The sequence below is a fragment of the Coffea eugenioides genome, chromosome 3 (assembly GCF_003713205.1).
Source record: "Coffea eugenioides isolate CCC68of chromosome 3, Ceug_1.0, whole genome shotgun sequence".
NCBI lineage: Eukaryota > Viridiplantae > Streptophyta > Magnoliopsida > Gentianales > Rubiaceae > Coffea > Coffea eugenioides.
The window spans coordinates 33739070-33806755 of NC_040037.1; the positions used below are offsets into that span (position 1 = coordinate 33739070).

Here is a 67686-nt window from a genome sequence, read left to right on the forward strand (position 1 = left end):
ACTATTTCTTGATCAATATGTCTTCCTATCGGTGCACAAGCAGTATTTTATTAACAGTTTCTTTTTTCTCCTTTTTGTTTGGGTACTTTCTTTTCATTGATGTTTTACCTTGTGATCAAGAGATTTTTATTTTTACTGCCTGGTGTTGAAATTGAAACTATATAGTTTTGGGGGAAAATGATATTAGTGCTTAAATATATATATATATATATATATGAAAATTGAGAAAGATTGGTCAATTCATCATGCATATTTTGTTATGCCACCTTCATCTCGCACAATTCATCATGCATATTTTGTTATGCCACCTTCATCTCGCACAAGTGTTCAATAAAATGTCCAAACAAACCATGCAAGACTGCCCTCTTGAGTTTTACAAGCATTTGTAATTTGGAACTTCTTTGTGAATTTAACCGAGGGTTGTAATATAGTTTGTTGGTGAGTTTGTAGACCTTGCCTCCAATTGAGAAAAGCGTGGCATGGGTGGTTTTAGAATGAGATGTAATTTCCAAAACTGTTCCAAAATTATGTAGTTATTATTATTTTAGAATCATTGTTCCAGTTTGCAGTTGTATTATTTCATGATGTTGCCTGAACAGGCATGATTACACAAGGTTGAGAATATTTGGTAGCATTTGCAAATATTTTTTCACCTTCTGATGTACAGTAATTTTCCTTTTGCATTTGCACGCTGGGCAGAAATGGGGAATAATATGAAATCCTACTACGCATTTCTGGGCACGTCTGATTACACCGCGCATCGCGCGGTGTTCTCCTCCTAGTTAACATATATAGTAAATGTGTGAATGCCATTCCCTCAAATTGAACTCAATTGCTGACGTGGCACTCTTCCATTGGTCAATTGGTGGTAGTCCTCCAATTGATTTCAATTTGATGAGTTGTCGTCCTCTGATTCGTCGATTGGTGGTAGTCCTCCCAATTGCACATGAAAATGGTGATGTGGCGAGTTTTGATTGGATGGGAGGTGGTAGTTTTCTAATTGCATGCAGAATTGTGCTAAAATTTAGCCTTTTTTTCCCTTTCCCAACAATAAATTGTGTTAAAAAAAAATTGGTATCCCAATTATTCACAATTATCAACGTTTTTTTTTGGTTGCCAAATAAATCACAATTATTAATTATTATTTTTTATTTATTGTAATAATTGCTTATGTTATGCTCTAATTGTATTAATTATTATTATGTTATCTTTTTTGTAATTGCTTTTGTTATGCTCCAATTGTAAAAAATTTACTCTTTATTTGATTTTTTTCCAACGACAACCTAGCTAATCTCATTGAAAAAAATTGGTGCTCTTTATTTTTGTTTTTTTGGAATGAGAGGGGAAGACATTCAACTATTATTATCAAATTTTCACGATAATCTTTATTTAGTATTAATTCTACGTAAACAATCAACAATGTGGCGCCCTTCCATTAGTGTCATTTATTATTTGGTCACGCCACACACCATGTTTAATTATAGATTCCCCACTATTATTTGTTATAATTATTTATTTATTTACTTTTTATTTGGGTTCCATTTTTCGGTTACCCAATAAATCACATTTAATTACCAAAATTTTACAATTCATTGTTAATAACTAATTAATAGTGTTATTTTTTTACCTAACAAATCACATTTAATTAATAACTTTTTTGCAATTATTAACAAAAATTTTGGCTTCTTTTTTGTGTTTGCCCCAAAAAACACATTTAATTACAATTTTTTTTTCAAATTTTATAAAAAATGTCCTCTTTTATTTTGGGTTGCCCAACAAATCAAGTTTAATTATCAATTTTTTGAAATTAATTTTTAATTAATTAAGTAATAATTTCGCAATTTTATTATCTGACAAATCACATTTAATTATCAGCCTTTTATAATTATTAATATTGTTTTGGTTACCCAACAAATCGCATTTAATTGTCAATTATGTGTAGTTATTAGCCAAAATTTAGCCTCTTTTTTTTGGTTGCCAATCAAATCACATTTGGTTGTCCTTTTTAACAATTAATTGATAATTAATTAATTAATATTGTTACTTTTTTGTTGCCTAACAAATCACAATTAATTACCAATTTGTTGCAATTAATTGTTAGTTAATTAATCTACCTTGCTCCACCTTGAGAAAAACGCTTCCCATTAGTCTTGTGTGATCTATGACTTCTGATTGATTTTGATTTATGACTTCTGGAACAGGAGTTTTATATTTAAAAGTTGAGGTGTTTTCTAAAGGAAAGTTAATTTCAGTTGATTCATAATTAGAATGTCTCGGTGGTAGCCAAGAATAATTTGAATTAGGTCTTTCTCTTAATGACGAAAATCTTATTAAAGTTTTACCATCAGATTTTTCTATAATATCTTCTACCTCAGTTTGTTCTATGTTTCTGGCTATTTGTGGATTTTGTATTTCAAATTCATTAGGTATAGTAATTTCATTCCATTTTAATCTCTTTGGAGTATAAGTTGTAGGTCTATCGGCATCTACTTGTAATAAAGTTGTTTCTTCTTTAAGAGTTGGAGTCATTATATATTTAGGATTTAAATGTGAGGATAAAGGCCTATAGTATATTCTATATATTACTGCAAAATTCTTTGTGTTTTTTTCAAATTCATTTCCTTGTAGATGAATATCTAATACGACTGAATTCAAAATATGTGGGTCTGTTAGGTCTATTGAAAAATTTGGAGCACAGTTAAAATATATGGGTCCATTGCAAACATTTGTTTGAATCATAGAAAGTAAAGAAGTTTTATATCGTTTGAGTCTAGTGTCTCTTAATGCTAAATATATTGGTGCATCTACTCCTAGATGGAATAAGGGTTTTACTGCAATTTGTATTAGTCCTATATGAATATATCGATATCCTTTACTTAAATATTTTTGAATTGTACTATGATTTAGTAATGGAATAGATTGATATTCTTCTTGAATAGATATTGTTTCTTCATGTGTTTTAACTGATAAAGCTGTTTTGAAATCTAACGGGCCTATTCTATAAATATGTTCTATTTTTTCTTCTGGAATGGTCCAATCTGAATTATTAACAGGCATATGATATTCATGACTTTGTACTATATTATCTTGCTTTGAATTAGATCCTATTTTTAACTGTCTAAGAAATGCAGCCATGTTTTATATTTGATTAAAGTTTTACCTAATCAGGAACAACTGAGCACTATGCCGGGAACATCCTACCCTGGACTTACCAACGGTCTAACAAGGCATCAAAGTCTTACCAATGATTTCAGTAAAAGTTTAATAAAATATGTAAACATAAATGCATGAATTAGCCAAATCAAAATAGAAACGTAATTCAAATAAAGTAATAGTAGTTCAAAATCTTAAATATGCATTTGCATGTGTAAATATGTGGCTCTGATACCACTTCTACCCAAGTTACTTTCTATTGAAATGTTCATAGAAATTTGATGTAAAATTGGACTTACAATATTAGAGTAGCCTTTGATAACGGAAGCTTGCAGACAATTGAACCTTGAATTTCCTTATTAAAATATTTGGAACAAAGGTAGTGGAATACAAGAGTGGTTGAAATGATAAGGGATGAGGATTACAAAGATGATTTTTGTACTGATTTTTTCGCCGATGCTTCTTCTTCTGATGTTAAATCTATTTATAGAGCTCTTCGAGCTTGCATTTCATCTTCATTTGAATTTCATTTGCTTTTTCTTTGAAATGTGGCCGACACCTTTATTCAAAAGTCATTTGGGTCTTGTCCGCATGGTCCTTCAAAAGGATCGAAAGTAGATTCGGATGATCCTGCTGACTCCTCAATTTTGTCGGTTTCTTCATTCTTATCCTGTTTTTGTAGATAGTCCAAATATTCTTTGAGCATCTTTGGGTCCTGCATCATTTTTTTCATCAAAAAGTCGTTTGTAATGGTTTCGGATACCATATTGACAACTTTTTCTTTTTCTTTCTTTATTGGAGTGGTTGGCATAGTTGTTGAAGTGGTTGGCAAAGTTGTTGTAGTGGTTGGCAAAGTTGTTGGAGTAGGTGATTGATTCGTCCATTTGAGTTTGTCCCCTGTGGTTAAGAATCTTATCACGTTTGTTTGGTCTCCAAACTGTTGATTAAATCATGTCCACCATTTAATCTTGAATTCTCTGACTAATGACATTGGAAGAGGTTTTTCTAATTCTTGATGAATTTTGAAACTCCAGCAAAATATCCATGGTACTTTGAACTCCATGTGAACAATTCACAGAAAAAGAAGACAATCAAATAAATAAAATAAGAAGAAAAAAATTTATAATAAAGATTGGAAAATAATAAGTACTAGAAATTATTATCCAAGACCTAGTCCTCCAGATATTCAATATGAAGAAAGACCAAAATTTCGTACTACTAAATATGATGGAGATTCAATTTATAAATGGAATATAGATGGTAAAGCAGAATATGAAGTATTAAATAATTTGCAAAAAATGGGAATGGCTAGATTAGCTTATAAGATAAAAAATATTCAAGAAAGAAATATTGCAACGTTATTAGTTTTAGGATTTACTGGACAATTAAAAAATTGGTGGGATAATGCTTTAACACTTCAAGATAAATTATCAATATTAGATCACACACATGAAATTGAAGATGATCAAGGAAATATTCAAATACAATCAGATGCTGCAGAATTTCTAATAGTAACAATAGTAATGTATTTTATAGGAAATCCAAAAGAAGAATTAAATTCTAATAAAACATTTTTAACAAATTTAAGATGTCCAACATTATCAGACTTTAGATGGTATAAAGATATGTTTTTAACCAATGTATTAAGACGACCAGATTGCAATGCTTCATTTTGGAAAGAAAGATTCATAACTGGATTACCAAGCTTATTTTCACAAAGAATAATAGATAATTTACAAAAGGAAATGGGAACAGATGTAATCTCATTTGAAAATATTACTTTTGGACAATTATTTGCTTTTGTGAAAAAAGAAGGATTAATGTTATGTTCAGAATTAAGATTGCAAATAAAATATGGTTCTAAAACAAAAAAAGTAGGATCATTTTGTGATGTCAAATTGGAATTATATGTATATTTTGAAACCAACACTCCTTGCCTTCATGGAGGTGTTCTCCGAAAATATTTATCATATCAGTGCCTCTTATTATTTTTTGCATGACAAATTTTTGATCATTTTTGAAAAATTAGTAAATATTAAATGTTAATATAATAAGTAAAATACAATTTGAATGATTACCTAATCATCAATAAAAAACATTTTGATGCATCCTGAATGTTGAACCACCCAAAATATGATCGTATCAATCTAAACAATCTAACCTGTATATTTCATGTACATTTATGAAGTTCCAGATAAATCAAGAGAGTATATTGAATATTTGTAAATTTTTAATAACATAATGGTTAATTGTTTGAATACTATAATTGACACAGACAATAAAATAAAATGCACAGGTTACAAATAAGCATGAAAATGTCATTCATCTACAATACATAAAATATAAAAGCGATATACTATAAATTTTTATTTCAAAGTTGTGACGACCCCATTTTTTCTTAGGGCGAATTCTAAGGTTTAGGCTAGCCGCCTGCCTAACTCTCGTTAGGACTCACTACGAGCCAAGTTTATAACTTATTACTACCCAACCAACAACTTACTAATATATAGAATAAGTCATTTCTTTCAAAAGTCATTCATTAACTATACCATAATATTCCAAAAATACATCAAGCGTCCCAAATTACAACTATCAGGAGATTACTTAAATCATTTACATACATAGTTAGACCAAAATATAGTCAAGGCCAGCGTCTTCAAAATTCTCTCCACTTCAAAAACCTGATAAGGAAATCAAATTTAAAGGGCTGAGTTAACACTCAGTGAGATCAAGAAAAGCAGGCAAGCAAACGAGTACAACTAGCATTAATAATATGTAAATCAGGAAGGCCAGCCATAATCTTTTACGTAAATCACAAGAGAAAACAAAAGCACAATCAATAAAGGATATAGGAGTTCTCAGGAGCTAAATCCACAATTCATGCTACACCGATACTTTTGAACCACGATTTTCCACATATTGACACTCTGTCAACCAAGTAAGTAACAAGTCCATAGAACCACACTTTTCAGCAATTTTCGTCCACCGTTACAACCCCTGCCGGGCCTGCACGTCAAATAAAATGTTATATTATTCGAGTATATCCAAGCAAGTCAAGTACGCGAGCCCAAGGTTCATCAAACTCCTCAATCAACCCCTTGCTAGCTCGAGTTGAATGGCTAACCATTGGGTTTTGGGGCCCTCAAGATCAAGTATAAGTTGATGAGATTGTTTTCAAATCGACGCCAAATTAAGTACAAGCACAAGTATAATTGTCAAGTACGAGCAAATAAATTATCAAATCAAGCAGAATAGAACGAGTGAGATAAAGTATACACTAGTCTCGACAAGTTTAATTCACACAATCAACAAGTATCATCAAGAAGTAATCCAAGTAGAGTGCAATAAGAAATGCATTTGGCACTTACCAAAGCCAAAAGCAAACGAGCAAGCAGGTCCTTTACTGTTCCGCGCCGGGATTCCTTTCAAAATTCTCTTGGACACTTGAACCAATATCAACCAACCATCATTAAATGCAAACTATCTTTAGCCAAATCCCCCCTTTAAACCATCACTCACGTACACCCTAAGTTACTTAGCACACAAGGAAGAAAAATTCATTTGCTTAATCAACTAAGACAATACATCAAGAGAGGTCTAAATCCTTCGAAAATCACCATTCAAAACAAGGGGTTAAAGTCACAAGAGATCTTGTATCCATCCATGAAATCAAACTTAAAACAGACTAACAATTTCAAAGGAAAGTTGGAAGTTCTTAAAAGAACGTTTTTGTTTTAAACTAGAAATTCAGCTTTGCGCGACACTGTTTGAAAAATCATATCTTGAGTTTCATGAGACCAAAAGTCGAAAACTTTATACCGTTGGAAACTAAATTCAAAACGCTACAATTGTCTTGAAGATACTTTTGTAAGAGTCAATCCACAAGTAGGTCAAATTTTGGCCTCAAATTACAACTTTACCAAGTTTAAGAGCAAATCAGGTTTGAATTTCAGTCATTTTTATGAAATTCCTGGCGCTTGTAAAAATTGAGTAAAAATTTGAAACTTACAAAGTTTAAAGAATTCTATCTCTAGTTTCAAACGCCATAAACAGAACTTAATTTGGATTTTTTTACACCAAAATATCAAGATTTTTCTAAAATAGTCAACCACACTTGCGAAAATTTTTCAGAAAAATAGGGCAGTGTGAACTTCCCTTTCTTGACTTCTTAAGTCCAAAATTTTTGATCAACCTACTCACACATTCATAGTTTAACATCTAACAAAGATTATTGAGCTAGATTTCACCCCAAAATTTCAAAAATCAAGGCTGGAAACCAGCTGATTAGATCGGCCAACATACAGGGAAAATTTTCAGAATTTTGTCCTTCAACAAATCACATCCAAAATTCATCCAATACATGAGATTTCCACAATAAACACTAACCAACATATATCAAGTCTTTAAGCATCAAAATATACCATAGATGCCATCACAAAATATGAAAGATCCTCAAGTCATCTAACCTAAATTTTTAGGGTTCAAGAGACCCTTTCATAGCAACTAACATCTACTACTAATACTTACATGGAATCAAAGATCAAGTAGAGTGGAGTTAAATACCTTTCCAAGCTTCTTCAACCCTAGCTAAGTCCAAACTTTGCACCACCAAATCCACCAAGAATCACTACAAGACAAGACCTTTCTTCAAACTTGGACAACTTCCAAAGGTATGAAGATTTTTTGGGAGATTTTGGAGCAAGATTTTGTAGTTGGAAAAGGAGTTTTTCTTCCCCTCCTTTTATAGCCTCAAGGTCAACCAAGTGAGAGAGAAAAGAATAGAAGATAAACGCTTGGACGATGATTTGAAATGAAGTGAAGGTTGGCACTTTTAGTTTTTCTCTTGTTTCTTACTCTTAAATACTAATCTCTCAAGATAGTTTCTCTTACTCCACTAATACGCACTCTTACTAGTCTGAGGTTAACTCCTCAATTCATCAATTAATCGCGTCGGTGTGACTTTTGCAAGATTTTTTTTACGCGATCAATAAAGATATAATTTAAGTAAAGTTCATGCTAAAATGATAAAATTAAACAACATGCCAATGCAAATAATTTAAAATAGGTGAAATTAAGACAAAAAGTACGAGTTCTCACAAAAGTGATGTCTATGATTTATCAAAAATTGGCAAAAAATCTCTTGATATGTAATATTTTTGCTGAATCCCATGGATCATTACCTCTATTAATAATAAATATTTTCAACCCAAATGACAAAGTAGCATGGAAAAGAGCAACATAAAATTGGCTATGAGAAAACAAAGGTCCAAAAAGGTAAATGCCAACATTTATAGCATTCCACATCAACCGAAATAAGAGAAGAGAAATAGTATATAACGTCCAACCCATTGGATTACTGATAATTTTGTGTTAACCATTTTGATCATATGGTTTCAATTGAAAAAGATATTGGGCTAACTCGACGGGTGCAAGGCATTACAAATGGTATAAGAGCGAATCTCGTGTGATCTCTGCATGGAGTGAGTTTAGGGCCAAGTATTGTGGTTCTGACCTCATGAAGAAGTGCAAAAAATCAAGTGTTGTGCAAGGTTAAACGCCACGTTCGACGGGAACTACCTCTAGAACCCATACGAGCCAATTATAGAATTCATGCATGACTAAGTGATCAGTTGGATTGTAACAGGGCTTTGTGAAGATGCAAAGGTCTAAATGTGGGGAGAGTATAGTGTCCTACGTCGGCCGGAGCAAGCGAAGAGAAATAGTATATAACGTCCGGCCCATCAGGTTACTGATAATTTTGGGTTAACATTTTGAACCCTTAGTTTTAGTTTAAAATTTTTGTAATTCAACATTATCAACACGAATTTGAGGGTTTTCCATATCATTGTTGATATGAAATTGTAAATTGTTTGTCATGCTTTTTTAGTGGCATTTCCATATACCAAAGGAGTTGCTTATTTCAGAGTGCATTACTATAATATAGTACATGTCTCACAAATTTTTTGTAGATACCTATGTAGATGCTTCAATTAAAATTTCATTTCACTCATTATCATTGTATAAAAGATCAAGTACGACATATGTTGTCTTGAAAGTTAGATGTATAAGTCCATCAATAGTTCTGATATATTGAAAAGTTTGAACTCTACGAACTTTACGAAGTAACACTCATAAATAGTAATATTCACTAAAGTGAGAATATGCGTATGGTAGTCTTTGATACGAACCTACTATGAATGGCTTGAACTCGTATCCCACATAGCCCCAAATCTAAATAAAGAACCAAGTTGGAGTTGCGAACACTCTTGACCCTTCTAATCCATATAGTTGTGAACCTATTGAACTTAATTTCAATCCACAACTAAACAAAAAAGCGAACCAAGGTTATTGGTAGAAGAAGCCACAACCAATTTTGGTTTATTGGTTAATAAGTCGATGAACACTCAAGAACAAATCTCAAGTATTCAAGTGAAGATCTCTTGGACAAGAGAATTGCAAAACACAAGTTTTTGGCTGAAAATTTTTTATCAATAATTTGAAAAATAACGTGACTAAAGGCTATATTTATAGCCTCTTACAAGAAACAAGAAACCTACTCAATTTTGAAAATAGATTGCTACTTTCTTAAAAACCCTAATCGGCTCTAATCTTGGTCAATATGACCTGAATCTTATTTTCTAATTCAAATAACTAACTTAACTCTTAAAATAATTTCTAATGAATGACTAACAAGCTGGAACTCAAACTAAACAAACGACACAAAAGAATTAAACTTGAAATTGGTTCGGTTCTTCATTAATCATGCAACCCAATTACACTTCAACTTTCTTCACTTGTGTCAATGACTTGAATAAGCATAACAATTATTGAATCTTCATGCTCATGACCTCGAGTGCCACTAGTATCTCCCACTTGAGCTTGTACTTCACGATCTATGCCTTGGAATGACTTTCTAAGTTTCTTAGTGCGCACCCTCGTCATTGGGCAGCTTGGAACAACTTGAGCATCACTTAAACTTGAGGCCTTCAACCCTTGAGGAGTTTGAACAGCCATGGATCCATCATCATTCCCTTCCTCTTGAAGACAATTTGTCCCCAAATCAAGCTCGTCATCTGCAAGATAATGATTCAAGTCAGCAACATTAAAAGTAACATGCACATCATACTCACTTGGAAGGTCAAGTTTTTATGTATTATCATTGATCCGCTCCACGACTTGGAATGGTCCATCTCCCTGGGTAAGAGTTTATTATGCCTTTACATAGGAAACTGCTCCTTGCGCATGTAAATCCACACCCAATCCCCAAGTTCAAAAACCATCTTACAACAGCCCTTGTTTGCACTTTGCATATTTTGGAGAGTGCATTTCTCAATGTTAACTCTTATCTTTTAGTGCAAGTCACAAACATACTCAACTCATTTCAAACCATCCATATTAACTCTCTCTAATATAGGCAAATAAGACAAGTTTAAGGTGTGAGAAGGTTAAATCCATAAACAACTTCAAATGGTGAGTATTGTGTAGGGCTATACATAGTGCGATTGTATGTAAATTTGACAAACGGTGAGTATTGTTTAGTGCTATGCATAGTGCGATTGTATGCAAATTTGACATGTGGCAAACAATTCTACCAAATTTTAAGTTTCTTTTGAATGATTGCACGTAACAACGTAAAGAGTGTCCTATTAACTACTTCAGTTTGCCCGTCAGTTTGTGGATGACTAAAAGTAGAAAATAAAAGTTTAGTTCCAAATTTACTCCACAATAATTTTCAAAAATAACTAAGGAAATTAACATCTTTATCTGAAACAATGGTAGGTGGCATCCCATGCAATCTAACAATTTCTCTCAAGAACAAATATGTTACATGTTTAGCATCATCTATTTTATAACAAGGGATAAAATGTGTCATTTTAGAATATTAACAATGACATAAACTGAATCATGACCATACCTAGTCCTAAGTAAACCAAGTACAAAATCCATTGAAAGATCAGTCCATGAATACCAGGAATAGATAATGGAGCATAAAGTCCATAGGGATTTACCTTTGATTTGACATGATGACAAATTACACACTTTTGAAGAAATCATTCCATATCACCCCTCATCTTGGTTCAATAGAATTGGTCTTGTAGTATAGGCAAAGTCTTACCAAAGTCTTGGAGTATAGACAAAGTGTCCCATAAGACATCCACCATATGCTTCCCTAATAAGTAATTCATGCAACGAACAAGTTGGAATGTACAATTTGTCCATGAAAAATAAGAATGCTTGGGATAGGTAATAATTCTCATGGCCTTGCCATGGTAGTACAAGAAATGGCTCCAAAATCGGGATCATTAGTATAGTGCTCTTTAATTAACTCAAAATCAATCAATTTAGCATCAAAAGTAGTGATTAAAGTGTATCTTCATGACAATGCATTTGCCACGACATTGCTCTTCCCGAGTTTATACTTGATTACGAAGGGAAAGCTATCAATGAATGCTATCCATCTTGCATGTTGCTTGCTCAACTTATTTTGAGACTTGAGGTATTTAAGCGACTCATGATCAATATATAAAACAAACTCCTTAAGGCTTAGGTAGTGCTGCCAAATTTGCAAAACTCTAACCAATGCATAAAGCTCCTTATCATAGGTGGAGTAGTTCAAAGAAACACCATTAAGCTTTTCACTAAAGTAAGCTATCGGTTTCCCTTCTTGAAGCAACACCGCTTCGACACCTATACCAGAAGCATCACACTCAACTTCAAAAGTCTTATCAAAATTTGGCAAACTAAATACAAGTGCATGTGTGAGCTTGTGTTTAAATAATTAAAACGACTTAGTTTGTTTATTTTCCCAATGAAAGGCTTGGTTCTTCTTGGTGATTGAAGTATGTGGTGCAGCAATTGTACTAAAATCTTTGACAAAACGATGATAAAAACTAGGCAAAACATGAAAACTCCTTATTTCACTAATAGAAGTAGGGATAGGCCATTCAAAGATTGCTTTCACTTTGTCTTGATCAACATGTATACCCTGCGGACTTACAACATATCTTAAGAACATAATTTGATCAGTGCAGAAAGTACACTTTTTGAGGTAAGCATACAATTGTTCCTTTCGAAGAACCTCTAGGACAGCTTGTACATGCATGACATGCTCCTCTAAACTCTTACTATAAATGAGTATATCATCAAAATAAACAATTACAAATTTACCTAAGAATGCACGTCAGACATGATTTATTAGACGCATGAATGTGTTAGGTGCATTGTTAACCCAAAAGGCATAACTAACCAATTCATACAAACTATGTTGTATCTTAAATACAGTTTTCCATTCATTTCCTTCTTTCATCCTTATTTGATGATATCCACTTTTAAAATCAATTTTAGTAAAAATCACAGCACCATGCAGTTCATTAAGCATATCGTCAAGTCTAGGAATAGAATGACAATATTTTACTATTATAGCATTAATGGCACGATAATTGGTGCACATTCTCCATGTTCCATCTTTCTATGGCACAAGTATTATTGGGACCGCACAAGGACTTAGATTTTCACACACCCAACCCTTACTCAAAAGCTCCTCCACTTGGCGCTGCATCTCTTTGATTTCTTTGGGATTGGTCATATAAGGTGGCTTATTAGGTAAGGATACTCCAAGAATGAGATCAATTTGATACTCAATTTCTCTTATTGGATGTAAACCACTAGATATTTCCTCGAAAAAAATATTTTGATATTCCTACAAAAGGTTAGAAATAGAACTAGGTAAGAAAACATCAAATTGGTTAGTCTCAAGAACCTCTTTACAAAGAAGAAATAAGAGAGGTTGAATAGAAAACAAGGCTTTCCTCAGAACTTTGGCTTTTGCAAACTTTTGTTTTCCCTCGGAGATAAATCTAACCCTACACAAGTGAATGAAAGAAGGAAACGACACTTGTGCCCACTGCATCATGAAACCATCCTCTATTCGTTCACAATCCTATCGCATTGACGGTCTAAACTTTGACACCATTCCCATCAGCTTTTCCACAGCAATGAATTCTTTTTTCTTTTTTTCTTCAGCTTGAGACTGTGGTAAGTCTGGTATTGGTTTTTGAGGTGATGGTGGAGTCAAGGAAACAATCCAACGTGTAAAGGGTAGAGGCCGAACAAACACTACAAATCTGTATTCTCGTGCTTTTTGAGGAAGGCAGGTCCGATCAGTCCTTTGAACATTAGCATCTCGCCTGAGCGTCTATAGACCAAGAGTGCCAGCGCGGGTAACGCCATAGACAAGCAACAAGCTCTAGAGTCATCTGAGGCAATGGAAGGTAAAAATAAAATTTCGAGAACGAAATTTTCTTAAGGGGGAAAGAGTATGAGTACCCGAAAATTATTTTAAATTTTCTCCTATTTTTGAAAAATTAATTTATATTTTCTTTTCATTTTACTTTATTTGCTTATTTGCTAGCCCTAATTGATAGTGATTTTAAAGGTTAAGTTAAGATTTTTCTCTTTTCCTTTTATATTATAGTGCATGTTAAGTTTCGTAGTACACTAAGGTAGTTGACCGACTAGTAAGATATATATATTATATTTGGTGGACAAGAACGGGTGTGGTATTAGAGGAAATATATGCTTAGAAGTGTTAAGAGTGTATTAGAGGAATAAACAAGTAATTAGAGGCTAAGAGAGCAAAGGGATAGAAATGGAATTGGATCTTGACACTTGTCAACCATCAAACCAAGACTTTCTTCCATCTTTATCTTCCAATTGACCACAATTTCTTTCATTTTCCTCCATGATGGCCGAACCATAAGGGAGAGAAAAAAGACAAAAATTCTTTCAAGTTCCATCTTGCTTTCTTGCTCAATCCATGAGAGATTCAAATACCAACCCAAATCTACACCGAATAATCTTAAGTTAAACTTGGAGGTGAGCTTTTGGTGGAGTGATTTGAGGAAGAAAACTCTTGAGTTGCTTGTCATATTGGGATTTTGAGGTAAAATTCCTAGATAACATCTCTTTTTACTTGTTTTTTGAAATTTATGCAAGATATATTATGATTGAAGTTAAAGGAAGCATGTTTATGGTAAATTCATGGTTTTGCTAGGGTTTGGTGAAGTTGTTGCTAGGGTTTAGTTAATTTTAAGCTTTAATGTTCAATTTTTAGTTTTGAGATGAATTTTCAGCTTTGATAAGAGATGCTCTAGCTTTGATATGAAATTTTAAACTTTGATATGTGAATTTTAGTCTTTGTGTGCAATTTCTAACTTTGAGAGGCAAAATTCCTAGCCTTGATGTAATTACTTGAAACTTTGTATATGTGGAGTTGTGATGGATTTTCTTGTCAAGAACATATGTTATAAGCCTCATGACATGTTAGTTATAAGATATAGTGCATTTACCATGGAATTTAAGTAAGAAAGTTGGAAGTTTTGTTGGAGATTTTGCTGAAAAATTTCTGTTATGGCTGGCTGAGAGGGAGAGAAGGAATTTCAGCTTTCTTTTCAGAAATTTTGTGGTGATTTTGATATACTCTTGTTCAAGACATTTGTTAAAACCTTGCTCTTCATATGTATATTGATTTTGATCCAAAATCAAAGAGGTTTAAAAGGGGAAAGACTTAGTTTTTCAAACTGTTTGCTTGCTGGAAATTTTCGCAGGAGGGTCTGCGCAGATTTCGGAAATTGACTATAACTTGGTATAGGAAAGTTAGAATTGAGTTTTGTTTGTTGCGTTTGAAACTAGACTTATAACTCTTTTAATAGAGTAAAATTCATGGTTTGGTTCACTTTCTATAAAATACCAGAAAATTTTCAAAGTGAGCTGAAAATCCAAGAATGTCCTGTTTTGGCACTCAGTTGAGCAGTGAATTGAGGTTGAGATTTGACTAATTTATGGACTGAATTTTATGAAAGTGTCTTCTAAAGAGTTGTTTTGAGAATGTTTTCTAACGGTATAAAATTTATGATTTTTAGACTTACGAAACTGAGTTATGACTTTTCAAAAAACATTACAAAAATTGGGATTTTTCTTATGAAATGACAAACAAAACTTGGAAGGGTCTTGGAAACATTTTCTGGTTTTTAAATCTAACTTTCTCAATTACTTGCACTCCATTGCATACTTGGATCATGGATTTATTATGTATATGAGTTTTCTTTTGACTTGAATAAGAAAACTCCTGCCACGTTTTGACGTACAAATGGAGCACTTTTGAATCTTCCCTTGAATATTATCTTAGTAGTTAAGTGAAGAGAGTTTCTCTCTTAATTTGACAAAAAATTGAGCATGCTTGAGTGAAGGGTTAAGGGGAAATTGTTTGGCCTTGGTTCAACGATTATAGGTAATCATTGATTGTGTATGTCTCAGGTATTCAAGAGAAATTCGAGGGAAACCCCGAGGAGAACTTGTGAAAGTTTTCTCTTGTCTTACTTACTTGACTATTGGTGAGTGTTTCTTGTATGTTTGTGCAATAAGTGACTATGTAAATATCTATGAGTGATTGCTTGAATGTTAAATGCTTTCCAATGATTGTTAAATGGATTTTCAATAGGCGAGTGTGTACTTTATCGCACTTGACCTAAGTGAACGTGAAATTTTCAATGATCAAATGATTGAATGTTACTTGTGCATGAATGTAAGCCTTTGGTTGAACTGGGCCCCTGCCTTTCATTGGCAATCAACTCGAGCCAGAAGCGAACTCGGTCGGGCGACTGGTGACCCTGGGACAATATTTGGTATATTCAAGTATGACCATGAAGTCTGGTGGAGAACTGGCCAATGAATGAAACGAAATGAATGAAATGACTGACTGAATGAAATGAACACTGAAAGAGTTTTTATTGTTAAATGTTTTCAAATGTAGTGGAATAAGGGAAATGGTCGGAGATTGAATGACTGAATGAATGAATAGCTCCAAGTGAGCACGTATTCTTCCAATAATTGAATATTTGTTTCTTGAATGACTGCATTATTACTGTGCAAAGTGTGAAAAGTGTTAAATGTGATACTTCTATGTTTTATCTACTTAACTGCTGGTTTGAGAACCTCGCTGAGCTTTTAACTCATTCCTTTAGTTTTGTTATCCTTATAGGAATGAAGGCCGGAGCAAGTAGGCATGAACTAGGGTGTATAATTTTCATGTATTCGCATTTTTATAGATGGAATGTATTTTGGAGATTTGGTACTGTAATCCTATACTTCACTTTTGGGTTGTAAATCAAGTTGAAATTCTTGGTTGAATAGAACTTTTATGTCAATTTAGAGGTGTGACAGACTATTCCAAGATTATTAGTGAGTGACTCCTGGTGAGAGTTGGGCAAGCGGTCCGCCAAACCCTTGGGTACGCCTTGAGCAGAAATGGGGTTGTCACAAAGGATATTCATGTTTACATTTTTTTATTTTGAAGAATAGCTAGAAGGAATTGACTTGTAAGCTCTTGACAATGTTTTTTCACTTGTTGTTGCTGAAATATATAGTCATAGCTTTTTATAGACATCTGAAATGTGTTTCCAATAATAAAAAAAATAGAGCTATTCCGTATTGAATTCGCATCAGGTCCGTATTTGTGTCCACATTGAGTCTGCATGGCCAACTTCTATTTCCTACTTTCCATGCAACCGGATGTCTACTTGGTATAAGTTATGTGTCCGCATTGAGTCCGATTGCATTTTCATTAATTCTACTCATTTTCTATCATTACATTTAAGTAAAAACATTAATACACTTCATTAGTTGTTTGTTAATCATAAAAATAAGTGTATTAAAGACCATAGGGTCTTCAAGAATGTATAGTTGATTAATATCAACTCCAACTCTCTAACTATTGGACATTTCTACAGCTAAGTTGTTTCTAATAGTGACCCATTCATCAATTGATGTAATAGTTGTTATATACTCTATTTCTCTATTATTCTTGTCACTTTCATCATCCTTGCTCTCCAGTTGCTTACATGGCATTTGTTCTTATAGATCATAAGTCATGAACAATCAAATTTTTGTTATGATAGGTCTTTAGTTGTGACCAGATCTGGTCGTGGCTTGCTACCAAAGGGGAAGAAGGGAAGGGGGAGGAGAGAGAAGAAGGAAGAAGATGAGAGAAGAAAGAGGATGAGTGAGGAAGGAAATGGAGAGAAAGTAAGAGAAAACAAGAGAGGGGGAAGGAGTGATAGCGGTAGAGGAGGAAGAAGGGTAAGTGGAGCTGGGTGGTGGTATGTGATGGGTAACGGTAGTGGGTAGTGGGTGGAAGAAAAGAGAGGTATAAGGTTTACTTTTGTTAGGTGTATTTGAAATATATGTATTTGGAGTGTTTTTGAGGATATATTTTGGAGTGTGTTACTGTAAACTCCAAAAATAAAAAACTTCTTTTTCATATATTCTCTAAACCATATAGAGTCCTAGTAATTATATTCTTAAGAAAACGTACAAAGTACCTAAATGCATCTTATAAATTTGCAAATACCAAATATCAAATAACAAATATACTATATACTAGGTTTGGGAAAAAGAGTACACTAAAATTAAAAACTCTAAAAATTATAAATAAATAATTTTATCATCAAAACTTTGAATGATCAAAATGAGAAAATTAATAGAAATAAATAAACATACCTTTTGTTTGGCAAGTGTGGGTTAGATGATACTAAAATCACCAAGTGTCTTGAGCAAATATTGGAACTGTACTACCTATGGGGACTTAACAAAGTTTAATTGGTCTTGGGGTGGAAAAAGGAAATAGTATCAGCCCGTCCTTTTTTTTCAATTCTCTTTCTTGTTTTCTATATTTTTCAAGTGATCTGCTTAAGAGAAGGAAAAAGAAAAGAAACAATTCAACTGCACCTATTATTGCCTTTTTCTTCTTTAATCTTCACGCAGTTACAATTCTTGTTATACCCTCTTTCGTTTTCATTATTAGAGCCAACTCTACCCTATTTTCTCTCTTTGCTTCCCTCTCAACTCCACTCAAGTTTCCCTTGGCACTTCCTTTATGATTGAGACAATAAAGGAAAAGGGCTTCTCTTTCTTTTTTATAAAAACTAGCGACTTTTCATCTCTCAAAAAACTAAGTCTTTTGGTTCCAAAAGGACTAAATTATGACTCTTGATTCAACTTGGAGAATGTCAATGAGGTTCACAAATATCTAGTCTTGGTGACTTGACTCAGTAACTAATCAATCACCAATTTGGGTGGGGGTTTCATACCGACCTCTCTTGTTCTAGTTATGACTCGCTGGAATCATCTCAAAATTGGTTGAGATGGCAAACCTTGCCTATGGGTGTGCAAATTAAGGAAAAAAAAAATTTGAGTTGCTTTCTTAAAACCAATGGAAGTTATTAGAAGTTTTTTTATTGCAAAAACAAACGAAAGAAGTCATGCTTTTTTATGTGCAAACAAAAGAAAAAGGAATTGGAAATTGAAACGGTAAAAGTTGTTAGAAATTACTTAATTTTGGTAGTTATATTTAGTAAATCTTTACTTTTATGAGGGTAAAATTGAAAAAAAATAAAGGGTTAATGGCAATTTGTACCCGTCAAACTATTAATTTTCATGTTTTACTACCTCAAACATTGCATTTTTTGCACTTCATTTCAATCACCTGTTATGTGGCAATTAAAGGCATGAGATGGCAAATTTACCCTTTCAATATTTTGATCTACTTTTGAAAGTACCCATCAAAATTGTGTCATTTTGTCGAAGCTTCATTTGCTTTCCCATCAACCCTACTCTTGTCATCTCACCATATCGACTTTTTGGATAAATAACAAGGTTTTCTTTTCTCTTTTGAGGCTTCCATATGAAATTTCTCTAAATTTTGAGGAATAAAGAAGATAAAGTAGGAAGATCACAACATTATTCACCAAAAGAAGCATAGTGATAGGAAGAGGATAGATGCAAACTTAAGAGAGAAGAAAATTGCATAATTTTGGAGTTGTTACAGAATCTTTGGATAGGTATTAGGAAAAAAATAGATAATCGCGTGAATATATTGATCTACTATGTTTGTTTGAGGTATGACAGTGGATCTACCCTTTTAAAGTATGGTTATTTGTAGAAACTTTCAAAAATATGAAACAAATGTCTTTATGGCTACATATGGTCCAAAAGCAAATCATTGCTTTTATAGTTATCATACCTAATTAAATAAGATTTTGTTACGAGAAACTACTCCACGCTTAAACTGCAAATCAAGGGTATAGAATCTAAATTTCTACTATTGCATAAAGAAGCTATTTTTGTTATCTAGAATAATAAGAGATTTAGAGAACCATATTTTTGAATTTTGGCTAAACTTCTGTACATACATAGATAAATAAGATTTAATATAATATGTATCATCTCCAATTAGAGGAAAACTAGAAGTACCTTAGGCGCCAATTCATTGAAGGGTAATTTTAGCCTCTTATATAAATCTTAAGGTGCAAATGGTCTTTTCACTAATGAAGTGCCAACAAAATTACACAATTATCAATCGAAGTTCAGACAATTGAATTAAAGTGCGAAAAATTGAATGTTAGCGTGTAAAGTGCTAAGCCCGCATAGTTGAGAGTGCAAAATGCAATTAATCCAAAAATATAACACAAGACTAAAAGGAATTTTAATACCAAACCCATGCCTCATGCATTGTATATTGAAAGATATATTTCCTTCGGGAAAAATGCACTTTTCATCCCTAATGTTTAAGGTGCTAACCAATTTCATCCCTAAAATTTCAAGCAAAACACATTTCATCCTTGTAATTTTATGCTTTTGTTTAATTTCATCCTTAAAGTTTTATGCAAACACATTTCATCGCAATAGTTTCCTAAATTTGGCTATTTGAGGACAATTGGTAGATTGTCAAGCAATTTGAATGGGATAGCGTCACTTGACCACGACATGCCCATTAGTTAAAAAAAAAAAATGGATCAACCAAAAATTCAAAAATCTTTTCTTAATTCACTTTCTCATTTAGTACAAAAAAGACTAAGGAATTTTTAACTACCATTATTCTCTTATTAATCACAATCGAACAAGAAAATCCAAAGAAAATGAAGTCAGTGGAAAATAAACAACCCCACTATAGCCAATTCAAGAAAAATGTCAAACAAATGCATTACAACTAATTGGAGAAAAATATTAATGCGAAAGAATAAATGGTTTGGATTGTGATTTTTTTGCAAAATTTTGTTTTGTTGCATCATATACATGTTTTTCAATCTTCTATTTATTTTTCAATCTATTTATTTTGTCTCAAATACATCATATCACAATTTAAAGGAAAAAAAAAAGAGATAGTCTCCTATCCAAAAACACTGGTTGTTATTTCTATAAATTAATCAATAATTGAATTAAGTATTAATAATAAAATTATTAATCGGACATGTGATGATATTATGTCTAAATTGGTTAACAATCATTTAATTGTCCTTAATTGATAGGAATTATAAAACTATGAGCATGAAATGTGTTCAACATAAACTTTAGGGGCAAAATTAGTGAAAATTAAAAAATTATGAGGATGAAATGTGTTTTGCACAAAACTTTAAGGATGAAATTGGTTAACACCTTAAATATTGAGGATGAAAAGTGCATTTTCCCTATTTCCTTATTCTACAATTAATCTCTTTAATTTTCAAAATACAAATACTATCATCATGAAAACAGTATATATTCAAAGACTTTATATCATTTTTATGAAAAAAAACATATACATACCAAAGTAATGCAATTCTTAAAAGCTTATTGAATTATCAAATAAAATAATAGTGTTTTATGTTATACTATATAAACTATATTTGCAAAGTGTGTAAATTAAAATTGAATCTTCTATAAATGTATGTATCTCTTTACAATATTTAAAATCTAAAAGTAGATTATTTATAAGTTTTAAATAAATAAATAAATAAATAAATATATGTATATGTGTGTGTGTATGTGTATGTATTTGTGTTTATATTATTTTAATGACATATAGATTCAATCACCTATTTACCGGTTGAACCGATGATCCATCCACCCGGTGCCAAGTCGGGATTATAACTACGGTGCACCTGCAATCTGTGGCCAAACCTCCGCTGGAGAAATCACCGAGCATTAAACCCTAATTCTCCCCTCCCTCTCCAAAGGAAAAAAATGATCAGACAGAGGTTAGGATGGTTTGCTTTTGGTTTCACTGCGGCCTCTGCGACAATCGGCGTCTTTGTCTACAAAGACCTTCAGGCCCATCGCAACGCTCACTTTTCCCAAGTAAAAGAACCCAAAAAAAAAAAAAAAATTTTCGATTTTTATATATTTGTGAAATTTCAGAGTTATATATATTTTTCTTGATACTTTTGGTGTAACAGGCTAACGAGGAATACAATGTCCTTAATACGAGAGTTACTAATCTGGAACGGGTTTGCCTGAATAATCCCAAATCTAATGTCCAATCGGTACGCAATGGAAATTTTAATTTGCTGGCTGCAATTGTTATTTAGTTTGTGTTTATTCTGGTTAGATTTTATTTTTAGTGTTATTATAATTTTATGTATTATACTTTTAGGGTTATCATGTAGATTATGTACTTGTTTGGTCCCTGGTTTTAATTGATTGAGATACAATTTGTAGTTTCTGTTATATGGCATCAAAGGATTTGTATTATTGAGTTCAGTTGCTTTAGGAGTTTTGGCTAGGTTAAGCTGGTTTGTTAGTATCTAAGGTAAAAAGGTAGAATTTCTGATTCGAATCCGTTTAGATTTTTTTATTGGTTTTTTTAGGAATTTTTTTCTGTATTACCCTTTTGGGTAATGCGAACAGCAGTAGTGGTCAGTAAATGCGTTGGGAGTAATGGATAAATAAGTTTCTGAATCCACATTCCCAGCTGTAGTTTTATTGGTCCTGTCCACTACTGTTGCTTCACACTTTCGCGTGCACCATCCCCTGCACAATGACATGATTCAGAAACAAAGAAGAGGTTGAATCTGAATCTTGTTTGGATATGCAGCATGGCAGCATAAGATCAACATTAGTCTTTTGGACTTTGTTATTATGATAGTGCTTTGTGTCTATTGTCATCTAAGAATGTGGAACTTTTAGAAGCAATTGTTGTTCATTTATTATTAGGTTTTGATTGAAATTTAAGTACCAAAAGTTGTATCTTTCTGTTACTCAATGTCATGAAATCTTTGTTGTACTTCTTGAAGGAGACTGCCATTAATGTTTGTTTAGAAAAAGTATTCTTCGTTAGTCCTTGACAGATTTTGAACATTCCATTGTTTAGCAACAGGTTCCACATGTCTCACACTTTTGTGTCAAGTATTTTAACCCTGAAACGTCACAAAGGATTCATCAATTATGGCCTATTAGAATCAAGGGACTAACTTATGGTCTAAGTCATTCATTGACGAAAAGATTGTTTATTGCATTATACTTGTTTCTACATTTAATTTTCCTTCATCCAAGTTTTTTGTCCAAATTTCTTCTTACAGTATTTAAACTTTTCAATTTCCTGACAATATAGCTTAAGAAAGAAAGGTTCCTAAAACCAAATAATTAAATGAATGAATGTAGTGCAAGGAAGGTTCTTTTTAACCAAAAAGGTCCTGTAGGGACTTTTGATCGGCAGGCACAACACTGTTTTGGTTTTATTGTTTCTCCTTTTGAGTGGTGCAGTTATAATAGGAGAAGTGTTGCAACTCTGCAATATCTGTCTTTTGTTGTTTATTCATCAAAATTTGACCTCATTAGACAAGTAGTTGCAAGTGAAATTGCATCCCAAAACATATCTAGAGGAAAGTGATGGTTTGAAGTCCAATTTCACTTGTCATATTATATGGACCAAGTATCAGAGTTTGCCCTTTCCTAATCCTTATGGAGATGGAAGAGAAGGAATTAGAAGACAAAACTGAGTGAGAGAGAAAAGAACAAACAGTTAACTTCAATACTTAAGAATTGACAGATTTTCTTTCTGCTATTATTTCTATTTTTTGTTTTGTAAGCCAAATAAGGATTAGAAGATATTAAAACATTGGATCGTCTATTTTCTCCAAGCATTTTCTTAGGAGATTTAAACTTATGTTGCTGCCTTGTCTTTAATTTTTCTTCTACAGGATTGAGATTTAGATCTTAAGTCTACCTCTTTTGTATTTAAGAGCAAACTTACATCTTTGTGATTTTAAATTACTCTAAATAATCTTGACGAACAAGATAGGTTTGGTTTATTTTGCTTATTTTGGTAAGAAAAGATCATAGATTGTATTGCTGCTTCAATGGCCATGCAGTTGTTGCTTACAGCTTTTGCACCTTTTATCCCCCTTTGCAGGGTGGTAGTGATTTGAAATAATTACGTGGAGTGCTGTTTTATTGGGACTTCAACTCATCATAGATTTTGAGTGTCGACAATTGCAAGGTTATATTGTTCTGGAATTTTTTTCTGGCCATCCTGGGTTCATTGTACATTATGGCCTTATGCTGTTTTGGTATTTTCAGCAATTATTGGATTTAAAAAGTATAATTTCTAATCTGTTTACAGTTACTCTATTTCTGGGAATTATATGATTCTGATTTGACACTGAAAGATAGGTGCATATTTTGGAATAACATTAGTGTATATGGAGGCTCTCTCTCTCTCTCCCTCTCTCCCTCTTCACTGTCTGTCTGTTTCTCTCTGTTATTTCATTTATTTTTCTTTGAATGTGGAATTTTTGTTGGCTACTTGGTGCTTTTAATAGATTTAGTGATTGACTGTTTTTGTGGGCAATGATGTTTTATATACCTTGAATGCACTATAAAGTTCCTCATGTAATTTAGTGAGCAGCCTAAAAATTGAAATCTATCATCTATTCTGTATCCCTACGTCGATTTGAATATATTGTTGTTGATGCAATATAAAGTCTTTTGGTTAGTTTTTTGAGCTTGACAAATTTCTTTTGTAGTCCTTTTGGATTTAAGAATTTGGGCACAATTGATTTACTATCTTTAGCATAGAACGCTTCTAAGTTTCATAGAATGTTTAAGTTTTGATTAAGAACTTTTGATCAAATCCATAGGATTCAATAGTACTATTTTGAGTAATCATTAAATTTATAGATTTTGATATCGAAGATGATTACATTTACTTTCTTTCCCCTGAATAATATGATTTTGATCTAACAATGAAAGATAGGGGCATATTTGACTATAATATTAATATATCAAAAGGCTCTCTCTCCCTCGCCTCTCCCCCCACTTTCGCTGTCTCTGTGTATATGTTGTATTAAGTGTTATAATTTGCTTTTCTTTGAATTCAGAGATTTTGTTTGCTAATCGGGGCTTTTAATTGATTTAGCAAATGAAAGTTTCTAAGTGGAAACGATGTTGTTTGGTTTTTCTTTTGACTTCTGGATTTTTATAGCTGTAAATGCACTAAAAATTTCCTCATGTAATTTAGGATGTGGCCTGCTAATTTAAATCTATCTTCTATAATGTATCCCTACGTCCATTTGAGTTTCTTATATTGTCGATGCAATATGTGTGTCACTTGGTTTTGAGCTTAATGAATTTCTTTTGGAATCCATCTGCATCGTAGGATTTCGACACAATTTTTTTTGAAATAGTTGCATTGAACACACCTATGTTTCGTAGAATGTGTAAGTTGCGAGCACTACTTTTCATCAGATCCATAGGGATAGGGAATACTATTTGACAGATTTGGAATTCATAATAAACTACTCACTTCATAAGCTGCTTGCCATTCTAACTCCAGTTAGTATATTAGAATCCTATTTCAATTTTCTTGTCATTTAACAATGTAGTATACATATTTCTTTGGAAATCTGTCCAAATTAAAGTCAAATAATGCGGATGGAAACTTAGTTTTTCATTCCCTGTAGAATAAATGTCTTTGTTGCCTCAATTCACAGTAACCAGTGTTTAAGACTATATACAGAGTATCTGTAGAATGAGTATCTTTTTAAGCTGTACACATTTCTTATGAAAAGAATTATAAATGAATAACTGAGGGGTTTGTCCCCATTGATGGCATTCTATGAATATAGGGTTGATTCTATAGAACTATTCTTGTGGAGAATAAATGTGTTGAATTGTATCATGTTTTCCTAAGCTATCTAGTTGATTTTTTCAAAATTTGCTGGTTTGTATATATCTAGCTATAATTTTAAATTTAACTCTTCAACTTGATAGCACCCCTGTGATTCATGTTTCTACTGTCGGTGTTGTTGTGGAGGTTGGTTGTTACTTAAAGAACTGAACTAGGTATTGAGCCATTATTAGGTGCCTCAGCTGTTCCTGATTCCAGCTTGTCTGCTGATGTTGAAAAGGGTTTCATAGAACCATCTGAAGAATGCTGGTACTGCTCATAGTGTGCTTCAGTTGTCCATAATAGAATTAAAGCCACCATTACCGTTGACAAGAATACCATTGCTGCCCAGACCATCCTTGTGTATCGTTTTAGGGGTTTACAGTGTGTGTTTAGGATTTCTGAAAAGGCGGTTGTTACTGTCTGACACTCAACCAGGCTTTCCATATCAGGATATTCATTCAGTAACCTCTGTATTGAAGTTGTGTATATCTCCAATCTATTGTAGTACTTGGTGGGAATTACAATTCCTCCCGTGCAACCTTGCTCAGAATCAGGACATGTCACCTGCTTCAATAGCTTGATGTAGAAAAGAAATGGAAAAAATGTTAGGAGAGATTCATGTTTCCTAAAAGTACACATTGTTCTTTGATCAGTTGATTTTCATTTCTTTATAAGATCATGCAGTAGGGCTGATGAAAATAGCTTATAATTCAAGTAAGTTCATTTAAAAATTTTGCAGCAGTTTGCTTGAAATTAGAATGCTGCATGTAATAAACAGTCAGGTCTTCGTAGGCACACAAATCATTTGTTTCTGCAGCATCTAATGTTTGTATCGAGTCTTTAGCTATTTTGCATACCTGTGGAATATCCCCTATTTTATATGCGTTGGCTGGACAATCTTGTGGCTGGTAGTGATAATGTGGTGGTCCTGAGAAAGGATTGCAGATTTGAAATATGTTTCCATATCTGGTAGAAATGTTGCTGTTTACCTGCCATATTATAAGATATTCAGAAAGATGAGTCAGTGACTGCCATTATTTGCTCCTTTTGCACCAATAAGTGAGTACTACTAGTAGTATACTGCATTCTTGGAGATGATAGTAAACTACTAGTAAAAGGACTTCTATGTGCATTTTTTCTGTGTGCTCCCCTTTCCCCTCTCTTTTCGTTTGCAATTAAGCTGTTCATTTTTTATTACGTACGGACGGAAGGTTACAAATTTTTAGTTAAATTTACATAGTAAAACTTGACTGGTTGGTGATCCTACCTCGTGAACCACGTTGTATACCTCTGCACTGACATGACGAAGAACTGATTTGGCTGACGAAAGTTCATCGCAAGGTAGAATTGAACTCAAGCTGTTGTTGTACGGATCTTGTCGGAATCCTTCAAGGGCTGTGCATGTGTCATCTGCAAAACTGGAAACAGCAAATATTTTTACTTGTATCTATGGAAACTGCCCTTCTTATTTGCCATTTGGTTGTATGATGAAACTTTGCACAAAAAGGTACTCTGAATAAGACATACTTTTCTATGAAAAAGTAGATTCCGGAAAATAACCAGCACAAGACTGTGAGGATCCAACATAGTATAACCATCCTGCAAAAGTGACAAGCTTGTTAGGAAAATTTGCTTTTTCAAATTATTATTATTATTATCATCATCAAAATAGATTTTGGCGTTTCAATAAAAGTGATCTTCATCTTACATGGAAAGCAAGATACTTACAGGCGAAGAATTCTTCGTAATTTTAGGACTCCAGAAACTGCAGATATAGAAGTTTCACCATTAGGAACAATAATTCTAAAGATGCAACATTGAAATCAACTTGAAATTCTTTTTTTTTTTCCGGCAACGATAACAATTGTATAACAACTTAAAATTTTGATCTTTTAGATTTTCCAACCTAGGTTGGTCAGTTTATACATTTCTTTTAAATAGAATATTTTGCATTATGCCCTTCAAGTGATGTTGCAAGGGGAAATAATTTGTTCTCAGTTTAGAATCTGAGAGTTCTTAATTAATTTTGTCGCATAAGATATTCTTAGTGATGAATTTAGCTTCTGGTTGGACTTGTTCTGTCTATGATGTTAACACCACACATTTAGGATATGTATTGGCATTAGGAAGCAAGCGTACATAATGTGAAATGTCAATCATTGTATATACCTAAGACTGTGATTCGCATATTGGTGGGATTTCAATGAGAACTTAGTGGCTAACATATAACTGTTTTACCAGACTCTTAGTTGATAAATAGAAGAGAGAAAGGTATGTAATGCAAGCAATTTGCAGACCTGATAAAGCGATTGCTGCAACCAAGTTCAATGAAATTGTAACTGTAGTTATTATGTACCTGCAAGAAGAAAGAAGGGGTCATTCATCAAAATGTATGAAGGGAAGTATAAAATTGAATGTATTGACACTAAAGAGGGATTAAATGATTACACTATCTTGAGGCCGTTGTAGATTGCCCTCCTATGCTTCCTTGCTTGTCTATGTATATCATCAGCCTCAGTATCAAGACTTTGGGCTGTAGATTTCAGGAACCTAGTGGCATCTCCACTTTCAGCATCTGCTGCCAAGTTAGCGCTCAGGTCTTTCATTGCTTCAGTTGTGTTATATATGGTATCAGATGCGTGGTCTGCCGTATCAATAAGAATATCTACCACCGTTGTGGCTCTCGAGTGAAATTTTGCATTTCCTCCCAAAAAAAGTCCGCACCCAATTCTGCATTTGATAATATTACAACAAACATTGAATCAGTGCTCTAAATTCTGCATTATGAAGGCGTACCTAGTGACTTTTTAACTGCATTTCTCATAGCATTAATATGGACTATTGTCACCCTTGAGTTTTTACTCTGTCAGATATATTACTAATACTGGGTAGGATGATCAAGTTCACTAAGTCACTACAGCATTTAACCTAATACTGGGTTGAATGAGGATACTGATAGCCTATGCTAGAGTCTGAGCAAAATTGCTCCTTTGAACTTTTGTGACATGGAGTGGAACTACTCCACCCCCATAGTGCTAAATGCACTACTGTAAAAATAGGACCCCTTGCTCCAACACTGTACAGTTTGGTTATGATATAAAATTCTATTGTTTCGGAAAAAAAAAATTTAACCTATTGCTGTCATTGTTACTCTTTTTTTTTTTTGGCCTTCCTAAAGGCCAATATGCTGTTCAAAAACCAATTTTTGGTCCAACAAATCACATTGAGTTACCAATTAAGGCAAAGTGGAGTAAATTTGAAGTCCAGGCATTGACAGTGACAGAGAAATTCACATGCCTGATATTTTAAGAGTTTAAAATAAAATTAATCCAGGGAAAACTTAGTTGGAGCAAGAATAAGAAAGATTAAGAATCACAGTGTTAGTCTCTGATCAATGGACATTGTAAAAAGAGGCAAACACTTGACATTGTTAAAGAAGCTAGAGGAGGGGATGTTCATTGACTTACATTGCCAAGATGGTGAAAAGAACTACTAAAACCCTAGACCATGGATAACACTTCTTTCGGCAAGATGATGTCTTCTTGAATTTTTCTTCTCTGTTCGTTTTCCAACAAAAGGAGGTCACTAGCGAATATGCTCCATATATCAGCCCACAAATTGCCCATATAGCTGCAATGGCATATCCATATATGCCTGTGAAAGCGGTGGACTACAGAAAATCAAAAATAATGCATAAGTTGTATAAGTACATTTTTTTTTCATATCATTTTTCACAGGAAAGATTAGACAAAAAAAATGCAGCATACTTACACTCCAATAATGCATGTTGGTAATGTCATATCCTCCCCTATATTTCCTCAAATGGTCTAGGGGATCGGCTCGCACGGTGTCATCTGATTGTTTTACTTGTTCTGAAGCATTTTTGGTTTGCTTTAACTGCCTTCCTGAAAACAAGAATACATCTAGTAAAAAATATGATTGAGTTAATATTGAGCGCATCTGCATATTTTGGCCGAGTTTGGTGCATTGCTTATTAAGTTCAACCCAAAAAAAAAAAAACTTAGTATCAGTATGGATTGCTGTTTAGGGAAAATGTCTATTGATAAATTCTTTCTGATTTTTAATTTTCCCAAAATATTTAGTAAAACTGGCCTAAAACTAGCGTTCAACAACCCAATTTTTTAAAATCATTTTAGAAAATTTTTAAGATTGCAAACTGATAAAAGAACCAAAAAGAAATTAACCATTTTTAAGGTTGCAAAAGGGGGCCTTGGCTCTAAAACAAATTAAATATTATAATTAGCAAGTTGATGAGAGATAGTTAGTAGTCACCTGACTCAAAATTATCTGATGAGACTGTGAGTCCTGCAAGTTGTTTGACGTTTGGAGCGATAATCATTACCATGAGAATTAAAGTTGTAGCCATTTTTGAGCTTCTTATGGAGCCCATGTTTTGTACCTGTCATTTTAGTTCGTCAGTTTCTTAACAAGTTGAAATAAACAACTCAAATTTCTCGTTCTCCTTTTGCAGCCAAAACTCCATTACCAGGAAATTAGAACCGAACCTTTCAGCAAAGTTTAACATTTAAAAAATGAAAAGAAACAAAAAGAAAATAAACACACACACACACGCGCAACCTGCTCAACTATGGCTCCTTTGAAGTTTGAATGACTTAGTCAGACAACATAAACTACCAAAGATCACGTTCCAGGTTATATACATGGTCAAGAATGAAGGGAGTTCAAGATTCAAAGGAGATATTGAATTGCTGTGTGGCAAGGACTTTAATGACATGATTTGTAGTTTTAGGAACTTCCAGAAAGGGAGAGGCAGAATAGGAAAGCCTCGTTATTTTCGAATGTTCATAAGTCAAGTTGGAAGCAATAAAGGAAGACTTGGAAATGGAAAAACTCTGTGAAGTTAATTGAAAATTTTCCCAGAAACCAGCCTAAGTGAGCGTATTCAAGGGATAATTTGAGTTATCCACTTGCCAAAATGAGTACCATATTTCCTTAGAAGATGATTACAGTTTTCCTTGTTTGGTTTTCCAAACATGCATTGAATTTCATCCATGACAATTCTTCTTATACATGGGCCAGGTTCTCTGGATATCAAGTCTCCAGAATCCACCACCCCCCCCCCCCCCCCCTTCTCTTCCCTTGCCCTGCCTTTTTATTAACTTGGGTTCTAAACTACTGAACTGGACAAACAAAGGATGCAATCGCAATCAGAACAAAGTATCATTGAGAAATGTAGAAAACCATGAAGGAAAAGAGAGAGAAACAAAATGGGAAAAACCGACCTGCAGAAAGTAAGAACGTCTTCTGTTGAATCTGCAGAACCTAAAAATGTGCTCCCAGAGCTTTTGTTGAATGTTAACAGCCTAAGAACCTGATCTTTTCCTTGAGCTCAGTTTAAATTCTAGGTTGACGAAACCAACATGAGTGTCTTCACAAACTTGAACTCTCAAATCTGCCTAAAAAATGGTAGGCTTTTTGTCCCTGAATTTGGCTTTGAAGACTCCTTTAAATCAAGCAAGAACTTGAATTACATCAGAAAATGAATATATATCAGCAGAGAAAGCAGCTTATTGGTCCTTTTCTGCAGCATGAAGGCTCTATGAAGTGGGATCCTAAAACGTTTACGCTTACATAAAAAGTAATACAGACGTATCTCTAGAGGGTTAGAATATTCAATTGTTTATGTTTGAGTCTTTTTAGTGGAAAACTCAGGTCAAACCCTTCCCAAGTTTCAAAAGAGCCATCTCTGAAACCTTCAAATTTTCCACATAATCTCTTCTTAATTTTGATGCGTCAAGAGCCCAACTTGGAATTCTCGAACTAACGAAAACCATTTTAATAATATTGTCTAGAATTGAATGTCTTGTTATTCATCTATCATGAAATAACGTCTAAAAAATTCTTATTATTTTTTATTATTCGTCTATCATGAAATAATATTTAAAAAATCTTTATTACTTATGCTATTCGTCTATCATAAAACAACATTTAAAAATCCTAATATGTAGATTACTATGTCAGACCTGAAATTTGAAAGAAAAAGGATATATAAATCTTGATTTTTGTCAACTACTGATCCTTTTTCGAAAATAAAAATATAAATACATATCCAATAAATTGATTGTCTCGTCACTCTCGGGTGACTGCAAATGTTTACAAAAACCATAGTAGCATTTGTGAAAATTTTTACAAACTTGGAGTTAGTTGTTTTATTTTATTTTCCCTAAAGTATAGACGTGTGAAATAGTCTCTGAAATAAATTCTTATGCAAGAAAGGGAAAGGAACTTGAAGCTTCTTGGCAACTTTTTTCCTCCACTCAGATAAGAACAAATAATTGGCATTTCTAGACGCACAATTCTCATTCCTTGTCAATAACTATAATGGGTTTGTGGGAAATGCATCTGATTCCATTAATTTTTAATTTTTCCCAAAGTCAAAAAACAACAAAAGCTTTAGTTTGTGGTCAAGCTAATGACTATTTTCGTCAGGGCTATAGTCATTTGCCGCTCATGCTTGGCTGCTAACAAGAAGGCCTTGAAAAATATTAATTATCCTTTGATTTTTACCTTTCGAAGCCGTATAGAATACGTGTGTGAACACTGACTTTGCAAAAGCTTACGAAAGTGAAGGCTTCAGCAAATTAATTAACAAAAATCTGAAAAAGATATCAAAAAGCTGCGTATTCATTTAACTTAGTCAACTAAAGTATGTGGTCAAAAAGACGCCATGAAAGTGAAAAGGACTGTACCGTGGGGGGTAGGCTAAAGCTATGGTTCTTTGCACATTACCAATTTTGCATGGTGAATTAGGGATAATTTCAGAAACCTCCCCTGAGGTTTCTACTAATTTCACTTGGCTCTCCTAAGGTTTCAAAAATTGCACCTACCTCTTTTGTCCATTGAAAATGATAATACTATCCTTAATATTTTTAATAAAACTCTCTTGTTGCCATGTTTATGCAAAGGATGGATTAACCATTTTCCTTGTTATTCATTTCTCTTATATATCATTAGAAGTATAGAAAAACTATCAATGTTGTCTCTAATATCTATCCAAATGCATTAAACTAGTGATATTTTTTGATAACTTTTAATATTCTCTAATTTTTTTTGGGTATCAAAATCAAGGATAAGTTAACAATGATTAAAAACAAATTGCTCAAAATCACTACCAAATTATGATAGTTCCACCAATAAACTAGTCCATAAATTTTCATTAAAAAATAGTCCATAAAGTTTAAAAGAAACAAAATAGCACTTTTTCTCTATCTTCAAAAGAATTTGTATTCCCAATAAAGCACTATGAAAAATACTCTATTATACCAAAGATTTATTGTTATAGTTGATTATTAAATAACAAATATTAGCATAAAAATTTTGTTTAGAAGAACAAATTGAACTTTGTAGATAAGGGCATTTTAGGGTATTCATTAGATTTTTTACTCTATTTTAAAGTTTGATTATCAAAGTGTCAAAGCAAGAGAGGTAAGTATAATTTTTAAAATATCAAGGGAACTAAAGTGAAATAGTAAGAAACCTCAAGGGAGGTTTCTGAAATTGTCCCGGTGGATTAAGGTTTCAAGCTTTTTGTGTCAAAGGGAGGAATTTGACATCTATTCTCAATGGCTAGCATTTATTAGGACATGAGACAAGTCTAAATTGAATTTTGTTTAGTTTTGTTCATCTGGTGTAACGCTTACAAATATACCACATGCATCTATCAAAAATTATATCGGGCGGACAGAACTGGACAAAACTTAGTTAGAATAGGCTTTTACCAATTTATTATATCTTTTGCCTTAAAACTTATGTTCAATTTAGAATCTTGAATAGAAAATCCAAGTCTGAGAAGACATCCCCAAACTGATTGTGCGAGTTGAAATTATTACCATATATGTTAACAAAAATGATATACCTATAGGTGGATTTCTTTCCTAAACATTATAAATTTGTCATTTCATAGCTGAGTTTGATACAAGCATTAAACGAATAAAAAAAATAAGCATGGAATTTACATTTTTTTTGAAGGGTAAAAACAATAGTTCTTACTTATATCACAAAAAAAGTTGAGTTTTGTCTATAAAACTAAAAAGTTTGAAAAATAAAAATAAAAAAATTTATTTTAAAAAAATATAAACTATAAATATATAAGTTAAGTTTGTCCCACTAAAACTTTGGAAAAGAAAAAGTCCTTCTCCCCGAACTCTTGAAATGGTCAAAATCTGGCTCTACCACTTATCATCTCACCAAGACCATTTCCTTGCATTCAATCTGAAAAAGTAAAATATCAAGGGACTTAAATGAAATTCGGAGTAACCTGAGTGGACACGTATGGTCCTCATCCACTTTTTTGGGAGTAAAAGTAAGCGGGAAATTTCGTTAGCTTTTGTGAAATGGGTAGGCAGGATATATGGTTGACGGGGTAGGTATAGAAAATTTTTGGCCAAGGACCAGAAATTAGTTGACGTGATATATACTTCTAATTTCACTATTTGGCTTTTTAAAGATTGAGAGTGGTAATCAGAAAAAATGGCAGTTTATAGGAAGATTCTAATTGACTGTCGTAAATATCACTTTTAGCTGCTAGTAGAAAAATTGGGAGTGGCCAAATCCACGCTATATATGTCATTCTAAATTTACATCTTGGTGCATGGATTCTTTGTACTATTGGTATTAAAATTTGTACAAGGTGTGAATTTAAAATTAAAAAACGTAAATTTATTATTTCCTTAAAAATTTCTGATTTTTTGCTTTTACATGTGAATGGGCTAGCTCAAAATTTTTAGTTATTACATATAAATGAGGTGGCACATTATTCCTCAGAGAGTAATTTCAAGGGTATCAAGTTCTCATACACAAAAGCTTCTTTTTGCACAAGTTTGAACCATTAAATTGGATTCTTCAATACTTTAGTTTATTTGAAAAAAAAAAAACCTATATTACATGACATACGACTTATACAATAGATAGAAGTCAAATTATGGTCCATCTTTTTTATTTTAGAGATTTTTTATATTTGTAGTTATCGTCATATCGTGGTTTTTAATTTCTTTTTATAGATGAACACTTGTAATTTTAATTTGTGATTATGGCAATAATTAGATAAGGATTAAGAGATTAAGCACGTGGGAACCAACATACCAAATAAGTAGTCGAATAAGGCATAATTAAATAAGGATTAAGAGATTATGCACGTGGGAACCAACATACCAAATAAGTAGTCGAATAAGGCATAATTAGATAAGGATTAAGAGAGTATGCACGTGCATAATTAGATAATGCTTAATTAGATAATTAGATAAGAATAAGGCATAATTAGATAATGCTTAATTCCTAGGCCAATTTAGTGCAAGGCATCCACAAATATGATATACCATATCACCAGCAGTAATGAGAGAAAATGATGTGCTTAATTATTAATATACTTATATATATTTTTTAAGATTAATTTATTTTTTTTAATATAAATGAAAGGGTTCGAAATCAAGAATTCTCACTTATACTCCTCCTCAGAACCTTTCAATCCATCCCTTCCCTAGTATAACATAATTGTGAAAAGTTGCTTCTAACGCATGTCAATCCAAGTCCATATAGTGCCTAGGAATATACTAAACGGTAGTCCACAGCAATGGTGGAGTCCATAGCTTTACATTAACTTATATTGCACTTGGATAGAAGATTATTGCATTTCTTTTTTCAATTAACTCCACTGTTTTTCTGCCACTTACTCACTATGCATCCTAAATTTTAATTTTGAATATTTTATAATCTAAACTCTCAAATTTAAACACCTTTTATGCCGTTCTCTCAAATTTGTTCAATTTAAGTCTAATCAATTGTAACATTAACAAAATTAGCGAGATAAAGGACGATGCAAATTCATGACAATGCATCGTTTTGTTGTTCTACATGCGATCACTTCGTAATTTTTGACCACTTTGAACACATTATCGTTGATTTACATGTTTCCAATCACTGTTGTTACACCGTTCATGCAGGTCACTACTCATGCGATAAGGAATTTCCCTACCTTGGGACAGTTAAAAGAGTTACTGCCGCCATTTACTGAGACTGCCATTCGAAGCTTATAACACTTCTCCTTCTGACCTTCGAGCACCGGGCAGGTGCGAGACCCTATAAATTGTTTTACTCCTTAGCAGAGTCCTATGTCTTTAATAAACAATCACTGTCCACTGGTATGTGCGGCTTTACTAATCAAAAGATAGGAGAGCACCCCTTTTCTCAAAGTTATAGGGTCATTTTGCCGAGTTCCTTCAACATGGTTCTCTCAAGTCCCCTAGTACAGTCTACTTGTTCACCTGTGTCGGTTTGGGTTACAGTCAGTTCACCAAGATGATCGCCTTCCCATTTCGAAGTGTTTTTTCTAGAAGTATCAAACTTGTTAACTATGACAATAGTCGCAACTATAACCAGACTTGTGACTATTAAAATTGTTAGTAAAATTAATGAGATAAAAAACGATGCAAATTAATGATAACGTATTCTTTTATTTTTGTTACCATCCCTTGACTTCTTTTGTCTACTTTTAGTGTAGCGTAATGATTTGTGCGGTCCTTTATTTCATTAATTTTTCTCATATTGTTATTGATTAGATTTAAATGTCATAAACTGGAGAATTTAGGAGGTGAAGTATCCAAAATTGAGATTTTAGGGTGCAAAGCATTCAAAACTAAAATTTAGAATGCAAAATGAAAAAATAGTACAAGTTGGAGAGTCCAAAGTGAAGTAAGTCCTTTTTCTAATATAATTAATTGTAGCATTTTTTGTACGATATTCATGTGATAAAAATGTTATTGAAATCCAGATCCAAACAATATTTTCTTTTCAATTTTGGTGGTATAAATCTTTCTTTTTCTGGAAGAAGCAACAAACAATTAAAAAGTTAGTTTACATCCACAACTTTCTAATTAGTTTTTGTTTCTTGGTTCTTCCCATGTGAACCATTCTCGTACATTGTACCAATCGCAAGATAGCTCAACGATTGGATTAAAATCGAGTTAACAAACAGAATATAGCTAAAATGGATTCAAATTAATTGCCCGTGTTTCTCAGTATAATATAATTTAAAGTAGGCCATGATTCATGTAATTTTAGCTAGAAGAATAAAGCATTCAAGTAAACCAGACACGCAGCGTTAAGTAATTAGAAAAAGATAAGAAGAATGTAGCATAAATAGCCTGTTTTACAGATGTTTCCATGTACATTCAGAAAGGACAACTTTTTGATAGTTTTAAAACTAAATCATTTTCTAGTAAAAAGTTTTGCAAACATCAGCAAAAGTTTTCCTTGTCATGAAAATGGTTTCCATGCCACAATGAGTAAACTATTGAAGGGGGTTAACGATTTTTTTTTTCTTTTTTTCGCATGTTTTAATAAGTGTTTTTAAAAATATTGCATTCCTCTCTCGTATGTGCAATTTTGCCAAAAATAAAAGTATTTTTCAACTCCAATCACACTGTCGGTTCAATGGAAACTAGTTAGCAATTTGTTTGTAACCAATTTAAAAAACTGGATAACAGTTGGTTCGATCAAATCTAGTAAAAAACTGGATTGACTGGGCAAAAGTTGGAAAAAAAATTGGAGAAACAAGTCTCTTCATCTTTTTTTTTTTCAATTTTTTAATCCATTTTTATTTGGTTTTTACTTTTTTATGTTTTTCTTTATTTCTTTTAACTTGGTTTCATACTCTAAACTTTTACACTATATATTTTTCTTTTGGATTGGACAACTATAAATGCTCACGTCAAAATAAATAAATAAATGCTCTTATAAGTTTTTTAATTCCAATTACAACCTTAATATCTATGTTTTGTCAAATGTGCCTTATAGATTTATGTATAAACTCACCAAAATTTTATTTAAAGATTCAAAACACCATAGGAGATATTTTTGCAGGGATGCTTTTCTATTATCTTATAACATTTATGGCACCACCTTTGGTTCTCTTTTTTTTTTTTTTTTTAGTCTTGACTAGACCAATTGAATCCATGGACTCTTGACTCTCAAATTTGGCCTCGTCACTACCCTGTCCGAATTTCAAAATATTGGTTTTAATGGGAAGTGTAGTTGGGAAGCCAAGATCCTAGAACTTAACTAGAAGCCCAAAAATATATGTCCCTGGGAATGTCCCTATTTCATTGTAATGTTAAAATTCAACTAGAAAAGGGGAAAAAAAAAGAAAAGAAGAAACTATATTAACCTTTATAGTCTGTCATTGCACATACCCCAAGAACCAATAATGTTTTGAGTTAATCCCCCGGCATATTGTTCACAATCATGACATAGAATGACAATTAATTAAAGATTTGCCTCAAAAGTAGCCATCATAAAGACATATCTGCTTATCTTACCATTATTCTTTTTAAAGTTTTTGAAAAACCATTTTCAGATTGCTTCCATGAAAATTAAAATCTTACGATGCACAAATAACTTTACCTTTTTGCAACAGTCACGATGAGAGATTCTAGAACTTGGCTGGAAGCCCATAATTACATGCTATTTTAAGAATGTAGGACTTCAATGCGATGTCAAACTTCAATCCAAAATGAATAGGGAAAAGAAAAAGAAGAGATAAATTCACGTTTCCAGTCTGAGTCATAGCAAAGGGACCTTTGTCTTGAATTACTTTCTTACTATATATTTGAGCATCATGGCATAAAATGATACTAGGGTTTGCCTTCAAATAGCCATTAGTTACATGGGATAACATATGAGATTATGTTACCGTTATTTTATTTTATTTTGAAATCCACTAGTAAATTTTACAACGGTACTATAATGCAGTAACAATTTTACCTTATTGCAATAGTCAAGATCAGGGTACAAGTTTATCAAGTGTTTCTGCAGAGATCAGGAAGATATCCGGATTTTACTATGAGGTTGTTGAGTTTTTTGTCAAAATAACACTCTTACTAAAAAATATTTCCAATGTGATTCACTTTCAAATTTTATTACCATAATGATATTATTGTTCCCATCTAATTATCCTGATTGCCATGTAGAATAACAAGAAAGGAAAGTTCTAATCAAATTTTAATTTTTTTTATTATAGAGGCACAAGAAGATTGCATAACTTTTATAATTTCCTTATAATTATCTGAAATAAATTTTACCATTATTGACCTTACTATTATTGGTCTCCGAATTTTTTTAAATGTATCAAACCTATTGCATATATATTTTTTCAAAAAATAATTTTAAAAATACAAAAATTGCACCAAAAATTGCAACGAAAATTGTAATCAATTACAAAAATTTCAAGGTTATCATATTTGTTTATGTTATCCTTCCTACTCTTTGAAAAGATGAAAATAATCTTCATCTACCTTAAGATTATCGACTTGCGAAACATATTTTTTAGATGCTATTAATATAAAGATTGGCTTCTTAAATTATGTTTGACAAGGGAAAAATAACGAAAGAAAAAAATGTGGGAAACTTTATAGAGAAAATTGAAGAAAATATTAGATGAGAAAGAGAAATGGAAGATGTTTTTATCTCTATCCTGACACATATGCAGCTTAAGTGGCAAAAAAGGATCACAAAGGTAATAAGTTTTAAAATTAAGTGGCAAAAAAGGATCACAAAGGTAATAAATTTTAAAATTAAGTTACTTTGAGTATATATTCTAGAAGAAGACTTATTTTGGCAATAAACTCTGAGGTTGTTAGAGGAAGTTAGATCAAGATAGCTATCATCTACTGATTTTCCTTTAGCATCTAAACCTACAGAATCTGATCAAATTACACTTCCAACAATATCTTAACTCTCATTTCCAAAAATAATCTTCATCTACCTTAAGATTATCGACTTGCGAAACATATTTTTTAGATGCTATTAATATAAAGATTGGCTTCTTAAATTATGTTTGACAAGGGAAAAATAACGAAAGAAAAAAATGTGGGAAACTTTATAGAGAAAATTGAAGAAAATATTAGATGAGAAAGAGAAATGGAAGATGTTTTTATCTCTATCCTGACACATATGCAGCTTAAGTGGCAAAAAAGGATCACAAAGATAATAAGTTTTAAAATTAAGTGGCAAAAAAGGATCACAAAGGTAATAAATTTTAAAATTAAGTTACTTTGAGTATATATTCTAGAAGAAGACTTATTTTGGCAATAAACTCTGAGGTTGTTAGAGGAAGTTAGATCAAGATAGCTATCATCTACTGATTTTCCTTTAGCATCTAAACCTACAGAATCTGATCAAATTACACTTCCAACAATATCTTAACTCTCATTTCTTCATCCCCTTCTTCCTATTCTCTTCTTCTATTTCGTCTCCCTCAATAGAGAATAGTGCAATTTTCTTTCCAAAATCTTTCACCTTTTTCTCATTCAAAATAGGCTACAAACATGAAGAATACTATATCTTCTCCCTCTTTTCAAGAACTTAATCACAGGGGTGATGAAGATGAGAAACTTCTCACTCTTTCACTCTTTACAAATCCCATTTCCACTGCATTTCAACCAATATGTTATTCAAGAGCTTCTCCTTCACCATCACTTCATATCTATGACAATGTCCCTATGAATCTCCAAACGGCATCTCACCAAGAGGGGACAATTTCAACACATCCACAACGGAAAAGAAAGCCACCAACACAAACTCCCCCTCCAGGAAAGTCCGAAAACATCCCTCCACCGTACCCTTGGGCTACCACACGACGCGCCACCGTGCATACCCTAGATTACCTGCTTTCCAATGGCTTGAACAGGATTAGAGGTGAAGTTCAATGCAAAAGATGTGATGAAAAGTACGAAATGGAGTTCGATTTGCAAAATAAGTTCGCGGAGATTGCGACATTTATCGCGAAAAATAAGGATTCTCTGCATGACAGGGCACCAAATGTTTGGATGAATCCATGTTTGCCAAATTGCAAGTTTTGTGACCAAAGCAATAGTGCAAAGCCGATTCTTACTAAGAAGAGATCCATCAATTGGCTATTTTTGTTGTTAGGTCAGATGCTTGGATGCTGTAAGCTCGGTGAACTCAAGTATTTTTGCAAGCATACCAAGAATCATAGGACAGGTGCAAAGGATCGAGTTCTTTATCTTACTTATTTAGAGCTGTGTAAGCAACTTGATCCTCAAGGACCCTTTGGTAGATAAATGAAGGTGTCCACAAGTCATGCTTCGGTTTGCACCTCTGTTTGGAAGCTTTTATCTTGTGATCTCTATTTCACTTTCTTATGGTTTAAATAGATTTTTAGATGGCTGGAAGCAGCCTAGGAGAGAATAGCACATCAAACGTTGAGATTGAAATCCGCATGGAGAAACCAAGAATTCATCTTAACCTCTATATTACTTAATATTTCATTCTACATGTATTCATCCATGGGTAAGTGTCTATTCACACAGAGTTCAGCACAAATCTACCATCAAAATTGTCGTGTTCCAACGTTCTTTAATGTTATGATCCATTTTCCAAAAATTCGTTAATGAAATTTAAATTCATTACGAGAAATTTAAGTTTTCTAGTGATGCGTCAGATTACTGCAAATCACAAAAACTTTCCTAAAAACCCTCTTTTTAGTGACTTTCATAAAAACTTTTGTTTATTATGACATCAAACTGGTCATAGTAACAATAAATATGATGGTTTTAGATCATAAAAGGTATGATTTTAAGTCATAATAGTACCACATTTATTGGAACTCGCAATCAATCTTGTGACCATGTAGGGGCTGACCTAATTTGTGACTTATTTACAAGTCACAATCATATTTTGACGCCTTGTGACATATGGAAAAAAAGGATGTGCACGCATACACAAGACACGTTTTTGTTGAAGTAAATAGCAAGGGATGGTCTTTGTTGAAGTAAAGTAGCAAGGGATAGTAATGGCACAAGTAAAGGACTACTACTTTTTTCGTTGCTACAAAAACAGGGAATATGTGTGTCAAATGCCAAGTAAATTCATCAGTGACGTAGCTTTCCCTGTGGCGGGTGCGTAGTGCACTCGTCTGATCCGGTGGTGGTTCAGTCCCTTCGGATTATCCCAAAATCTCTTTAGGCACTCTCCCTCCCTATAGTATAGGAAGCTATCGTATCGACAAAAAAAAAAAGAAAAAAGACAGCTTTCACATGTAGATTTCCACCAACTCCTACATAATTTTGGCGACAAAAATATGCACAAAAGAAGATCCCAAAGAATATCTATTTCACAGGAAATTAAACTATCTCTTCCCGTTTGACCAAATCGAAAAAATGAGCACTAGTCAATCTCCCATTCCAGAGATAGTTGATGAGCTTGCTACTTTCTAGATGTGCAGAACCTTGGACTTGCACCACAATGACAGGATTACTAGGGTAAAAATGACTATGCTTGCTGTTTTTTCCTTGTCTGACCTTCACCATCTTCAGGTAATGGGGGATTTAGGATTTAAGATTTGTGAAACTTTGGCATCGGAGATAGAGGTAAACATTTAAGGCTGTGGTCTCTTTCATTGGGAGAAGGCACAATATTTTTTATTTGTTTTGTCTGACTTGGATTGAAAATAATAGTAGGAAAGTTAAATTGAAGATAGTTTTGTAATTGAATTATAAAGGTTAGAGGAAGGATAGGTTTGGATGATTCAAAGGGAGGAAACGTAAATCAGAGGTTATGAGAGATTCAAGGTTCAAATCCTTCTACTTATACTTTAAAAAAAATTAACTACAAAGGATAATGTATATCTTATTACATGAATAATACAGCATTCCGCGCTTATGAATTTGGTGAGATTTACACCCCATTATGAAATACTTAGCAATTTTCCTTGTACCAAATTGAAAATTTTTCAAACATGTATCCCCATCAAAATATATAGCCCTATCAAATTACTTCAAAGACCTTAATAATGCGATTGATACCCTCACACAATCATAGATACATTTGTATACATTTGGTAATATTTTGCTTGAGATGCAAATTTACTCGTGGGCATTTTCATACTTCAACATTTTATTTATTGTTTATTGAACTAATACCAGCCTCCGCCATTTTCCAAAAATACACAAGAGTCTACCTACTAATGAATATTCATTTTTCCTTTTCTCTTTTCTCAATTTTTCCCAAAACAAATTTATTCACGGACCAAATTGGTAATTTGGATTAGAAGACACAGAAAAGCAAAAGGCTGAGAACAGCAATTTGAGATAATAAATCATCGTTGTGGAATTGTCATGTCTTGCATCTTCTCCCTCAAATGCTTTTGAATTCTTGGATCTGAGCTACCGGAGAATATTCCAAATATGAGCCCAAAACTGTTTTAGAACCCATTTGCGGTTGCGGTAATTTATAAAAAAGTACTTTTCTAGTAGAACTTTTAATAAAAGTACTTATCAACTACTGAAGTGCTTTCAAATATACTGTTTGGAGAGATAATTCAATATGTACTTATTGTATTGGATAATGTGTAATTTAAAAATTTTTAAAAGTTTTTATCTATTTATTTGGTTCATAATATAGGATAAGATGATTAAATTTAATATTTTATTTTTTAAACCATAAAAATTATTCTAAAAGCACCAAATTTGAACTTTTGCCAAAAATACTTTTAACACTGAAAACTCCACTCCTAATTTTATGGAATGATATTCATCAAACATTTTAAAAGTACTTTTAGCATCTAAAAGTACTTTTTTATTAAAAACACCGCAACTCCAAACAGGGCTTTAATTTGTTTAGACTAAAGGCATCATCAGAAATAGTGATGCAAATGTACACAGAAGTAGACGGGGGGTAAAAGGAAAGGAAGAGAGTAACAGTAGAAAATAAAAGTTTGAATTGCTGCTTTACTTTCTTTGATGGTAAACCTAGAGTATCTAAGGTAATTAAGAATCATTACCATGACCGCTGCATGGATCCTTCAAATCCATATGATCTGCTAAATCTGTAACGTCTAAATCAAGAGGGCATCACTGAACTTTTATGCGCTATATTTCAGCATCTGTAAATGAAGTTTTAATTCAACTTCACAACTAAGCATGGAACATTTCAGTTTTTTAGCCAAAATCAATTTACTGATATCCTACACAGTTATCATACAAGTCAATCCTGTTAGCCTTTGTATCTGTGTTAATGAAACGAAACAAATTAAAGGCAAAAAGTTTCTGTAACCATGGAACTTCAGTACTGCATCTCAGAATCCAGCTTTTCTTTCGTAATACACGGAAATCTTCTTAGACCTTATCCACCACCTCGAGCTCAGCAGCAGATTGCAAGAACCATAGCTGATACAATTCGCGTAATGGCATCCCTTTGTCAGACCTTTTTGATTTGCTGATATGTGCCAAGCAAGTTGAGCAAAGCAATGATTGAAAAAAAAAAACTGAATTTTACTTAGCTAGCACAACAGTCGCATTGCTGAGGATTATTAATTGGATTAATGCCATGAGAGAGAGAGAGAGAGTCCAAATCAAACTATCAAAGGTATCAATTACTTCCACACAAAGGTTCATAGCAGAGCAACCAAAAACCGAAATCAACGTAGCTTCCTCAAAGTTCATATACAATATTAAAAGAATTGCAATACAGAATACATTCACCTTGAAAATTCTAATCAGTTGATATATTAAATAAGCAGATGCGCAACTAGAATGAATGATATCACGCAAGCTAATAAATTGATATTCATCTCCCTCATAACAAATGTTTTGGCCAGAGAAAGAGTGATCCAGGTAACATAACAGAATACTCAATGAACGTATAATTGCCCCATTTAGAGGAAGGTGACATCGAGTCAGAACAAATCTAGCAAGCTGAATTCAGGGGTACTAAACCATACCAATAGAAAGCACTTGGGAGTGAGGTCATTCAAATCACCAACAGTTTAAATAACTAGACAAAAGGTATTGAGTGGCATCAAAACCAAAATACAAACTTCCAGAACTAAGCAGCAGCATTTAGCAACTCTCAGAAAGTTACCAAAATGCGAAGGCATATGTGACCCGTCAATGACTTGGATATCTGATATCCATAATTACTCTCGAAGGTAGAAGCATTATACATACTTCTACCTCCCTCTTCCAGATTGCTCTAAAATTATCCTCTGAAGAGATGATGTGAGACAAGACTCATTACTGAGGGAACTCGTGAAGTCAAAAAATCAATATTACATATACAAGACTTGGAAAAACAAATACAGTGTAAATCTACACAAAAGGAGGATTTCCTTTGCAGAACTTCTCTTATTGATAAAATGTATAAAATCAGAGTACAACTATAAAAACCTAGGAAAGAAATGCTGAGAGTAACTCCTGAATTTAGCTTGGCAAAAACAAGTTTGCCACTGCAGGGATACTTGTTTGGATCACTGTCATCACACACACACACACAGAGTCCAAAATGAATGAGTAAAATGAACCATAGGTGTATTTTAACTACACTTCAACCACAAGGTACACAGCAGATCAACTTTCACCTTCCTTCTATATTCCTAATCAGATTATACGTCAACAAAGCAGATAGAGACTAGAATAAAAAAAAGTCGAGCTAGCTTGAAGACATTACCCATTCAACCCATTGGTCTCAAGTTTTGTTCTACGTAAGAGAGACACAAGAACAGAGAAGTCAAAAGAGTGATCCAGGTTACATAACAAAATACTTGATTTAGAATGAAAAAAAAAAGTCAAGCTAGCTTGAAGACAATATCCATTCAGCCCATTGGTTTCAAGTTTCGTTTTATGTAAGAGAGATGCATGAATAGAAAATTCAAGTGTAACAGACAATTCAAGAGTGATCCACGTTACACAACAAAATACTTGATTTATAATTGCTGATTTCAGAGGAATGATGAGCCATCAAGTCAATTCAAGTATAACAAGCCTCATTCCAGGTAGTAATTCCTATAAATAGAAAGAACTTAAAGTCTCAGGTCATACTAATCAGAACACCTTAACAAACAAGTTTAAAGGTATCCAATTGGCATCAAAGACATATACAAGCTTCATTAAGAATAATCATCAAAGTAGCAAGTCACTAAGAAGCAAATTACCAATATGCAAATGTATGTCAATCAATGGTGGGCAGTCCAACTGATGTGGATATCTGAGTCACGACATATTCATTGGCAGCTAGCAGCACCAGACAATCCGTCCCTCATTCTACCAGATATCTATACAATTATACTACAGAGCTATGATCTAACATATGATTAGCACATAAAGTCGACCAGTAATGCACAACAGTTCAAAAAATAAATGGCCATTTAATCACAACACATGAATGCACTGTATTAGCCAAAGTTCTATGCCTAGAAAGAACTAGTCCAGATTTTGGGATGCATTATTAAATAAAATTACAAGAAAGTTATGCAAAAAAAATGTGGATAGGAACTTAAATCACAAATAAATTTGAATGCTTATAACTGCCAAAAAGATGGAGGAGCATACAACAATAGATAGTAGAAAGCTTCTGTGAATGGAAGTCTTCATATTTGTCCACTTCATGTTCTAAACAGAATTCCATAATTTACTCCTCCAAGCATATTTTAAGCAGAACATTTCATCATAATCCGAGCAGAGTATAGTATATCCATCATCACAGTCTAAGCTACGACACAATACAAAAGAATATCCAAAGTTACTCATCTTGTCACATATAAATAAAAAAGGACACACGTATGTGACTGCAAACACTAGTTTTCTACATCAGACAGAATATAGACAAGCATTCCATTTAAATAACCTTACTAAATGCTCTGATGTGTAGCAGTGTACTACTCTATTTTTTAGATCAAACCATGATCGGCAAATTATCCATGTTGCTTCACATCTACTGAAGTTTGCAATATCCAGACCAAAACAAGCACCACAAAATTCAGATTAATTGGAAGCAAAGCAGAACTCAGGTCAGTGAGAAAGTGTATAACTTCAAAACACCCAAACTATAAAAGAGTAAAAGAAAACACTTGTTGAATACTATTGCCACTTCCAGCGAAAATGAATTTTCAGCTACAATATACATAGTTTGTTACACCTCAGCTGTGAATGAGAAACTACAGAAAATCTGCTACTTTCTCCTCTTGAGTGGCCCAGTTTTGTAGCCACACTTAGTGGGCTTCCCCCATGGTGTACGTGAACCACGTCCATGACTCCCACTACTCTTACTTTTCCCTTCACCGCCTCCATGCGGATGATCAACCGGATTCATTGCCACACCTCTCACCTTTGGCCTCCTTCCCAGCCACCTGCTCTGCCCAGCCTTCCGTAACTTCTTCTTCCCATGCTCTGGATTCGATACCTGTCCGATTGTTGCCCTACACCTTGTGTCTATACTCTTCTTTCTCCCCGACGGTAATTTTATCTCACAAAACCTGCAAAATACATGACTCTCAAAAAAAGCACAAAAATCCAGGCCACGGCATAGCACCACAACAACCACCCCATCAGCCCTCACTACAAATTCATTCTACATCATTCCAATAGAGCCACAACCTTCAACTGCCACTACTTGTAAACTATGCATGAAAGATTATACCCCCTTATCCACCAAAATTCTTCCTCAAACTTTCAATCTTTCACAATGAAACCCATAAATAATAACGAGAAAACTACAAGAACAATTTTGTACCTTGTGCTCAATATGTTGTACCTTCCCTACACCTACAACCTCCACCATTATTTTTCAATCAATTCTCTGTTCTAATTTAAAAGCAATAGCTCTCCAACTACCAAAACGATGCCGTAATTACACCGAATTATTCATAGCACAAGAAAGAAATAAATCTAGCACTACTAAATAGAAGTAACTGTACCTAGACGACGTTGTGTTTGGCTCCGTTAAAATCTTAGCAACAGTGCCGGCAGCTCGGACGAGCTTGGCGCCTTGACCGAGTCGCATCTCGACGTTATGGATCAGGGTCCCGATCCGCATCATCGACAGAGGCATACACGATCCGACTTGAGAGCTGATATCCAGCGTAAACATATCGTTCATCATCATCGGTTGGGGAACCCTAGCCGGCGGCTTCCTAGTCACGGTTTCGATTGCACCTGCAATATTTTGGTTAAAAAAATGAAACTTCAGAAATGAAAATGGAAATTGAAAATCAGTCTTGAGAAATTATGAGATGTACTTGAAGAAAAGAAGGCGTGGCTGTTGGCGGGCTTCGTCTGGCAGCGGAGGCTGCCGAGGAGGATTGATGAAGCCATGCGACCTCTTGAAAACGACATCGTTAAGGCGTTTTTGGGTGCAAATGGAAAGAGAGGAAGGCAAAGGGAAGGGGTTTAAGGACGCTAGAATTTGCAGTCTGCACCGTAAAGGGCTTTCGGGGGGAAGGAGAAAACGACGACGCCGTTCGGGGTTTTAGTAGTAGTAATGTAGACTATTTCCTTTTTTCTATTTGTTTGGGTTGACGTTTGAATTTTTATGCTAGCAAATTTAAGCTTTAGTGATTTATCATTTTTTTTTCTTTTCAGGAAAAATTTATTTTATAATGATTTTTTATTTTTTTTCTAATGGGTGCCCCGAATTCACGTCTAACTTATCATGTCAACACATACATTAATATTAACATTATGACACATGTATAAAAATTGAATTTCAAATTTAAAATTTGTATAGTTATTATTCATTCAAAGGTAATATTTGCACACTTAGTACATAGAAGATTAATTCTAATTTCCTTATACTATATAAGAATGAGTTTAGGGTAAAGATGTTCTTTGGATTTCAACTGTAAGGGTAGGGCTATTTTGGGAATGTAAGAGTTTGAAGTGCAATTGGAGTATTGAATACAAGTCATTATAACTAATTTAGTTTTGTTGTAATTACTTAGATGTCCTTTTAGACATTTAAAGCTAGGGGTGAGATTGAACATTAGGTATAACTAAATTCAGCTTGTGTTTTAGTGAAATAACATAAAAGCCCTTCTAATCATTTAATTGTATTAACATCCAAGTCTCTTAATTTCCTAAAGCATTTCTCATCAGTTATCTGCAAACTTATGATATATAGATATTAAGACACAATTAATGCCAATTAGTAGAGAAGTTTGCTTTCTTGGCCGTTACCCCCGTTTGTTCATATTCATTTCATTTACTTACAACTTTCTTTCACCACAATCATGTAACCTATTAAATTTGGATATTGCTATATTAGCTACTCCTCTTCCCCATTTTGCAACACTTTTCTCAATAAGTATATTTTCTTTATCCAATCTACTTTTTGCTTGTAAGAGATCTCTCAATAGGTATGTTTTCTTTAACCAATCTACTTTTTGGTTGTAAGAAATCTGTAATCTTGAAGGTTGTATGTGTGATGATTTTTTAGTATTATAATTCAATTGTCCATATTAGATAGGCATGATAGGGAGGAGATCACATTTGTTAATTATTATTGGAAAAATCGTTCAAAACATCCCTCACATTTTATAAAATGACTTTTTGCGTCCCTCACTTTTAAAAGTATATTTTTACATCCCTTACAAATTCACATTGGTTAAATTTGGTCCCTATCTAGGTTTCTGACTAGTTTTTAATTGAAATCCACCATGTGCCTTGCTTGTAATCAAATTTTAAGGGCAAAATTGTCAAATCAAAGTTTACATAATCCGATCCATAGTCCCTTACATTTCACAAAATGAATTATTTCGTCCCTCATATTTTAAAAAATAAATTTTTTCATCCCTTATTGATCATATGTACAAATAACTTTTTTTAAAAATTCATATATATCTATTTGATTTCACCTGAACAATATAAATAGTATTCTCTATTTAATTTCACCTGAACATTTCATCTGAACATACTGTTCAAGTGAAATTAAAATAGATATATACAGGGGTTTAAAAAAATTTGTTAGTTTTTTTACAAATGTTCATTCCTTTTACTCAAAAATTGAAAACAAAGAAGATATTTAATTCTAAACATTATCAAGCATTTATACCGAATTAAATTTGGACAGAAAAAATAAACAAAAAAAAAGTATGACCAAATGAAGTAAGTGATTGACATTTTTAAATTTTAAGATAATCATAAAGTAAGAAATTCAACTATTAGTCTTAAAGGTAGCGAGTAAAAATTTCAGATTTAAGTTGCAATTTGTTAGCATGGCTATAAAATTCGAATTAACATTGATTAATAAGATGGTCTTATTATGCAACTTAATAAATGAATTATTACCAAAATAGAAAATGTTACAAATATTAAATAAATTTACATGATGAAATCAAATATAAATATATGGGTTTAAAAAAAATTATTAGATTTAAACTAATGTATTTATCTATTGAATAGCATATGCACAACTACAATTAGTCTGTTTAAGTGAAATAAAATAAAGATATATTACATACTATTCATATTGTTCAGGTGAAATCAAATAGATATATACATGAATTTAAAAAAAAATTATTTGTGTACATGGTCAATGAGAGATGAAAAAATTCATTTTGTGAAATGTGAGGGATGAAAATTTTATTTTGTGAAATGTAAGGGATTATAGATGGATTATGTAAATTTTGATTTGACAATTTTACCCCTCAAAAATAATCACATGCAAGGCACGTGATGAATTCCGACCAAAAATTAGTCGAAAACCTATGTAGGGACCAAATTTGACCAATATGAATTTGTAAGGGATGTAAAATTACACTTTTAAAAGTGAGGGACGAAAAAAAGTCATTTTACAAAATGTGAGGGACGTTTTGAACAATTTTCCCATTATTATTTGTGGTTTAAAGTAAGTTTATCATTATAAATTTTTTCATATGCAGATTGCATCTACTTTTGTTGTTTTAACTATTAGTTATGATAATTTTCAAATTGTTTGTTATTTTATTGATGATTCCATTTAGGCAAATTTTTCACTTCATTTGATTTGCCAATAGGTTTAACTATCTACTTAAAACTATTTGGCTGCAAATCTAAAGTATGTACTTCATTACTTTTAATTGTTTTCTTGAATTGAGTGGTCTAAGATGTTTTAGTACTTTATTTGACGTGGTTATTCCTCTAAATTAGCATTTTAGTTGTTGTATAAAAAACTGATGTTTAGTGATTGTAATCCCTATCCAGAAGGAGATGCTTTACTATATGTTTTAAATCATACAATAAATCATAATTGATGGATTGGTGAATGTGGAGATTTCATGATGATATGTCCTTGGAATCAATATAAATTCAAGAATTTGGCTTGCAAGAACCGAAATTCCACTAGCAATGATTTTCTTCAAATATGCTAATTGTTCAAATCTCACTTATATGACAAGATAATGTGGTGCATTGCCCTTATATTAAGATCAAATTCAAACCAAACAATAGATTTTAATATCCATAAAGTGCATGAGAAGATATAAATAGGTCTTTTATTTTATTAGGTTAGATGCAAAATAGTTGATCGTATCTTATAATTTTGTTCATTGCATATTAGTATATTTTTTAACTCAATATGTAACTTATGATTTTTCTATTTAATATCATATATTAAAATTGTCATACTTCAATTCTTATACTACAAAATACCAAATAATAATTATTAAGCATCTTTAATTATAAGCACTAAACTCCCACGCGTCGCGTGGGCTTTTCCTCCTAGTAGTACATAGAAGATTAATTAGTACATAGAAGATTAATTCTAACATTAAATGCGTAGAATTAAACCATGCAGAAAAATTACACATAATTTTTTTCCATAGGGGTTTTTTTGGAAGAGACAAGGGTGGTAACGATTGTCATCGTTCCCATATGATATAACAACTCTTCAACTCGTTATAACTTATCGCAAACAGCATATACATTTTTATGACAAAGATATTATATTTGGGTACTATTTGCATGGGTCTTTTTATTTTTGTTGTATCAGAATTACGCGTTTAAGTGGGTCAAGGGGGAAAGAGGGGGAAAGCTGGATTTGGTGGTATGGGAAAAGAGAGTGTAAGTAAGAGATTTAAATTCAATACCTTTAATTACACTAAAAAAAATTTAAAAACAGAAGAATGTTCACATGGGTCCTTATATTTTTGTCTGGTCAAAATTACATGGCATTATTTGATTTTCACAATTTGAATTTTAGCATTGTTGGTCCATTTTGGGCCACTAATTATTTGGTCTAACAACCGTTCCTCTACTGTTTGCTCTTTTTTGAAATGGTGCTTTAAGGTATACACTTAAATTTAAGGGTAAAATATAGAAAACCTCCTTGTGGTTTGACTATTTGACACACTACCTCCTCATTATTTAAAAACACCCACGTTACCCCCTCGTTCTCTAGACTAGAGTGGAATTACGTTTTTTGATCTGCTGTGAACCGGTAGTCTGTCTATTATTAATTTTTTTCTTTTTTATTTTATTTTCCTTTCCTTTCCTTTTCTTTTCTATTCTTCGTCTCCTTCTTCCTCTATTTCACATTCTCAACAACTCACAATATCGAAGCAAGGGGGTCTTGGCATCTACTCATTTTCTTTTTCATTTTCACCTTTTCTTTCTTTTTCCTCCTCTCTCTTGCTCCCCTTCCCCTTCCACCACTTCACACCACCATCCCTTCCACCAGAACTTTGCACCACCATTTCACACCACCATCCCCTCTTCACCCGAACTCTACACCATCCCCTCCACCACTTTACACCACCATCTTCTCCACCCAAAATTTAAAATCCTGCAAATTTGGAGCACCATAATATGATAGGTAGTGGGTTGGTTTGTACTTTTATGTATTGCTACAGATCTAGTCTCCCATGGGAAAAATGGGCACCAAAGAATCAGCCATCAAAGACCCAAAAATTGGGCAGAGAAATTCTATAGGTGGGTCTCATTTTTGCTATGATTTCGGGGAGAAAGAAGAAGAGGACTTGTAGTTGGAGATTTTCCATTTCTGCAACTTGCCATTTTCACTGATCTGATTTGTCTACTTTGTCAAGAATTTGATGGTGGAAGCTTATGAATTCATGAAATTTTTTCTTCGATTTTTGGGTGAATTTGGATTTTGGGGCCATTGTTGTAGAAAAATCTTTGGAGACAAAGTCGGGGGCGGTGGTGGAGACAAAGTCGCAGGCGGTGGTGGCGACTAGCGGCAGTAGAAAGAGATGACAGAGGAAAAGAGGGAAAGGGTATGAATAATTTTTGCTATGATTTCACGAAGGCAGAAGAAAGAGGACTTGTAGTTGGAGATTTTCCATTTCCGAAACTTTCCATTTTCACTCGTCTGATTTGTCTACTTTTTCAAGAATTTTATGATGGAAGCTTATGAAATTCATGACATTTTTTCTTGGATTTTTCGGTGAATTTGGATTTTGGGGCCATTGTTTTGGAAGAATCTTTGGAGATAAAGCCGCAGGTGGTGGTGGCAACTGGCGTCAGTAGAGAGAGATGGTAGAGGAAAACAGTAGGAGGGTATGAATAATTTTTAGAAAATTTTAAAAGTGCATCAATAATTATAAAATTTGTAAAAATATCTATGATAATTAAGTCAAAGCACCAAAATTGAAAGAAAAATGACGAAAAAACAAAAAAAATATTAAAAAAAATAATACATCACTTGTAGGTAGCATACAGGTTATCGATCAAATTTTACTTTAGTCTAAAGTACGAGGGGGCTATATGGGTGTTTTTAAATAATGAGAAAGTATCATATTTGAGGAAGTTAATTTCAAGGGAGTGCAAGGGAGTATCATAATGAGGGAGTACAAGGGAGTTTTGTGTATTTTACCTAATTAAAACCTAATTTATCAAGTTAACAAACACACTCACATAAAATTCACCCCTTACAATTAGACAATTTTTGAAATTAATTTCACTTTTCAAAAAAAAATCAGGAAAAATTGCCAATTTGGTCCTTCACATTTGAGGAAAAAACTTTTTGAGTTCCTGACTTTTAAAATCAGTAAAAAAAATGTCCCTGATATATGAAAATTATACCCATTTGGTGCCAAAGCTCATTTGTGCTAAATTTTTAGACTAGAAAGCACACGTCTTCCTCATGTGCCTACAATTGCCAAGGCAAAATGGAAATAAAATTCATTTTCCTTCAAAAACACACATGACCACCCCTTCCCCCTATTTTTAACCACTAAAACCCTATTTCTAATTCTAAGTTACCAAAACCCAAAACCCAATTCCCAATAACAAAACTTCAATAGATGCACTTTCACAAAAAGGTGATAAAGAAAATAGCGTAAGGATCAAATTGAAAAAGGATAAAAAACAATCGAGAAGCACCGATGAATCGCCACACATGATAAAATCTCGTCTAAATAGCAATATTGTGATTTGATACATATATTATGTAATATTATAAGGCTACATGTGTTATTTATGAACTTACTGAAAATTTTGTTATTGGGAATTGGAGTTTGGGGTAAGAATTAGAAATAAGGTTTGATAAACGAAAATTAAGGGAAAAAGGAAGTCGTGTGTTTTTTTTTTTTTTTTTGGTGAAGGGAAATAAATTGTATTCCTATTTGTTCTTGAAATTATGGGCTTGTGAGTTAGACATGCATTTTCTGACCAGAAAACTAAAAAATGAGTTTGGGGATCAAACGTGCAAAATTTTAGTATTTGAGTAATTATTTTGGCTGATTTATAAATGCTCCGTTTGGATTAACTGTTTTTTGGGATATTTTTCAAATATTTTACTATAGCAGTTTTTGAAATACTGTTGATATCGTTTGGATTGCTATGAATGAAAAACTCATTGTTTTTGAAAAACTTCTCCTTTTGAATTGACCTATATTTTAAAAACAACTATTATTCCGTTTAGATCCCCTAAAATTTTGAATTACTATTTTTGTAGTAAAAAACCAACTCCTGAGTCAACATTGTATTTCGTTTATATACAGTGTTTGTTAGGAGCGAAGACAACCTAAGAGGGGAGTGAATTAGCTTATTTAAAAACTAATTATTATGTGACACTTTTTGGTTCAATATGAAATTTACCCTCTTTTTTAGATGATCACTCAATGAATCAATTTATAAGAGAGCAATATCACTAGGGAGTAGAAGAGATAAGCAATTAAAATTTACAAGATAATAAAATAAAGAGAGGAATTGCAAACCAATTTGACCACCAATCTCCTCTTGAGCTTGTAGATCACTTTATGGAACAACCTTCTTCAAGTTAATGAAATACAACCAATTTTTGTGTATAAAGGAAGGCTCACTTCCTCCTTGCCCCAAGGTACACTCGGTCAAACCAGAAAATTTTACAATCACTCAGGATAACTTTCACAAAACTACACTTATTGAAGTATTTTTCTCACACAAGAAAAAGTTCACACGAATCTTACACCACAATGAGTACAATTCTTCCTTGTAGAGTATTTTCTTACTAAAACTACTCTTAATCTTTTGTATTCTCAGTGTGCAAAAGTTTTTTTTAAATTTCTGACCATATACTATTTATATGAGACCAAAAATAGTTTCATTAATGCTTCCAACAGATAGAAGGCCACTGAAAAGTTAACTAGCTGTTGGGAGTATCAGACGTCCGGTACCTCCGAAACTTGCATCCGAAAGCAGGCAAAGAGTTTGAAAAATCTTATTCAATTCTTTCGGACGTCCGATACCTCTAATGCTTGCTTCCGAAAGCAGACATTGAGTTTGAAAAAAAATTTTCAATTCTTTCGGACGTCTGGTACTGTAGACACCAAAATTTTATCGCAATTTCTTTTATTATTTTTGTTTCCCGTGTTAGTTTAATTCACCTTTTAGTTTTTAGTTTTTCAATTTTTTATTTTATTATTTTTAATTTTCAACATAGAATTTCTTGAAAAAAAAAAGCATTCAAAAAATATGTTTTAGTTGTTTTTGATTTAAAGGAAAAGAAAAAGAGGAATTATTACTTTTTTTTTTGGTTGCCTGCCACGGTATCCAGGGCTTTGCCCTGACTAATCCGTTGGTCGATCCGGGTCGCACACCTGGCTGTGGTGGGTGAGTCTCCCAACAAGGGTAGCTGCATACGCCAGATTTCGAACCCGAGACCTGCTTAAGCGGAACCAAGCTGCTTACCACTTGGCCCAACCCCAGTTGGTGAGGAATTATTACTAAGATTAGCATTTTTGGTTTATTTTTCTATTTTAGTCAATTTTACTTAATTTGTTTTTATTTGAAAATGGAAAATAAAAGAAAAAGAAAATTGGATTTGCATTTTGTTGTTTCTAATGTTAATTAAATTGTTTTAATTTTTAATTTTGTTATTTAATTTTTTTTTAAAAAAAAAAAATAGAACGCAGCATGCAAGCTGCGTATTTTGGCAGCTTGCAAAGGTGAGTGGTACATAGCCATCGGATGGCCTGGGTTGGAGAGGAATTTCCTCTTCCATCCTCACCCTTGAGGTAAGGGTTGGCCTGTTATAAATAGAAGAGAAAGCAAGACAGCCGCAAGGAGGGGGGACGGGAGAAAGTTAGAGAGAAAACAGCAGCCGAAAAAGGAAATTGTGAGAGGGTGACGGCTGCAAACAAAAAGAAAGACCAGAGGGCTGAGGACTGACGGCTGGGGTTTTGAAAAGAAAAAAGGAAACTTAGGGGAGAGCTTGAGAGGATCTTTTGGTGAAGTAGCGGCTGGGAAAGAAAACCAGAAAGGGCTAAGAGAGAAATCTGACCAGTGGCTGAAGGAGGAAAAGGTTTCGTTTCTGTCTTCCTACGAAGCTTTGGGAATCTTTTCACCTGAAACCTGCATCTTCAAAGTTGACGTCTGGGTGCAACCTTTTCAATTTTTCTTTGCTCACTGGACACTATAAGGCGTTAAAGGTAATCCTTTTTACCTCTTTCAAGCAAGCCCAGCAAGTTGTATATTTCAGAATTGCATCATCCTTAGTTTGTTTTGTATTGTTTTGTTTGTCCGGTTTCTCCTGGAATGAAAAGCTTTTGTGTTTGGGTTGTGCGAGAATTGATAACTTGAGGGTTATGGGGGTTCGGGTCTAAGGAAATGAAGGCTTCACCGTAGAAAGTTTGCAGTTTTGTTTGTTCTATGATTAAAATCTCTTAGCATGCCTAAAACTAGAGTTTTTATGTTAAGGGTTGAAAAACAATACTTGTTTGATGCCATGGCCTGGATTCACACAGTGTCTTGCTGAAGTTTAGGAGTAAAATCTTTGCTGCAATGAATTTGAAAGGGTTCGGCTGGTTATGTGGATGTTTGTAGACTGATTTTTCTAGAATAACTGAAATTCTGATTGGGTGGTGTGGATGCTTGTAGTCTTTGCTGTGCTGTATTTAATCCTCCCTCGCCCCTTCGTCCCAAGTCGTTGTGCTGGAGTGAGTTGGGAGTTGTATTAAGTCCCTTTTAGTTCATTACAGTGAAGCTTAGAATAGCCGAGAGTTACCCTTGACCATGTTGCAGCTGTGCGAATAGCTTCCTTTTTCTCTTGAGCCGCTGGAGTTTGTTTTTTTTTTTGTTTTGGGTCTGATATCTTGAAAGGCTAGAGTTCAGGTTTGACAAGTATTCAGGGCATTTAGATTGTGTTGCTTTGCTGCATCTCATGGGAGTATTTCAGCTAAACCTACTCATTTTCTGTGTTTCCTTGCATGAATTCCAAGTTTGCTGGTTCAGACCTGCGACTTTGGAAACTTTGTTCGCTTCAGCTGCTGTTTGGTTTTCTTTGTTTGGCCGTGAGTTGTGATCTGCTGAGTTTGATGATTATAGTCAATAACTCTAGTTTCATTTGAAGTGTTCAGTATTAAGGGGTGTTGGGTGTGTATGGGCTGAAATGTTTGAATCACGTTCAAGTGCTTGCTGGAAAGAATAAACCTGTTTCTTCGTATGAGCTTTATTCCAGAATTTTGCATGACATCTTCTTGAGTTTCCAGCTTGTTAGGATCATGGTGGTGGTATAGTTAATGGCTTGGTTTAGAGCTGTGATGTTGGGTTTTAAAAACATCTAAATCAAAGCTTTGATAAAAATCTGAATTGGTAAGAAAGTTGCAGCAAGTTTCATTCGGTGTTGCTGAAAATCTTTCGTTGCTGGAATGGTTTTCAGTTTGTTGTACCAGATTTGCATAGAAATCATCTTTGTTTTGGCTCGTGCGTGCATGATAAGTTTGGTAGGAACTTGAAGTTGGGTTTGATTTGAGAGTCTTTGTTTTGTTTTCTTAAAAATCTGTCATGCAAAGTTGTAAAGGCTTCAAAGCCTAAGAAAATATTTGCAGAAGCATTCTTTACGTGGTTGCATGAAACTTGCATGTAAAATGTTCTAAAATAATTGCACTCCAACCCCTTGGCTTCTATCTAATCCTTCTAAGGCCCATAAGCTTTGAAAATCAATCAATTGGGTCCCTGAAATTTTGCAGCAATATTACAAAGACTCAATCAAGTTCTAATTTTTTGGCAAATAGATCTTAGAATAGTTGGATTTCAAGCCATTACTTGACTTTTTCTTTGCCTTTGGATTTTGAAGTGCCTAGAAGTGTTTGATAAGCTTGAGTATTTGGCTAATGTTCGCATTTGAGTCCTTGGTAGCCTCAATTTTTCAACTCGACTGCTTGTTTGTTTTCGTTTGTTTAGGTGGCACTTAATGCATGATTTTGTGAACCTTATGTCTACATGATGCTTATGTTTACCTATTTTCTTCAATTTTCCTAAATAAATTTGTTGCTTGACCTTTTTCTTGCTCTGGGACCTTTAAGGTTCTTAAAATGTTTTAATTGATTTCGGTTTGATTGATTAATGGTTGCTTTTGGATCCTAAAATGCAAGTGAAACCACTCATTGACCCGTATTTGATCTTAGACCCTTGAAATTCCATAATGATTGATCGGACTTGAGGGGTTGTTAGTGTTTGCAAGTGAATCATTAAGAGTGTTTATTTTAGGACTTGGTTGATAATCTCTTTTCCTTGGTAACCGTGCATTATTTGATTGCATTTTGAGATGATTCAGATGATCGATGGGTCCAATTTGTTTTATTTGACCATTTCTAAGTTGCAAAGTGAGGAAGGTCGATGTTTGATGGATTCCGATTGTCTTATTTGTGTTTTATCATTAAATTGGTGCATTAATCCTTTGCTTTGAATGGTTTTAGCCCAAATTAGCTCCTTCTTTAGTGACTATAGCCCAAGTTAAGTCTTGTTCACCTTACTCGCATTACACACGGGGGAGGTACAACTTCTTTTACCCTTTTTGTCTCTCCTATGTGATCTTATGTGTTATGTGAATATGCATGTCTACTTCGCTTTCCTTGCCTCCTTGCATGCATTTATTTACTTTTACTTTTATTTAAATTTTTATTATGGGGTATGTGTACACCTCTTGGCTTGTAATAGATAGGGCTTGGCGAGCAATTTGGTCCATTTACCCCTTTCCCTTTTTTTGTTTTAGTTAGCAAATGTAATAGATTCATTAGCTTGGTTGCATGCCTATTTGCTATGTGTTTAATTGCTTTATTAGACCCTTGCATCTAGTCGAGCATGCTAAGTGCTATGTGCTACGTGTTTATAAGTGATTCGCATGTCTACTCGCTTTTTATAGTCATGAATGAATATGATGGATGAATGGACGTCACCATACTAGTCCAATGCTAGTTGTGGCCCCCTTTCCCGTTACCACACTAGTCCAACGCTAGTTGTGGTTCATTGTCCCGTTTTCCACTAGTCCAACGCTAGTAGGAAATTCTTAGAAAGGGCTAGTCCAACGCTAGACCCAATAGGCTGTCCCCCTTTCGTTAGTGCATATTTGCATGTTCACTACATTTCATGCATTTTTCTTAGTTTTTATCATTTGGCATGCTCATCGAACCCCTTTTCCCCTCATTTTAAGATTTTTGCACCTCATGCTAGTTATAGGGTACATTTGCTTGAAGAGTCCCCTTTCGACAAGGGAAACGAGCGAGTGTGGCTCCACAAATAGCCTTAGCACGCTAGTTCCCCCTTCTAATCAAAGGGAAGATTAAAGTCACAAAGTTAGGACTCCCCGTTCCCGTCTTGATGCATTCCTATAGGATTCATGCATTTTATTCATTCACTATCACATACACTTACTTTATATTCTATCTATTTTTCTACATTTTCACTTCACACTACTTTAATTTTGCACGTTTTCATTCCAACTACTTACACTTTATATAATATCACTCGCACACATGCATTTTATGATATTTTCACATTATTATTCTTTACTTACCTTACCTTGTAAAGACATTTGCACACCTCCACTTATATCTTATTATTTTTATCATTTTTTTCACTTCACACAAACTCACATTTTCACATGGCATGCATTCCACTCATTTTTACGTCATTTAGGATTATGTGTGACCTCTCCAAAGGATCGTTATTGGGCTTCACAATTAATGTGATTGGCACCACTCAACCTTTGAAGAGAAATTTCCCCCATGTCCCCCTAGGTCTAGGTTTTTGCATTCATAGAGACATATCCAACACGCGATACATACCTTGGGTAGAAAAATTAGGAAAAATTGGTTTAAATCCGCAACTAGCCTTGGCTAGGTCGAAAGGGTGCCTTGGATTTTTATCATTGCCTTCCCCTTCGTCAAATGTGACCCCCGATCCCTCTTTTGGTTACGTAGACCCAAAAGTTCGCTAAAAGGGTTTATTTACTTTTTCATTCAAAAATAAAAATCATTTTTGGGTGATTTGGTACACCCTAACTCTATACCAAGTGGCGACTCCATTTTTGATACAAAAAACCCTTTTTGAACTTTATATGGCCAAACCGTCGCATTATCAAGTCCCATGGCCTTTATTTTCATTTTGCACACGTTCACACACACACTACACACTCACATCTCACACCACACTACACACACACTTCATTCAAAAAGTGGGGCGCGACAGGTACCTCTAATACTTGCGTTTGAAAGCAGACAGTGAGTTAGAAGGAATATTTTAATTCTTTCGGACGTCCGGTGATGAAGTTTTTCGTGCGTCCGAAGTGCTGCATTGATTATCGGATGTTCGGTGTTGTCTTCACGAGTGTCCGACAGTTTTCAAGTTCCTTTATCTCATTCAATTGCTCTTGCTCTTTGAGTTAGGTTGCTTCATATCTGAAAGGATTTCTTTTTGAAGAGATATTAGTATCATCCAATTGTTTTGCAAACATCAAAAGATAGGGATCAAGATCAATATTCTCCCCCTTTTTTATGATGACAAAACAATGGATGGAAGAAAGAAAAAAAAATAAGCATAAGCTCCCCCTTACTCATCGCATCCAAAACTTTTAAGTGCCAAATTCATAATCTCAGAATAACTCCCCCTTACACGTAGCATCCATTTCTCCTCATTTTTGTCATCATAAGATGAGAGAGTAAAGGTTAGCAACCAATATCAACCAGAGTTCAACAATCCATTACACCGTTACATAGCAGTCACAACACCAAAATTTTGCAACCAATACCAGCCAAGAACATAGAAATAAAACCAAGAGAAATACCAAATAAAGAAATATCAACCAAAATATATTAGCCATTCAACTAGAATCCATCAGTGTTAACCAAAATCAGTCATATTAATTAACATTCATTCCAAAACACGAGAGAAATCCATTAGTATAAAGCACTAGAAACATCAAAAGAAAAGAAAGAAAAATACAAAAGACCATGTAAATGCATCCTAAATGAAGTGCAAATGCCCTTAGAGTACCTAAATTATGATCTTGAATGATCCAAGCCTCCTTCTTGCAAGACGAAACTGAAAGGGATCCAATTCATCTTCAGTTTCTTCATCATCTGCTTCACTATCCTCAGTAGTTGGAGCCTTGTATTTGTCTGAAATCGAGGGATCATGAGGAGTAGGCTGAAAGTTCGAGGCATGGATTTCAGCAATGGGAGGAGTGGACTCAGTTTGTGGTTCTTTCTCTTGTGGGACAGGAGTTGACTCATGCGTGGCTCCTTTTGATATATGTGTTCGTCCTCTTATGGGACAGGAGGCACAAGCAGATTTCTTTTGTCCAGAAAGGTGGCTTGTTGCTCAGGTGTCATGGTCATCATTAGACCATCTTCAAGGAGAAGGACATGTTGTTTGAGTTCCTTAAATAGGAAAATGACTTCATGATTAGATGAGGTGGGTTGAGTAGATGATTTGCGAGGATGGATGGAAAATGGTGAAATGACATGAGACTGTTTGGAAGGTCTAGGAGTAACAAGAGTTTCATGACAACTTTTGGTTCTAGACTCCAAAACAGCTTCCTTATAACACCAGTGGCTATAAAAAAACCTGATACTTTTTCTTTCAAAATGGGCTTTGGTAAAAACAGAGGATGAATTCTCTTTTGGAGATACTCCAGTGAAAGGAATTTTGAAATGATCAAAGATTGGAGTAAAAAACTTTTCAGAAGAGAGTTTTCTATTGCTATCAGTGCTTAGTTTGAGCAAAAATTTACGCATGACAAAGCCAAATCAATTCTAATTTTCTCAACAAAACAGTAAAACAGATAAAGCTCCATTTTGTTGGCATCAGTCCTATGACCGTCAGTAGGAACAAATGATTGTGAAAATGATCAGATTTTGAGAACTGAGATTCTCCAATTTGGCCTCAGCAGGTGTATTAAAGTGATTTTGAAAGTAGGTCATCAGTTTTCAATATGAAAATGGTGATGAGTAGTCGGATATTCTTCATAAGAGAAAAAATTTACAATTTTACTCCTACAGCCATCTTCAATTTTGGTTTTTAGAACTAGATTGACAATATCAGGAGTAAGAAGAATGTTAATGCCATTAACACGAAAGATAATTTCAGTATGGGAACTACCCTTCCTAAAATTAGCAAAAAACTAATAAAGTATTTCAGGGTAATATGTGTTGGGTATAGATAGAATATGAGACTATTTTTGGAATTCAAAAGGCTTAAAAATTGGCTCTATATCAAGCTTACAGAATTCAGAACGAATGATAGTTATTTGAGTGATGAAACCTTTCTGTGAAATCGATTCAAACTTGTCTCTGGCATCATCATCAATGAACCTGGGCAATGTGATGGCCTGTTGCTCTGTCTGATTAGTACATTTTCCTTTTGCAGTGTGTTTTGTAGACCCACAAGTCGATTTGCTTGGTGATGGCACCATAGTTTCTTCATTTCTAAGTCTGGTTGTGCGTTTGGTGCCTGACGGTCCTCCTCTCAATCGAACCATGATAAAATGTGGGATGATTTTCTTAGAGAATGTGAAAAGAATGTAAATGAAATGGACTGATATGGTTATTTAGCCTAGAATGAATGCTCGAATCTGCCAAAAGTAGATAAGTTTTGTGAAGTTAGGGTTTTTGAAGAAATTTGGGATCAGTCGAGTTTTTGACAGTTAGAAGAGAGTTTGAATGGTGATCAGTTTACAAAGGGGCAGTGAGGTCATTTGTGAAGTCAATTTCTTGAAATTTGTTTTGAGAAGAAACAAAATTGAAATTTTGAAAGTGGAGGAAAGTGAAGCCGTGCATCAGAGACAACGGTTGCTTTTGAACTAAATGGAGGAGAAAACTTCTTTATAACACGCCCCTTTTGAGTGTCGGACGGCCGAACGAAGAGACTAGTCCGACACAAAACTTTTCTAGACAATAACTTAGAATACTGTCGGACGTCCGTTCATCTGGTATCGGACGTCCGATAAAGATTGATCAGAGAAATTTTAGAAATTCTTTTTCAAAACGCCCAACTTTGTTCTCAAAAATATAAACTGATCCAGAGGTAATGTTTTTGTAAGAATATCAATAATTTGATCTTTTGAACAAACATATTGTACATAAATTTCACCTTTTTGAATAAGATAACAAATGAAATGATGCTTTATATCTATATGTTTTGTTCTAGAATGTTGAATGGGATTCTTTGTCAAATTTATGGCACTAGTGTTATCACAATACATAGGCACACAATCATACACCAGACCAAAGCCATTCAAGGTATTTTTCATCCACAACAATTGAACACAACATGCAACGACGACTACATATTCCGCTTCCGCCGTAGACAAAGAGATAGCATTTTGTTTCTTGTTAAACCATGATACTAAACAATTACCAAGAAAGTGACATGTATCACTAGTACTTTTTCTATCAATCCTACATCCACCAAAATCAGCATCCGAAAATTTACATAAACTAAATTCATGACATTTTGGATACTAAAGACCATAATTCAAGGTTCCCTTTAAATATCTAAAAATTCTTTTAACAGCCATTAAGTGAGATTCCTTTGGACAAAATTGGAAACGAGCGCACAAACAAACAGCAAACATAACATCAGGTCTACTTACAGTTAAATAAAGTAAACTATCAATCATACCTCTATACTTCTTCTCATCAATTTTCATACCTTCTTCATCCTTATCAAGTTTGGTAGACGTACACATAGGCGTTCCAACTTACTTTAAATCCTCCATTCCAAATCTTTTGAGAAGTTCCTTTGTGTACTTAACTTGATTGATGAATGTACCCTCTTGAGTTTGAATCACTTGAAATCCAAGGAAGAAATTCAACTCTCCTATCATACTCATCTCAAACTCATTTTGCATAATAGTGAAAAAAATTCTTGCACAAACACTTATCAGTAGTACCAAAGATAATATTATCCACATATATTTGTACAATTAGAAAATCACTGGAACTTTGTTTAGTGAAAAGAGTGGTATTCACAATACCCCTTTTAAAATCATTTTCAACTAAAGAATTATTTAAATGTTCATACCATACTTTTGGAACTTGTTTTAATCCATACAAAATTTTTGAAAGTTTAAACACATGATTTGGATATGTCTCATTTTCAAAACCGGGAGGTTGGTCAATATAAATCTCTTGATCAATAAAATCATTTAAGAAAGCATTTTTAACATCCATTTGAAATAGTTTAAAGCTCTTGAAACATGCACATGCCAAAATCATCTTAATTGATTCTAGTCTAGTTACGGGAGCAAATGTTTCATCAAAATCAATTTCTTCTTTTTGAGCATACCCTGTGACGGTCCCACCCTCTCCTAGGGCGTACCCTAAAAGATAACGGACTACCCACTTGACTCTCGTCAGAACTCACTCACTCATATTAATTTCAGAGATAACATTACCAGTGAACAACTGAACATTCACTTTTAAGTACAATTCCAATAAACTTGAAACATAAATTTGTCTAATAAAAGAAACAAAATACTTGTTCTAAATATCCATTCTTAATATCACACCAACTCAAACAAAAGATTCAACCGTCTCAAAATTCAAAAGAGACCATGACTACACTATATACACAGAATAACGGATCTTCCTAAAATAACTTTCTAGTTCAATCCAATCACTCTTCAATCTCCGACTCCTGTAAGAAAAACAAAACTAAAAGGGTGAGCTTACGCCCGTGAGGTTTCCATGCAAGCAACAATCAATAAGCACTTAAATCAATACAGTTAAGCAAGTAGTGCACATTTCACTGTACAATCATTTTCATTAAGCAATTGAGAAAATACTTTACTTCACTGAACAATCACTTTTAAAAGGATACGGTGCTCGCATTAGAGCCATTTCAATGCACTACACACTCCGCCGAACTCTTTCTTATAACCTCCAAAACAATAAACACTTCCCTCACTTGGATGGCCATATCAATATCAGTAATCTGCTATTTCGTGGTAATATTCGAGTATACCGAAACACTTACCCAAAGCTATCGTCCTACCCGACCAAACCCTTTGCTGGCTCGAATAGTCCGTTGAACAGAGGGTTTTGGAACCCAGTTCAGCCAGTATGATAAAGTACACACACGGCTTACAGTCATGCACACTTACAATATCACTTGATTAATTATCAACCTTCAAACTCAACTAAGTTGAGTGCGATAAAGTACACCCTCGACTTAAAAGGCAAGGGACAATTGAGATACACTTTACAATGAATCACTTAACAATATTTCATAATAAGCACATTTATCACATAATTTCACTTAAACAAACATAAACAGTTAAACACATAAATTCGGAAACACTCACCGTTAAAGGTCGATTAAGCTTCGCTTTCTGGGTTAAATCCTTGATCACTCTCAATTCATGAGGTAAAATAAACTACAATCATTCAGGTATTCTTAACGTGAATTCTAATAAGTTTATTTAGAGTTTTAGGATTCTCTAAATATAGTTCAACTAATCCAAGCAATCTAGTACTCTTAAAACTCCCATTTGATTTACACTTTCAAGACTAGGAATTTTATGTAGAACCAAAAACATAAGTTCTAAAGTTCTAAAGTGTAAGGAGAGAAGTTTTAAGCGTTAAAATCTCACTAACTTAAGGTTTAAATCACTAAAAACCAAGTTCCTTAGCTTATTAAACAAGATGTGAAATTCCAGCAATTCTTTCTTACATTTCTTTTCGAGATTTATTAAGTTTATTAACTAAGAATGATGAATATATTCGTATACACCAAATTTAAAGTCTTGTGAAGTATTTAGACTAAGATTATATCATTTTATATAATTTCCTAATATCAAAGGAAATAAAATAAAATAATTTTAGGGTATACACATAATTTTCTCGGGTTCTCACATACCCTTTGGCCCCAAGTCTAGCCTTATTCCTCACAATTTCGCCTTTTTCATTCATTTTATTTCTAAAGACCCATTTTGTGCCAATAATAGGATAATTTTGAGATCTTTCAACTAGAGTCCAAACCTTGTTTCTTTCAAATTGATTTAGTTCCTCTTGCATGGATAAAATCCAGCTTTTATCTTTCAAAGTATCAACAATATTTTTAGACTCAAAAAGTGAGACTAAGGCAAAATTATCCTCACAACTTCACCTTTGTCATTCGTTTTATTTCTAAAGACCCATTTTGTGCCAATAATAGGATGATTTTGAGGCCTTTCAACTAGAGTCCAAAGCTTGTTTTTTTCAAATTGATTTAGTTCCTCTTGCATGGCTAAAATTCAGTTTTTATCTTTCAAAGTATCAACAATATTTTTAGATTCAAAAAGTGAGACTAAGGCAAAATTATCCATTAATTGTTTAGATGAGGAGCGAGTTCTTACCTTCTCGGATGGATCACCAATAATAAGTTCTTTGAAATGATTTTAAACAAACTTCCAACCTTTTGGAAGATCCCTAGGTATATTAACATTCTTATCATTTTCTTCTAATGCTTGACTCTGTTGAAGATTGTCTTCTTTTGAATTTTCCTCTAATGAAGTATTGTCTTGAACATGAATCGTGAGTTTCTTGAATCCTTCTCGAGCACCTACATCATCATCTTCACAACAACTATTAGAACTATCATTATTAGATTCTTCAAATGTAACATATATGGTTTCTTCTATGACAACAGTCCTTCTATTATAGACCCTATATCCTCTCTTATTTTCACAATAACCCAAAAAAATACCTTCATCGGATTTCTTATTAAATTTTTCAAGATGTTCCTTGATATTTAAAATAAAATATTGGCAACCAAAAATTTTGAAATATCCAACGATTGGCTTTTTACCAAAAATTAACTCATAAGAGATTTTGTTCAAAATTGGTCTCAAAAGCACTCTATTCATTGCATAGCAAGCCGTATTTACGGTTTCGATCCAAAAATATTTTGGTAAGTTGTATTCACTTAACATGGTTTTTGCGGCCTCTTGAAAAGTTCTATTCTTTCTTTCAACTACGCCATTTTGTTGAGGGGCTCTTGCAATTGAAAATTCATGTATAATACCATTGTGATCACAAAATTTTGAAAAGTCACAAAATTTAAATTCCCAACCATTGTCACTCCTTATTTTAACAATATTCAAACTAAGCAGATTTTGAACTTTGGTAAATAGGAAAACAAAATTTTTGAAGGTATCATTTTTGTGAGCAACAAAAATCACCCAAGTGTATCTAGAATAACCATCAACAACGACTAGATAATAATATCTCTTACCACCCAAACTAACAATTTGTGTAGGACCGAACAAATCAAGATATAAAAGTTTCGATGGTCTTGAAGTAGAAACATACTTTTTGGGTTTAAAAGAGACTTTGATTTGTTTTCTAAATTGACATGTATCACAAATTTTGTCTTTCTTAAACTTAAATTTTGACAAATCTCTAACAAGATCCTTTATGAATATTTCTTTTAACAAGTCCATGTTGAAATGACAAAGTCTTCTATGCCACAATCAAGAATCTTCATTTGAAATTTTAAGGCATTTAAAGTTAGAGAAATCAACATTTTCAAGAATAACTATATAGATGTCATTGATTCTTTTTCCTTTGAAAATGATATTAAACTTTGAATCAAGAACAAGACACTTATGCTTTTTGAACAAGACAAACAAATTTCTATCACATAATTGACTAACACTTAGCAAGTTATAATCCAAATTATTAACTAAAAGAACATTGTGAACAAAAGTCTAACCATTCTTACCAACATCTCCTACTCCAATTATTTTAGGTTTGTTATCATCTTCAAATGTCACTTTTTTACTTGATTTTGGCTTGAGTTTGATGAATTGTGATGGATCACCGGTCATGTATCTTGAACATCTACTGTTTATAAACCATTTTGATGCCTTAATAATGTTCACCAAATTCACCTACACACAAGTACACAAAATAATACGGGGCCCCTGCTGGTGGAGGTGGACTCTAAGACCCTGGTTGATCTTCTCAATACGGGAGCGACGCCCCGTTGGCCTTTGTGTAACACGTTGCGTCGCATCCGAGCGCTGCTTTCCTCACTTTCGGCAAC

The 67686-nt window shown here is 33.5% G+C and overlaps 2 protein-coding genes and 1 long non-coding RNA gene across 3 annotated transcripts; 1 reads left to right on the top strand and 2 right to left on the bottom strand.

Moving 5' to 3' along the window:
- Positions 1-21084: 21084 nt before the first annotated feature.
- LOC113764457 lies at positions 21085-23684 on the top strand. The gene is made up of 3 exons (XR_003467620.1): positions 21085-21324; positions 21423-21509; positions 23378-23684. It is a non-coding gene; the product is annotated as an uncharacterized LOC113764457 (long non-coding RNA).
- Positions 23685-24111: 427 nt separating this feature from the next.
- LOC113764456 lies at positions 24112-30681 on the bottom strand. Its single transcript, XM_027308367.1, has 11 exons — positions 30400-30681; positions 29429-29555; positions 28907-29040; positions 28603-28805; positions 27584-27865; positions 27433-27491; positions 26864-26900; positions 26663-26734; positions 26403-26553; positions 25993-26124; positions 24112-25711 (listed from the first exon to the last, which is right to left on the bottom strand). The coding sequence occupies exons 2-11, from the start codon at positions 29544-29546 to the stop codon at positions 25292-25294; spliced, it is 1608 nt and encodes a 535-aa protein (XP_027164168.1). The 5' UTR covers positions 29547-29555; positions 30400-30681; the 3' UTR covers positions 24112-25291.
- A 15242-nt stretch (positions 30682-45923) lies between these two features.
- On the bottom strand, positions 45924-47450 carry LOC113765114 (60S ribosomal protein L2, mitochondrial-like). Its single transcript, XM_027309173.1, has 3 exons — positions 47202-47450; positions 46881-47118; positions 45924-46439 (listed from the first exon to the last, which is right to left on the bottom strand). The coding sequence occupies exons 1-3, from the start codon at positions 47296-47298 to the stop codon at positions 46136-46138; spliced, it is 639 nt and encodes a 212-aa protein (XP_027164974.1). The 5' UTR covers positions 47299-47450; the 3' UTR covers positions 45924-46135.
- Between the last annotated feature and the right edge of the window lie 20236 nt (positions 47451-67686).

What these genes read in the sequence shown, in the direction of transcription:
- LOC113764456 (XM_027308367.1), bottom strand. Translation starts at nt 29,546, where the DNA reads ATGGGCTCCATAAGAAGCTCAAAAATGGCTACAACTTTAATTCTCATG. An exon ending in ATCAGATAATTTTGAGTCAG is followed by an intron (nt 29,041 to 29,428) that starts GTGACTACTAAC and finishes TCTTGTTTTCAG; the next exon opens with GAAGGCAGTTAAAGCAAACC. An exon ending in CCAACATGCATTATTGGAGT is followed by an intron (nt 28,806 to 28,906) that starts GTAAGTATGCTG and finishes GATTTTCTGTAG; the next exon opens with TCCACCGCTTTCACAGGCAT.
- LOC113765114 (XM_027309173.1), bottom strand. Translation starts at nt 47,298, where the DNA reads ATGTCGTTTTCAAGAGGTCGCATGGCTTCATCAATCCTCCTCGGCAGC. An exon ending in CCACGCCTTCTTTTCTTCAA is followed by an intron (nt 47,119 to 47,201) that starts GTACATCTCATA and finishes AAAATATTGCAG; the next exon opens with GTGCAATCGAAACCGTGACT. An exon ending in CCAAACACAACGTCGTCTAG is followed by an intron (nt 46,440 to 46,880) that starts GTACAGTTACTT and finishes TGTATTTTGCAG; the next exon opens with GTTTTGTGAGATAAAATTAC.